The 67,841-nt window shown below is 35.7% G+C and overlaps 2 protein-coding genes across 2 annotated transcripts; both read left to right on the top strand.

The window, feature by feature from the left end:
- The first annotated feature begins 9,184 nt into the window (after positions 1–9,184).
- On the top strand, positions 9,185–12,342 carry LOC146886894 (uncharacterized). The gene is made up of 6 exons (XM_085671923.1): positions 9,185–9,475; positions 9,584–9,794; positions 10,029–10,135; positions 10,265–10,449; positions 11,151–11,294; positions 11,556–12,342. Exons 1-6 carry the CDS (start codon positions 9,185–9,187, stop codon positions 12,340–12,342), a joined length of 1,725 nt encoding a protein of 574 aa, XP_085528049.1.
- Positions 12,343–31,569: 19,227 nt separating this feature from the next.
- Positions 31,570–35,615, top strand: LOC146886893 (GTP 3',8-cyclase-like). The gene is made up of 6 exons (XM_085672241.1): positions 31,570–32,052; positions 32,247–32,414; positions 32,513–32,704; positions 34,004–34,072; positions 35,015–35,099; positions 35,210–35,615. Exons 1-5 carry the CDS (start codon positions 31,585–31,587, stop codon positions 35,096–35,098), a joined length of 981 nt encoding a protein of 326 aa, XP_085528367.1. The 5' UTR covers positions 31,570–31,584; the 3' UTR covers position 35,099; positions 35,210–35,615.
- The last annotated feature ends 32,226 nt before the right edge of the window (positions 35,616–67,841 follow it).

Genomic DNA, 67,841 nt, shown 5'->3' with positions numbered 1-67,841 from the left:
ACCAAAAGAGAATAGGTAGTGTGCAGGAACATGAATCTTTTTGTGCATCTCGTTTCAATCATCCGTTCAACTTTGTTTTTTTTTTCGTTCACTTTTCTTTTAAAAATCAAATAAAAGTAAAATTAAAAATAGAATAATATAAAATAAAATAAAATATAAAAAATTACTATAGACTGAAATGAAATAAAATAAGATAAAATAAAATAACATAAACTTAAACGAAAATGAAACAAAATCATATAAAATAAATAAAATAACTAAAATAAAATAAAGTAATATAAAATAATAATAATAAAAAAAAATAAAGTATAAATAGATATAACTAGATGAGTAATGATCAAATGACTCATTTTTTTACCACTTCTCTTACCAACTTGATGTGGTTTGACATATTTAATTTTCAAATTTTTTATAATTTAATTAAAATTTGAAATCACAATACTGAAGCTGAATGTTTTGATGTGTGCGTGTTTGAAACTCACCCTTCATCACACAACGCTTTCCCCAAACCCCTCTTTTCATTTTTAGTTTTCAAAAATCTCTTTACTCTGAACATTCAATTACCTCCCCAACCACGTTTCACAAAACCCAACCCGCACACACACGAAACAAAACCCGCTATGCTCTCCTCCATCGTGAAAAATCAAAACCCCCTTTCTCCTTTTAATGTTCAAACCCAAACCCCTTTCACTTCAACGGAAAAACCCTTTCTCCTTTTAATGTTCAAACCCCAAACCCCTTTCACTTCATCAGAAAAACCCTTTCCCCAAACCCCTTTCTCCTTTTAATTTTCAAAATCTCCCAAACCCTGAATCTACAATTACGAACCCCCACCCACATTTGCTATGCACACAGACACGAAACAAAACCCGTTATCTCCTTTCCCATCCCCTCCACACCGTTATCTCCTTTCACCACTCAAAACACCAATACTTCTCGCTTGGGCGAGATATCGCGCTCAAAAGCGCCCAAATTTCCTCGCAATCTCGCTTAGGCGAACTGTCCCTCGCCTGAGAGAGACTAAGTCGCTCAACACCAAACCAAGGTCGCCTGGGCGAGCAGCGCGACCCAAACCAGACGTGAGGTTCTACAACTCTCGCCTAGACGAGATAAACTCGCTTGGGCAAGACTTGCAGAGTTCCCTCACTGTCACACACACATTTTACCCAAAACAATGTTAATTCATGCCCAAAATTGTACCACAAACCAGTCAATCGATACCAATATAATTATAATGGCAAATGCCATTCAGAATCATCCATTCCAACCCACTATACCACCAATTGCGAATATAAGACTAAAAGTATCCAAAACTCTCATCCCACAACCTATTCCACATACATAATCAAACATCCAAATTCCACATATCTCCATTTCACAATCACAACACATAGAATGCGAAATTGACACCATTCAGAATTCAATTAAGAAGCAATAATCCATAATCATAAGACAAACATCAATTAATACACAACACACAGAGACAGCTCCCTTAACTTGAAAATTTGATTGAAATTGGGAAGAAGATTGGTTTTCCTTGGTTTGCCAATGAAGTGCCACCGACTCCCTCTCAGTTCAACCCCTTTTTCGCACCCAAACCTCACCTCTCAACCTCAATTTCGTGCTCTCTCTACAATAGGTCACCACAGATGCTAAACCCCTTCCCTTAAGTTTTGGGTTTTATAGGTGCCTTTAAGAGGGTTTTTAAAAATAAAACGAGTTTTAGGTTTTGTGGGTTTTAATTCCTCTTCAACCCCCTTGGGTGCCCCATTCTGCTAGACTTTTCTTTACCCCTTCACATTCATACCACAATGATTAGTTAGCAAAAATAAAGCTTATTCTTTGCCCACCAAGGTTTGAACCCATGACCTTCCACTCATAAGGCCAAAGCACAACCATTATGCCAATTCACATTTGATGATATACACAATCAACATAAGTTTACATTTCAAATTCCACACTTTTACATATTATTAAAAATAAATCATAAAACAACAACACATAATTGGCAAACATAGGACTCGAACCCAAGTCCTCTCATACAATCAAGTACTCTCAACCACTTAAGCTAGTACTTTTCCACACCATAACTATCAGAATTTAATGCCATAAAGGCTCTCACTACCCGTATTTATAATTATTTATTTATTTAATTAATTAATTTTCACAGTTCTTACAGGAAATATTTTTTCCCACCTAACATAAATTCAAACCAATCAAAGTAATAAACTCAATAACAATTGTGATGTACGAACACTATACATATACAATGCAAGCTCACTAGACATCATATGTGCAAAAACAATACATTGTCTTACCACTTAACAACTGATAGGTTACAAAATTTTTTGTTTTCCAACCTACCTAACCTCAATCAAATGAAAGTGATTACCACCTTTGATGTGCGAAAACTATACATATTCAATCTCAACTCATTAGTGCAAACAAAACAACATGTGTGCAAAAGTAATACCCTGCCTTAGCACTTAAATACTAACAGGTTAGCATATATTTTCATTCCCACATTACATACATTCAAACCAATGCGTTGCAAACCAATCTGACTTCCTATAACAAATTAACCTTGCAAACCAATATCCCAATTAATCACTTCCAATAACAAAAATAAATTTATATTACATCAAGTCTATTTACCTTATGTAAGACCCGGGAAAAATTAGACTAAAAGAAAACACATGGAAAAAAAATTATAGTTTGATTAATATTGTTGAATTATTTAATTTAATTAGGTTATAAATTTATTAAATATGGAATAATTATTATTTAAGTGATGGTTGTATTTTATTTAATTAAATGAGTTATTAAAGTTGCTATTTATCTAATTTATGGAATTATGGTTTATGGAGTATAAGTGTTTTAATACTTATAATGCATGTTATGTGTTGTTTGAAGCTTTACCTTATTTCTTCTCTTTATTTTGTTGATTGGTGCATGAGGATTTAATGAATATACTTGATATATCCTTCTTCTTTTTGATGGCCTGCATGTGTGATTGTTTTCTCTTCATTCACACTGTTGCAGCAAGTTTTTTTCATGAGATTAACTCTTCTACCTCTCCTTTTTTATTTACGTGAATGTGGTGACGAGTTATTAGCTTTCCTCTTTCTTTTTTTTGATATCATGTGTATTGATGTGGGTGCAGTACAAGATTTTATATTTCAATGAGGCCAAGGATTGATTGAACACTTGCTTGTACATGAGCTATTTATTTTGGTGCAGCCACCTTTCCTTTTCTTTATCTCGTTTTGAGGCACTACCCATTTTTCTACACTGCACACTTTTCATAAATGGCGATTTCTACTTCGTTAACCGTTGGATCGAGCTGAAAGTTTAGCAGTTTATCCTTAACACATAGTTCTTGACTTTGACCGGTCGGATCTTGAATCAAAGCTCTATAGTGAGAGCAGTTTTTATCACAAGGTCCTTGTAGTTTGGTTGTTGACAACATTGACCTTTGTTGTTTGTTTGATGCATAACTTTCTCTATAGTTATTCAATTAAGCTGGTTTTTGTTGCATTTGATTCTTGATTCAATCATCTTTAATTTGAATATAAATACATAATTTTTGGAGTTTTACACAAGCTGCAGTTTTACTTATAAAATCCCAAATCATTTGCCTAATGTGTTGTTAAGTTGGATTGGATAAAAAATATAAGAATTAGTTATGTTGCAAGAGAGAGAGATGTAAGTGAGGATTTTGAGGCATGAAGGTGTGCAAGGTTGTGATTCACAGTGGGAGAGTGACGTGAATAAAGAGGTTATGTGATTGGTGATTTTTTCTTGGTTTGTATGGCTTGCATGGTTATGTAGTTTAAACATTGGTTTGAGGATACTTATTTGATTGTGATGTTATATTGTGTTTGAATGAATGTCACTCGTTGGGTTCATTGTATGAATGTATTATTTGATAAGTTGATGGGTTTATGTTATGGTTTATTTTCCATGCATGTGATGGTGTATATTTTGTTGGCAATATGTAATTCTCATGGGTTGCATTATGGGAGTGTTTTGCCTTGTTGAGACTCTTGGTGGAATTAAATGTTGTGTGAGGTTTTCCGTACCTAGGAACCCAGTGAAGACTCTTTTGCCTGTGTGAAGAAGTGGAAAAGGTTATCTTGTCTTGTGTGAAGCAGTGGTAGAGGATTGGTTTGAGTGTTGTACCCTCTCGCCTGAGTGAAGCAGTGGGGAGGGGGTAGATGTTTCACCTTATTTCGGCTCGTTGCGAGTATAGTGCCGGTGTGCGATGCATTAACATTTTTACTCATAATTCCTTGAGGAATAAGGAAGACAGTCTGACTGCGTTAAGTGGGACGCATCGAACCATAAAGCTTGATTATGATCACTATATTTGAAGATTTAACATGAATGTGATGCTATGTTTGGTTTAGTATGATTGTTTGGATTTCGGGTTTGTGTGTTCAAACGAAGGATGGATTGTGATCATAATGTTTTCGTGTTACTTGAATGCGACATTGAGTATTATTGGACATGTTTTATTTGCTAAATTTCTTTTATGAATATCATTGTTTATGGTTAGCTTACCCCTATTTGTTTGTTTGTGTGTTTGTTGTATGTGCGATGATCGTTTAACGTGTGTGTTATACAGGAGCAGATGATATTGTAGATAATCTTGGCATGGAGTAGATGGACGAGAGGCTGGGGTAGACTCGGGAGTTTTTATAATATATTTAGTTATTTGAAATCAGATACTAAAAATTATGTAATTTTCTTTTGATCGCAAATGTTATTTGATGTTTTTGATAAAGTGACGGTTTGAACTATGTAATTTAAATTAAGTTAAAAGTTTTTATTAGTACATTTTCAATGTTAATTCTTTTTTCCACTAAATGCAAAAATTTTATAATGTTCCGTGACATCCCAAATTTGGGGTGTTACACCTTACCCCACTTCCCATAATGGGTTGGGTTCAACAATGGCTTTGCTTACCTCTTCACCAATGTAGAGCCACAACACAACGAAAAAGACCAATCCTTTAGATTCTGATTCAGAGTGATTCTTTTCAACAATAGACCTTCCTCTTCCGCTGTTCAACAACACTATAACAAAAAAAATCCAAACTTTATCAAATATTCTCCAAAAAGCGAAACAAAAAGGCCTCATTTCCACAAACAACACGAAATACCAGGACTTTGTTGCAGTGGGTAAACCAAATATTTTTTGTGTACCACCAACAGAGAAATCACCAACCCCGTCGAAAAGAAACTTGGGGGAGGGAGGAAAAACAAACTTGGAGGATGGAGGAAGAAAAAACTTGGAGGGTGGAGGAAGAACAAACTTGAGGGATGGAGAAAGAAGAAATTGCTCTCCACTTCTCTCACGAGCTCCACTATTCTCTCTCCTTACTCTTTACCCACTTCTGTCACGAATCAACCTCCCTTTCTCGCGCGCTGTCTTTGACAAACATGGTCAATGTGGAAATTGTGTAAAAAAAAATTAAAAAAACCTTGCAAGGTCAAGTTGTGAGAGAAGTTGTCACTTTTTGGTTGTTACTATATCATTTTTCAACTTAAAATCATAAAGCCACGTCATGGGAACACGTCATGGGGTAAGAAAAGGGTTAAATGATGAGGATCATTGTATCACTATTTTTTTTCTCTCACTCTCATTGCTGCCACATGATAATAGGAAAAACAAATGGGTTTAAATTTTTTGAATCTTAACCAAATGTCAAATAACACAAAATGGAAGAAATATTTATTGGTTAAGGTTAGGGTTTTTGGGAGAGGAGAGAAAATGGGAGATTTAAAAGCAGAGATAACCTGGGGGAGGGAAGGAAGAGGCTGCAAGAGAAACACAGGTTGGAAGAACCAATCAAGGTAGAGAAGCTTGACCTTGTCTTTATGTTGATTCTTTTATCTTTTGTATTTAATGAATGAGACTTTGAAGGGTGTGCATAAGTGTATGAGTATTGTTCATGTTGTTGTTTTGTTGCTGAATTGTGACCATATCCTTGAGGTTGAGTACCACCATTTTCTTAGTATGCTTCGAGCGATGCACGAATCAGTGGATTGTCCGAAGTTGGTGTAGGTGGGGCTTCCAAATGTCGTTCTGTGGCCGCATATGGGTGTCCAGGTTTTATGGGATGCTCTCCATTTGGGGTGGGTTGGGTAGTGCAACTTCTATTCTCCTTAATAACCTACACCATGTAAGGCCCGCTAAATTCATTTTTCCTTTTCTGCCCTAAATTAAAAGGGTTGCCCTAATGTAATGGGCCTAAGGGCTGGCCTAATAGGGATTCAAACCCTAATCTACCCTAATTCAATTCTTTCATTCACTTTTCAGAAAACACGTTCCACCTTGCCTCCTTTGAGTAGTCGCAACTCTTTGCTAGTGTTAGCTGTCAACCTTCTTTCAGCTAGCTCAAGTCAGGTTTCTGCTCCACGTATGTCATTCCTCAGCTCATGATTCCCCTTTTTTGGGCTTATTTCCATTTTTACCGTTAGGGTTTGGTAGTAACTCGTTCCTTTTTTCTGTTTTACCGTTTATTCCAACTCTTTGGCCATCCTTAGGACAATCGTGCTCACTGTGTGCATGTCGGAGTGTTCCGCTAACTTGTTTTCCAGGTACGGGAGGTTAGGGTTCGCCCTTTCTTTTGTGTTATGCTGATTGTGCTACTGTTTCATCATTTTAATATGCTTGGTGTGTTGATGCGAACTTGTGTATGGTAGTATTCAGCCTCTGGTTTCCTCGCCCAAGCGAGCATGTGTCGCCTAGGCGAGATCAATAGAGGCTCGCCCAAGCTGCTTCACGCGAGTGCTCGCTCAGGTGACTCACGTTGCTGTTGAGCGAGCGAGCATCTCGCCCAAGCGAGAGGGGTCTCGCCTAAGCGAGATCCCGTGTGAGGTTACTGTTCCCCTTTTCGAGCCCTCTCCTAGGCGAAGGAGGCTCGCCTAAGCTAGAGCCTCTTGCCTGAGCCAGAGCCTCGCGCCTGAGCGAGACCCTTCAGCCTGAGCGAGGAGCCGAGCGAGGTAGTGTGATGTGTGATTGTTTCCTTGAATCTTGAATTGTTAATGCTTGCTTGGATTTGACTATTTTGTTAAATGCATTAGACAAATAAATATGCATGAGTGATGTGATTCATGAATTGTGAATAATGGGTTTGACATGAACTTAGCATGTGATCTTAATGAAGAGGTTGGTATTAAAGTGGAATGGTAACGAGATGAGTTGGAATGGTATATTCATGGATGGAGTATGATGAATTGGTATGGATTGATCTGGAACCTGAAAGGGATTGGTTATAAAGGGACTGACTCTTGTGGTGAGAGTAACAAGAGGCCTAAAACTCATTAAGGGCTAACCTTATGCGTGAGGTATTGATTCATCGTAACACTTGTAACACAGCTCGGGGGTGAGCAGAGGTATCAACCACAAGTGCAAGCATCCGCTGAATCCGACCAGATTATATATATCCAGATGAGTCGAGTCAGGGTCTAGTGTATTGCTTGATAAAGTCATAACATGTGTGGTGATTTATAAATACTGCTTGAATTGGGTGATAGTATGTGATTGCATGATAATTGATTTCTACTCTAGCTTACCCTACTATTGGTGTTGTATGTTCTGTGGTGTGGTATTTTCTTTTACAATGATCATCAACTTGTTGATGTGAGTAGAGGTGAGAACTCCCCGAAATAATCAGGGTGATGAAGGTTCCGCTGCATAGTCCGCTTGGACTAGATCTGTATCTTGATGGGGTTGTCGGTTGGATGTTGTAACTAGTTTGCTTTGGCATCGAGGTGTTCCTAGTATCTTGTAGGGGTTGTGTTTAATAGCCCAGGACTGCGCTGCTATACTATTTGTGCGTGAGTTTCTTTAAATTACGCTTATTAATTAAATGGGACGTTACATTTATGGTATCGGAGCGGTCATTCCTTAGGTCTGTGGACTTGGATGTCTACTTAGCTTTCTCTATGTCTTTCTGAGTGTTTAAGTTAAATTTCTTATCTTATCAAGCCTAACGAAGTGATTTTCTGTGTGCCAATGAACAATGGCACCTTCTCGTAAGACTCCACAATCCTCTAATGGTGACATACCCGATATCGTAGGGCAGTAGAGGCGATGGTAGCTACTATGACACAGCAACAGATAGCGTCGCTCGAGCAACAACAGCTAGTGATGCAGCAGATGGGGGCTGCTAGGGTCGCTACTGAGGATGCTCATTGGTAACCAATGGAAGCCCTCCGGCAGCTGGAAGAGAACAGGACAGTTACACCTGTTTTTGGTCCCGAGCCACAACCGATAGTTAGGGAGTGGAGCCTAGAAGATTTTCTGAAGCATCATCCGGTGAAATTTGACGGTAGAGTCAGCCCAGATGCAGTAGACCAGTGGCTGAAGGATATAGAGTGGATCTTCGATGCGAAGATGTGCCCGGTAGAGAACCGATTATCATTTGTTGTATACATGCTAACCGATGAGGCGAAGCATTGATGGATTTGCATGAAGTCCATCATGGTGGAGAGGGAGGAGTCGTCACATGGGAGGCTTTCAGGGGGAAGTTCCTCTCAGAGTATTTTCCCAACAGCAGCGTGAGGTATGCCAAAGAGGTGGAATTCCTCTAGTTAACTCAGGAAGGGAAATCGGTGACTAAGTATGCTGAGAAGTTCAAACACCTCAAACGCTTCTACACTCTACAGCTTGACAAGGAATGGAGATGCCGCAAGTTTAAGAATGGTGTCCGCGGTGATATTCGCTTGATGTGGCTCCCTTATCCATCAAGGACTTTGCCGCTTTGGTAGAGAAGACCAGAGCGATGGAGAAGATGAAACATGAAGTAGAAGGCCAGCGCCCTCAGCAGCCACAGGAACCATAGAGGATTGGTGGACCATCTGGGTCCAAACCCAGACATGAGGAGCGGAGGAGGCAATATGATAGACCCCACCTTCAGTCTTAGGGCTCTAGGAGTTTCCCTCCCTAGTAGGGCTGAGTACAGTGTTATATATGTGGATGCCCTCACCTGAGGAACGCTTGCCCGTGTATGGAGTGTTACTGCCGGTGCAACAACTGTGGCAAGGAAGGCCACTTTGGGAAGGACTGTCCCACCATTGCTAGGGCAGTGACACAGCCTCCAGTTCAGACACCCCACCAGTATCAGTAGAGGGACAGAGGCAACAAGCCTCAGGCGACGGGCAGGGTGTTCGCCATGACAGGGACGGAGGCGGCAAGCTCAGGTAACTTGGTTATTGGTTATTGTGTGATCGCTGGTGCTAGTTGTTGTGTGTTATATGATAATGGAGCGACACACTCCTTTATGTCAAATGCTTGTATGGAACGTTTGGGTCTGCTGGTGTGCGAGCTGCAGTGTGAGCTTGCGATGTCTACTTCGGCGTCGGGTTTTGTCAAGACGTCGTCCTTATGTGCTAGGTGTTCGGTGGAGGTAGAGGGACGCAGGTACAAGGTGAATCTAATCTGCTTACCTCTACAGGAGTTGGAGGTAATCTTAGGGATGGATTGGCTCTCTGCCAATCGAATTCTTATAGATTGTCGAGAGAAAAGATTGTTGTTTCCTAACTCAGAGGAGCCTGAGTTTGTATCTCCTTAGGGAGTGGTGAAGGAGATTCAGAGTGGCGCACAATGCTTCATAATCTTCGCTCATATGGAGGTAGAGAAGGAAGAAATGTTAGTTATACCGGTGGTGCACGAGTTTGTGGATGTGTTCCCGGACGAGGTATCGGGGTGGCCTCCCAATAGAGAGGTGGAGTTCTCTATCGATCTAGTACTAGGAACCGACCTAGTATCGATGGCTCCATACCGTATGGCTCCAGCGGAGTAGGTGGAACTCAAAAAACTGATTGAGGAGCTGATGAAGAAGCAGTTCATCCGACCCAGTACTTTGCCTTGGGGAGCACCAATGTTGTTGGTGAAGAAGAAGGACGGGAGTTCACGTCTGTGTGTGGACTACAGGCAGTTGAACAAGATGATAATCAAGAATAAGTACCCTCTCTCGAGAATTGATGACTTGATGGATCAGCTGCATGGGTCATCAGTGTTCTCGAAGATAGATCTACAGTCAGGATATTATCAGATATTGGTGAAGGCCGATGATGTGCAGAAGACGGCCTTTAGATCCAGATATGGCCACTATGAGTACGTGGTTATGCCTTTTGGTGTGACCAATGCTCCGGCTGCGTTCATGGACTACATGAACTGGATTTTCAGACCGTTCTTAAATAAGTTCATCGTGGTCTTCATAGACGACATTCTCATATATTCTAATACTCAGGAGGAGCATGCTGAACATCTGAGGTTGGTGCTTAGTGTCCTAAGGGAGAAGCAATTGTATGTCAAGTTGTCCAAATGCGAGTTCTGGATGGATGAACTTCAGTTTTTGGGCCATGTAATATTTGTGCACGACATTGTAGTGGATCCGGCAAAGGTCAAGGCAGTGGTTAAGTGGGAAAGTCCCAAGTCAGCAATAGAGATCAGGAGCTTCGTGGGTTTAGCAAGCTACTATAGGAGATTCATTGAGGGATTCTCCAAGATAGTGGCGCCCCTGACGCAACTCACACGGAAGGACCAACCTTTCACCTGGACAGATAAGTGTGAGGAAAGTTTCCAAGAGCTGAAGAGAAGATTGACCAGCGCTCCGATACTAGTGATCCTGGATGTTAGGAAGCCTTTCGAGGTCTATTGTGACGCCTCCCATCTCGGACTTGGTTGTGTGTTGATGCACGAGAAGAAGGCTGTGGCATATGCCTCGAGACAACTCAAGGTGCGTGAGAGAAACTACCCCACTCATGACTTGGAGTTGGCGGCCATAGTATTTGCCTTGAAGATCTGGAGGCACTACCTTTATGGTGCACAGTTTCGGGTGTTCAGCGACCACAAAAGCCTTAAGTATTTGTTTGATCAGAAGGAGCTGAGCATGAGGCAGAGGAGGTGGATGGAATTCCTGAAGGACTATGATTTTGAACTGCTATATCATTCGGGGAAGGTGAATGTAGTGGCTGATGCATTGAGTAGGAAGACTGTACATGCTGCACACCTTATGATTAAGGAGGTGGAACTACTAGAGCAGTTTAGAGATATGAAGTTGCAGGTGAAGTTGGGTCCGAGTCCATTAGGTGTAGTACCTTAACTATATCTAATGATTTCTTGGATTCAATTAGGGAGAGGCAACTATTGGATGTCAGCTTGAACCGAGTACGAGAACAACTTGGGATAGATGAGGCAAAGGATTTTGCTTTGGGTAATGATGGCATACTGCGGTTACAGAGCAGAGTGTGTATACCTGATGATGCTGAGGTAAAAAGGTTAATCCTTGAGGAAGGGCATAAGAGTCGTCTTAGCTTGCATCCTGGCATGACTAAGATGTACCAGGATCTCAAGGAATCCTTCTGGTGGCAGGGAATGAAGAAGGATGTTGCACAATTTGTATCCGCTTGTTTGACATGTCAGAAGACGAAGGTGGAGCATCAAAGACCCGGTGCGAATCTACAACCCTTGGAGATACCAGTGTGGAAATGGGACAGTATCTCCATGGATTTTGTGACCCATTTGCCATGGACTTTTAGGGGGCATGATACAATATGGGTTATAGTGGACCGATTGACTAAGAGTGCTCACTTCTTGGTGATGAACTTGAGGATGTCCATGGCAAAGTTGGCCCAACTGTACATCAAGGAAATTGTAAGACTGCATGGAGTACATTCGAGCATTGTATCAGACAGGGATCCTCGGTTTACATCACGATTTTGGCAAACCTTACAAGATGCTTTTGGAACCAAGTTGACCATGAGGACGATCCAGTCACTTGAGGACTTATTACAGACATGTATACTGGATCACTTGGGAGCTTGGGATGAAGTGTTACCGTTGATTGAGTTTACCTACAACAACAATTTTCATGTGAGCATTGGCATGACGCCATATGAGGCTCTTTATGGCAGAAAATGTAGGACCCCTCTCTGTTGGTATCAAGATGGGGAGGCAGTGCTTGTTGGACCAGAGTTATTAGAACAAACCATCGAGAAGGTGAGAATGGTGAGGAGCAAAATACAGGCTTCTCAGAGTAGACAGAAGGCTTACGTTGACCGTAGAAGGAGACCTTTAGAGTTTGCAGCTGGGGATCATGTGTTCTTGAGAGTGACCCGAACCACTAGCGTGGGAAGGGCCCTCTGCTCAAGAAAGCTTTCGCCCAAGTTTCTTGGTCCTTATCAGATTTCTAGGAGGATTGGACCAGTGACATATGAGATAGCTTTGCCTCCTCAATTGGCAAACCTTCATCTGATGTTCCATGTGTCACAACTGAGAAGGTATGTGTTTGATCTGGCTCATGTGTTGGAATCTGAGGATATATAGATCAGAGAGGATCTTACTGTGGAAGTGCCACCCATTGCCTTGGAGGAGAGTCGAGTTAAGGAACGTAGAGGAAAACCGGTCAATCTTGTCAAAGTTATCTGGGATCGGAGGACTGGTGACTCTACTTGGGAGTTAGAGGAGGATATGAGGAAATCACACCCGCATCTTTTTACCTGGTAAGTTTTCATTTTCGAGGTTGAAAAATTTCTTATTGGGGAGAATGTAAGGCCCACTAAATTCCGTTTTCCTTTTCTGCCCTAAATTAAAAGGGTTGCCCTAATATAATGGGCCTAAGGGTTGGCCCAATGGGGATTCAGACCCTAATCTGCCCTAATTCCATTCTTTCATTCAATTTTCAGAAAACATGTTCCTCCTTGCCTCCTTTGAGCAGCCGCAGCTCTCTGTTAGGGTTAGCCGTCAACCTTCTTCAAGCTAGCTCAAGTCAGGTTTCCGCTCCACCTAAGTCATTCCTCAGCTCATGATTCCCCTTTTCTGGGCCTATTTCCATTTTTACCATTAGGGTTTGGTAGTAACTCGTTCCTTTTTTCTGTTTTACCGTTTATTCTAGCTCTTTGGCCATCCTTAGGACAGTCGTGCTCACTATGTGCGTGTCGGAGTGTTCCGCTAGCTTGTTTTCCAGGTACTGGAGGCTAGGGTTCGCCCTTTCTTTTGTGTTGTGCTGATTGTGCTACTATTTCATCATTTTAATATGCTTTGTGTGTTGATGCGAACCTGTGTATGGTAGTATTGAGCCATTTGTGACCTGTTGAGTGTTTGTGCACGAGAGAATAGTGGTGAGCACGTGTTTTCTCGCCTAAATGAGCAAGTCTCGCCTAGGCGAGATCAATAAAGGCTCACCCAAGCTACTTCACGCGAGTGGTTGCTCAGGCGACCCACGTTGCTCTTGAGCGAGTGAGCATCTCGCCCAACCGAGAGGGGTCTCGCCTAAGCGAGATCCCGCGTGAGGCTACTGTTCCCCTTTTCGAGCCCTCACCTAGGCGAAGGGGGCTCGCTTGACCGAGAGCCTCTCGCTTGAGCGAGACCCTTCAGCCTAAGTGAGGAGCTGGGCGAGGCAGTGTGATGTGTGATTGTTTCCTTGAATCTTGAATGGTTAATCCTTGCTTTAATTTGAGTATTGTGTTAAATGCATGAGACAAATAAATATGCATGAGTGATGTGATTCATGAATTGTGAATAATGTGTTTGACATGAACTTAGCATGTGATCTTAATGAGGAGGTTGGTATTAAAGTGGCATGGTAACGAGATGAGTTGGAATGGTATATTCATGGATGGAGTATGATGAATTGGTATGAATTGATCTGGAACGTAAAAAGGATTGGTTATATAGATTGATGTCGTGTGTGTGTGTGTGTATATATATATATATATATATATATATATATATATGCATGATAGGTCTTTCTTGATTGAACGAACATGATTGGTTGATGGTCAGTGCATAAATCCTTGAGATCTCTAGGTGGGATCTAAGGGTCGTGCTTTAGTGGTCGGGATGTAATTCCATGGCCCCTGTTAGTGGGTGTCCATGGTGGTGCCCCATCTATATCGTCTGGTAAGTATTCAAGGTAAGGTTGCATCCTGACACTCTAAGGAGTCAGTTAGTGTCACTTAGAGCGGACGGACTCTTGTGGTGAGAGTAGCCGGAGGCCTAAAACTCTTTAAGGGCTAACCTTGTGTGTGAGGGATTGATTCATTGTAACACTTGAAACACATAGCTCGGGGGTGAGCAGAGGTATCAACCACAAGTGCAAGCATCCGCTGAATCCGACCAGACTATATGTATCCAGATGAGTCGAGTCAGGGTCTAGTGTATTGCTTGAGAAAGTCATAACATGTGGGGTGATTTATAAATACTGCTTGAATTGGATGATAGTATGTGACTGCATGATAATTGATTTCTACTCTAGCTTACCCTACTATTGGTGTTGTATGTTCTGTGGTGTGGTATTTTCTTTAATCTGAGGAACCCATGGCCTGCATTAGAAGTGGATAGTTTCAGGGTTCTTTCTTTTTTACGGTGCAGCCATGCGTTTCGTTTTGGGGTTAGTCTCCCTTTAACACATAGAAGGTCTTCTCTTCTTTTCCTGGTGCTATAGTTGGGTTTTTTGAAGTTTTCAGTGCAAGCAAATAGGCGCAACCCTTGTATCATTTCTCTAAACTTGGAGCCTGGTTCGTGGTAGTTTCACAATGAGTGCGAGGAAATCGTGGTTGTTCCATGTTGGTGCAGGTGGTTGCGGGACTTTTTATGTTGTGGGTTTTGGGTTGGATATGTGGTATGGGTGCTACCATTTGGGTTCCAATTCGTGTGAGTTATAGCGTGTGTAGTGGATGGATAGTGTAGTACTTTTCACGATTGGTTCTAGGATTGTTTTCTTTTGGAAGTGGTTAGTTCGGAGTTTTCTTACGTTCATGGATCAGGTGAGAGGCTTTGAGTAAAGACAAATGGGTGCTATCAAAGGATAGAAGGGTTCTTCATTTTATGGTTTTGACTTTTCTTTACGTTCCTAAAACTCATTTGTTTGAGGGTGCAGTGCATGCGTTTCTGTGGTGGTTTATTATTGGAGGTTGCGTTTCTTTTTCTTGATGCATGGGGTGGTCCATGAATAGTTTTCCTCGACTTAATATATTACGTGTGTTGGTACAACTTCCTTGGTTCTCATTAGTTTTTTATACAGAATTGATTAATTGACAAACAAAGTTTGATAAAGCTGAGGTGGCTTTATGTATCACATGTTTTCATTTTTTTAATTTTGATAAAATTTACCACGCTGGCTTCGAAGGAAAGAAACTCTAGTTTTGAAGAATTTTTCTTTCATACTTTTCTCCTTTCTCACACTCTCCTTTCTGTATCTTTGTCATGCGTTCCCCTTCCTTTTTTCGTGCACCACTACATGTTAGTGCCATTACTCTTGCTTTGTTTTCAAATTTTTGGGTTTACTATTTTTCTTTTTGCACCCTCCAAATTCACAACACACGTCTCTATTGTTTACTACAAGCGCTAGGCAACCCTACTCTTTGCACCCTATAGAAAATGTGCAGCAGAATGGTTAGTGTTTGGACAAAAACCAAGAGAGGCTGAATTGGACACAAGTATTTATACTGGTTCAGCTCAAAAGATCCTACGTCCAGTTGTTAATCACTTTATACAGAGAGATTAACTCAATCACTAATAATAACAGATTACAATCAGATAATCAAGATAATAGGGAAAAGAAAACACCTATCTTGAAGACACAAGAGATGAAAGTAACTTTCTTTGAATCACACAGAGACCTTGACCTAGCTTTCCTAGCAACAACAACAACACTCAATCTCTTTGAAACCCTTTTAGGAAAAGTTATCGCTCTACTCACACTAGGCTTTTGAAAGCACTATTAAGAACACCTAGAGAACTTCTTTGCAAACACAACACTAAGACTTTGGCTCTCAAAAAGGTAATTTCGAAGTAGAATTGCAGTTCTTTAAATAGTGATTTCAAAAAATTAGGTTAAAAACTGAACAAACATGTTCTAACTACAAAGGATAATCGATTATCACTTATGATATTTGATTATTCCAGTAGGTTTTATGAAAACAAAATTTGAACATAATCGATTATCACTACGGATTTTCCAAAAGTGAGGGAACCCAAAGAGATGAAGTTTATGTTGCTGATTCTAAGTTAATTAAAAATACTTTACAAAAGTAATTAACTTATTTTACAATCTCCCCCTTTTTATGATGATTCCTATAGTTGAGAGTCTTACAAAGAGAATGGTTAAAATAAGTTAATGTTTTCTTTAAACTTTTCTCCCCTTTTTTTGTCATTAGAGAAAAGGCTAAAACTCCCATTATATCAGATAATCATCATACCACAAGAAGAAAAAGATGTGCTTAATCATTCATAATTATATTTAAAAGGGAAAGTACAAATAGTGGTAAATCATAAAATAAGAAATAGAAATCCTCCCCCTAAAATTTTGCACTCATGTCATCATCTTCTTTTGCATGAGTGAATTCCTCATCAAACCTATTTTCTAGATTTGAAATTCTAGTATCTATCCCCCTAATTAGTCCAAAAACTTCTTCGTGACGCGAGTTAGAAAGAAGAAATAATTCTTCTAGCCTTTTATTCATGCTCAATATGTTGTCTTCTAAGAAAAAATGATCCAGCACCACTAGAAGATCCAACATTTTGTGAAGTAGAGGCTATAAGATCAGAAGGAGGAGTTCTTCATTTTCAGCTTCATAATTTGGCTTATCATCTCTATGGACATATACATCACCAAGAGGAATAAGTTTTAACTACTTGAGAGAGTTGTCAGCAATTTCATGTGCACGAATTGTACTTTTACAAAGCTCCCCAATTGTGTCGACTCCTTTGTATTCATAAATCCTTAAGATTAGGAGAGAATATGGTAGAGGATATTGTGGATACCTTTTGGCTTTTAGCATAGTATCAAGGATTAAGCTTGACCATTTGATGGGCACACGATTTAAAATCCCATACATTATAAGAAGATCAATGATGAGTCATTATTTTCCCTTATCCCATTCCCCTTTTTGTACCCATCTTGATGCTTGTTTAGTGCTTAATTGTCTCTTGCTAGAGCATTTTCCTCAATTGGGCTTCAATGGGCCATTATTTCGAATTTTGAGTAATTTGACATTAATTGGTCTATTTTTTGTTACCAATTATTTTTAGGTATTTTGTGGAGCAAATTTTTGAGCTTGGACAATAATCTTAAGATGAAGAGAGAGTTTCCATATCATTGCCATGTGAGCACCATGCCAATCAGCTTGTCCACGTCACTTGTCCACCATTTTGAACCTATAGTGGCATTGTTGTAATTCTGAGTGGTAGATTGGCGATTTGTAATTATAAGTTCCTATGGTAATGTGACCACATTTTTGGAGGGTTTCCTTAGAGTGACAATCCCTCTCTTTTTCTCCCTCATTCTCAATTTTTACTTTTTTGAGAGAACACCCATTTGGGGGTTTTCGTTTTCACGCATTTTCCACACGTTTTGGAGTGTTTTTGAGCATTTTGCACACTATTTCAGTCTGTTTTCTTCATATTGGTGATGTATTTTTCTTTACCTTTGCTTTGTAATTCAAATTCCACCGCTTTCTGACTTAGTGTATTGACTACTTGAAGGACATACAATTAAGCTTTGAGGTTCTATTTTGTATTTGTGTTTTGCCTCTTAATTACAGATTGGGTAATGTGTTCTTGGTTGATTTCGTTCATGCTTAATGAATTAGGTTGGCTGCCATAGATGAATAGACGTTTGTATTTCTTAATTGCGTATTGAAACACGCTTTCAATCCTCGCTTAGTAGGTTTGAACGAGTGGATTGGGTATGACTAGAACCCTAATTACGTGACCCATTATGAGTGAAATTGCATTCAAATTCAAGGAAGTCAATACTGTTTTTAATCTGCTTTATTAACATTTACAAAACTATTTAATTTATTATCATAATTCTGGAATCTGCCACCCCCCCTTTGTGTTGAATTGCATCTGAAAATATCTTTCAATGAAAGGTTTGGTCACCGAGAGACGACCTTGGTTGAACTATTGAGTACTACATTTACATGTTTTATTTGGTTGGGTACGACCTTGATCAATCAGCCTCTAAGCATATGGCATGATTTGTTCCTCTAGGACACATAATCCAGACAATTAAATAGGGGATGAGTCTTTCATCCATTTTGAGACCCATTGTTGATAATTGTCTTCCAACATCCTGTGCAAGGTTGCATAAGAAGGATTAGTAAGTCAAAATTTGATTAAAGCCATTAATACCATTTAGGATAGACTCAACATCATCATTTATGGGAAATTTTGCCACATTTTCCCAAATATAATTATCAATGATAATGCTAACACCTTTGACCTTTGTGTAAACAACTTCATCTCTGATTTTGAGATTGTAGTAGAATACTCTCATAAGATCAAGATAGTATGATCCCTGTATTTCTACAAAATGCTTGATGCCTTGGAAATTGAAAAGAGAGGGAAATTCAAAACCTGCAGTTGTGAACCTGCGAGTACTAATGTAGTTGGGAGAGATGATGGCCTTAGGTTTCCAGATTTGGATAAATTCATCTCTCCTTTCTTCATCGAAAATCCAACCTTCAATGGAAGAAGTTCGTGGAGAAGGCTGAGTTGAACGTGGAGTAGTACGTCGACGAGTGGGAATTTTTCTGCGGGTTGATTTTGCCATTGTGAATAACACAGAAATTTGAGAGTGAGAGAGAGAGCTGTGCGAAACTTTAGGGTTCAAAAGGGGGCAAATTGAGAGATGTCGATTTTTCTGGGTGAATAGTTGAAATTGGCGGCGAGAATTTATAGGAAGATGTTTGCCAGCGAATATATTGAAGAAATCGAGGCAAATCTAGCCGTTACAACGACTAGTTTTTGAAATTTTTTTGCCCAACGTTGCGCGATAATTGATTATCCTTGGTGATAATCGATTATTATTTCAAGGTTTGAATCCTAAAAAGAATTGGATGAGCAAATAATTGATTATTGTAAGTTATAATCAGTCATTACAAAACAAATTTTAGTAATTTGGATAGGGGTCTTGATAATCGATTATTCTCTCTGATAATCGATTATCCTTAAGAATTTGAACTTTATTCAGAGAATGGATAATCGATTATCCTTAATGATAATCGATTATTGAGCGATGCTTTACCAAAATTTGGAAAACTTTAAGTTGTTGCACTTTCAAGATATTTCTAGTATTTCCAAATCTCTCCTAAGTTCATAAAATCCATCTTCAGCTAAAGGTTTTGTAAAAATTTCAACTAATTGATGCTTGGTGTTTACATATTCTATAACACAATTTCCTTTACTTATGTTATCCCTTAAAAAATGATGTCTAATTTCTATGTGCTTTGTTCTATAGTCCATTATGGGATTTTTGGTTAAGTTTATGGCACTTGTATTATCACACTTTAGAGGTATATGATTTTGATAAATATTATAATCCTCTAATTGTTGTTTCATCCATAGGATCTGAGCACAACAATTGCCAACAACAATGTATTCAGCCTTAGTAGTTGAGAAAGCCACATATGTTGAGTCTAGAAGCTTTGGAGTTAGATATTCGATCGTCAGACCCTTCTGTAACTCACGAGGAAGACTGTTTTCTTTCTTCGTTTCTGAACAAAAAAACCTACAGTCATCAAACTTCCTTTTAAGCAAACTAAAGGAAATGTCTCCACCAAATCCAAACGTCCTAACCATTTAGATTAAAATGCTCCAGAATATCAGTCTATACACATAGATAAGACATACAATAATTCCTTTTGCCACCATCTCTTCATATTCCCATTAATATTTTATTTGGAATTTAATGATATTAATTTAAACCAAAAAATTACATTTGTGATACAATTTAAATTATCTAGTAATAAGTTCAATCAACAATTAAAATCTTAATGACATTATATATCAAATTTAATAATAATGACATTAAATTAAAATTTAGCAGTAACTAATAAACTTGTAAACCAATAACATTACAAATATAACCAAAATTAAATATAATATATCAAACTAATTAATTTTACGTTATTATATCAAAATTATATTTACTTAATAAATGTAATAATTACATATACTCAAATTACCAAATCAATCCTTTAAAATCATTTAAATCGAAATAATTGATTTATATACATAACATTAAATAACAATATATATTACAAAAAAATAAAAATACATATTACAGATATAATTAAATCCTACCTTATCACCAATTCATCATGAAATATACTAAAAAAACATAACATAAAATAATAATTAATTCAACCTAATTATATCAATAATATATCTCTTAAATCAATTTAATCGGTATATATAATTAAATTAACTATTGAAGTCTTGAAAATATTTTTTTTCTAATAATTTATTTATACATAAAAATATAAAAATCTTTTTTTTTCAAAATAACCAAATTTTAAAAACAAAAAACACGACCCGTGCATATGCACGGGTCTCCTACTAGTTAGATCTTAAAACTAAACAAAAAAAAGAAAAAACTAAAAAAAAAGTGAAAATTCAATTTGTGAACTACGTTACCTCGAAATATGTTGTGCAATGTGTTACTTGAGTAATGTTATTAATTTATAGAGGTATTAAATTAATATTAAATATTTAATTTTAAAAACATAAATAAATGAGTTGAAATTTCAATAGATTATTTTTTTTCCGATTTCATATTAATTGATTACAATATTCTTTTTTAGGAAATATGTTTAGGTTTAACTCAATCATACTAAATTAAAATCTCAGCAGTTGTTTTTTTATGTTAAAAATGAACTATTTTGAATATATAAGTAACTAAAATATTTTTATATTTAATGAATGATATTAAGAATCTCTTATCGTTAATCTTTCCGATGAGTCTCATCCAATTCTTAGTTTCCTATCACTTAGCATGAACCTCATGATGTGTTTATTTCTCCCACAATTTCTAATTCATTCAATATGTCAATTCTTCCACTATTTATAATCCATCCACTCAATTAATTCCTCTGGTCCCTGGTGTTTCTTCATCTTATAAACCTACTCATCTATTGCAAACACATTCAAAGTCAAGTATTGTCAAACCACGTCGTTTTCCTACCTTCTCATTATTGCAGAACCAAACATTATCTAACAAGCTTTAATTTCTCCTCATTGATGCCAAGCAATGCAACATGGATATGATGCTTTAATGGCTAATCATGCATGGCCCCTCATTATTCTTCCTCTTGCGTGGACTACAATAGGTTGTAAGTGGGTCTTTCGTATTAAAGAAAATATGAATGACACAACTAATAAGTACAAAGCTCATTTAGTGGCAAATGGGTTTCATCAGAAATTTGGGTGTGATTATCTTGAGACCTTTTCTCCAATTGTCAAGTCGGTTAATATTTGGCTTTTCTCACCTTAGTTCTTACTAACAACTTGTCCATTCAACAGATTGATGTAAACAATGTTTTCATAAATGGAATTCTCCATGAAGATGTATACATGGCTTAACCTCCTGGCTTTGAATATGTAGATTGTACTATGGTTTATAAACTTCACAGGTTTATATATGGATTAAAACATGCCTCATGAGCATGGTATGAAAGACTCACTTCTACTTTGATTGGTTTTGGGTTTGTTCACAACAAATGTGATCCATCCGATATTGATGACAAAAGATCCAGTTTTGGTGCTTGTATATTCTTTGGCAATAATCTTGTTTCTTGGTGGTCTAAAAAACAAACTTTGGTTGCATGGTCAAGACAAAAAGTCAAAATATTGTAGTCTTATTGTCACTGGTCAAAAATCTTGTGGTTGTAGTCTCTTCTTAAAGAGCTAAACATGAATTATGCTACACTTATCCTCTATTGTGGTAATCAAAGCACTACTATTTTAAGTCAAACCTTGTTTTACACTCCCAGACCAAACATCTTCTATGTGCGGGAAAAATTCCTTGACCGATCATTAAATATCACTCACATTCCTACAAGTGATCAAGTAACAGATATTTTCACTAAACCCTTTTCTCAAATCTGGTTGTGTCACTTGTGTTACAAACTCAATGTTCTTGATTATTTTCATGAACCTTGAGTTGAGGGGGACTTTGAACGTGTCTAGTGACAATATATATTTCTGTTTTGATATTTTATTATGTTTTGCATTCTATTATTTTGTTACGTAAACTCTGCTATTTCTCTTATGTATTTTCTCTCTCTTCCTTCTTTATATATATATATATATATATATATATATATATATATATATATATATAATATTATGTACTCGTATATATGTAATAATGAAAAATAATAATATTTTCACCTCTTCAATTCTATGTTTTCTTTCTTTGTACAATTTATTTCCCCTTTACATTGAAGATCATATTTCATGAATTGTAAACCAAAATTTCTTTTCCATTTTGCCTCTTTATCTATGCTATTTTGATTCTTATTAAGAGAGAATTAACTTAGAAGTATCCTACATTCATTTTTGATACATAAATATTTTTCTACTTGAATTGAAGTTGCTCTCATGACATCAATGTTGAATTAAGCTCATTATGTTATCGGTTAATTTACGGATTCCTTAAACATATAATATATTCAATAAGAAGAATAAAAATGAATAAACATAAACAAGACTAAGATTGAAATAATATATTATATAATTAATCTTAAATAAAAATAATGCTAAATAATAGACTAAAACTATTTCCATCAAGTTAAAATTAGACTAAAATTAAGTTAAGATTGAGTGCCAACGTGACTCAAATTTTCGAGTTTAATTACACATGAGAATTTTGTGTGAGTTTAGTTTTGTTGGCAAAAATACATCAATTAAGAACATTATCATCCTTACCTTACTAACACAGAAATAAGATAAAAATAAGGATACACACAAATATAACAAGGAAACCCCAAAATCGGAGAAAAACCACAACCGTTCTCTAATGACAACTAAAGAATAACACTATATGAAAATTTATACAACACATAGACTACCTTCCCATCCCTTTGTCCCCAAGTACACTCACACTCTTCAAAGCAAGAATTTAACCAAACCTCACAACACTCTACTACAAGAGTATAAGAAAAGTAAAATACAAGCTTAAAGTGTCTTTGACTGGAACAAGGAACATCATAGACTTAGAACCCATTATATAGTCACTAACGCCCACTCCCCAACTTATACTAGTCAATATAGAACTTTTTAAGACGTATTTGCCCAACATTCTCCATCCTGATTAAAATAAATACATCTTCGTTGCCGATACCAACAATCATACTCCACCATAAAGAGCATACTTACTTGGAATTAAACTATCCAAAGAATTTTCACTTGTAATTATACCATCCAAAGAATTTTCACTTGGAATTAAACCATCCCTGACCAACCAGGAGCTGCCATGTCATGTCCTTCTTCCTCAAGGAGATATGTAACATGTAACATCCCATCCGGATATTAGGATTTTAAATTAAATAAAATAGAAATAATACGTCAGCGTCATTTATTAAATCTCATTTCCCAAAACGCGGGAAAATTTAAAAACTTCATTACATAGTCAAATAAACTAAATCCAAATCATAAACTTGATTAAATCATAAGTATCGCAAAGTGTTTACAAAATTATTCCAAATCATAAAACAATAAAACTCTTAGAAAACTCTTTATCCCAGTCTAGCCCCGCTCCGGTTCTATGCCTCACCAGATCCACCTGCAACATAATCTGCTCCCGTGTACCGCGTATACGATCATTGCCAAACAGAAGCAGATAGGGTGAGCTAACGAAATAAACATATATATATATCTATGGCACAAATATACAATCATACAATCACACCAAAGGAAATCCATCCTTTGATATTCCATCACATGGCCACCACCATGTTAATCGTGTTCTACGTCTTCTAATGAGTACCCCAAGGTGTCTTGGTGCCATACCTATCGGCCACAACCGATAGAACACGTGCGGGAAACCATTGCTACGGATCATACACCGTAACGCCAGGTGGAGTTCCTAAATACGAACATAGTTCGTAACGTCCCAAGACTACCAACTCGTCAGCTAACTACTGTGGAGGGCAATCTATCTAGACCCATCCGTATTGGCCACAACCAGCACACCCACACCAGCAACACTCGCCAACCCAAGCTCAACTCAAGGGTACTTCGTGTTCATCCGCCATTCCGAGCTCAACTCGAGGGATGTCATTCCGAGCTCAACTCGAGGAATGTCACGTGCTTAACCCCTACCCGAGAAGGGATACGTTCTGAGCTCAACTCAAGGAACACCAGCAAGCCGACCTTTAAAATATCCTAGAAGCCTTATAGATCACGCACATCATAACAAGTATAACACCAATCTGCTACAGCAAAATCGCCTGGTGGGGGACACGTACCGCCAAGCGTTGCCACTTCCAGATCGCCTGGCAGGGGACACGTACCGCCAAGCGCCTTAATCTTCACTACCACTGCAACTATCGCCTGGCAGGACTTCTTATGCCGCCAGGCGCCGCGTGCCTTAGTATTTACTAAACTACAGACTCCGCCTGGCGCACCTCTCCTTACCGCCAGGCGCCACCGTGATCTTGAACCCCCTGTTTCTACGTTGTCGCTTGGCGGGTCGATCACCACCGTTAGGCGCTACACCAGTACTTGCACAATACTGGTTTTAGTTTAGGTTCAAGCACACTTCACACAGGTTGCTCTCATTTGCTCTCATTCTAGAGTACCCCTAATGAAAGGCATTGCCATCTATAATGTTCCAGGCCTTATAGCACCTCACATGTGCATTCATCCCGTAGTCATATAGACAATCCCAAGCGTGCTCAAACAAAATATAAGCAGGAGCATTCTAACAATTTTAAGCACATGATCTTATGCACCAATGCAATTTAATATTGACACCCATGCCTTCACCAAACCAATTCTCTACATGTGACTAACCCAAAGGAACATTCAAATTGATAGAGATATACCACATAACCCAATCGTGCTTCATTAGAAGTTACTAGAACTTATCAAGAGGTTATTCATGCATTTTAACGACTCCAAAATCAGCAATATTGAGTAACGTATATCTCTAGCAATTGACCTCGAAATCCAATCTCCACCGTTCAAAGTGAAGAACCACATGTTATGGACCACCTGTCAAAATTTCACCTAAATCGGACGGTTAACGTAAAGTACGAAAAACAGCGTTTTTCGTGAACAAAACACCACGTGCATCGCCTGGTATGGCGCCTGGCGGCTAAAGGGGTGCCGCCAGGCGGTTCCTGCACCTGCGAACCTTACCCCCTTCACAACAACTCTAATTTCCCTCAATTTCTAAGTCCATAGGATATGAACCCAGTTATTGGGACTCCAGTTCATTCCTAACACTTCCCATTCACGTATTCATTCACATTTCCCCTTAGATTGCTACCACTATAGAAACTCCCAATTATGAAACCCTAAAATGTGAGTATGTCTCATTCCCCCAATTTTTATTCTTATCACACCCCAAATTTCACAAGTTTTCAATTCGATTTGGTTAATTAATAATCTTATTACACTTCCTACTAGTCCAAATCTGCCCAAAATCCAGAAAAAAACATCAAAACCAAGCCTCATGGCTCGCGTCGCCTGGCGGTTCAATCAATACCGCCAGGCCCTTCATAAAAACAAAAACCCAGAATTGGGTTGAATTCTGGCGGTCTCGTTCGTGCCGCTAGGCGGTTTCCCTTCGCAACCCAGAAATGCAGTTGAAATGGTATGAGTCGCCTGGCGAAAATTCATCACCCACCAGGCGGTTTCTGGAAAAATTCTAGAAACACGATTCTCAAGCAATGCAAGGGATAAATCATACATAATGAGTTATAAATCATGCAATTATTCATAGAACTACAATTAAACGCAGTATAACTCCCCTAACCTGATTCCTTTGGCTTAAATTTTGGAATTGTTGTGAATTCTCTCTTGATCCTCAATGATCTCCCTTTGGCTTTCTCTCCCAATTCAGCTTCAAAGCTTCACTCCAACCTTACTACTCTCAAAATTCGTGTTTTGTTTTCTGAGTACACTCACAACTTGCCAAAACCCTTCTTCTTACCTCACATTGGCCTTTTAAAGGTGCCTTAAAGCTAGATAACAACCAAAAACGAATTTAAGGTTTAATGGCAATGTTTATTATCATTCATTGATTCTTTATGGTCCGTTTTTCAGCCTCCCTTGGCTGCCCATGCATCTAGGGTTTCCCTTAACCCTTCAAATTCAAGCCAAAACCCAAAATAGCAAAAATAAAAATAAAGTTTAATTTGGGTTCTCCAAGGGTTCAACCCATAACCATACAAATACCAAATCAATGTTCAACCATTTAACCAATTCATGTTTTGTGATGACTAATATAATTAAATGATTATATCATTTCATATTCATGCTCAACATATATTTAAAAATGAAAACAAATAAGTAACACACAATTGGCATACATAGGACTTGAACTCAAGTCCTTTCACACAATTAAAGTACTCTAAACCACTTGAGCTAATACTTTTCCATATCATAGCAATCCGCATTAAATGCCTTAAAGGCTCATACTACCCGCATTTATTAAATAATTATTTAATTAATTATTTAAATTTCTCGGGTCTTACATAGCAAAACCAACATTCTTCACAACACCACCACCATGGGAATAACACCGGACCCTGCCCTAGCAGCCTTTGCTAGAGAACCAGCCTTCACTGCACTGTCATAACACCAAGATGCAACAATCGCCAACCACGTACCACTGTCGCACAAGCCACGAAATGTTGTCACTATATGGACTTCTATCGCACCATGCATGAGCCACTACACCACTCGTTAGACCAGATCGTGCTTCACGACAATAGTAACCACTAGACCTCCAAGTGCACTCCATGTAAGCTCGGATATGTAAGCTACACCACACGAACAATACCTATAACCGGTAGAGCACTTCCTCTACGCACATGCCGTAAACCGCGACTCACACATATCAGATCTCCATCGTGCATCACTCATTAAGCCACACAAGCACCACCAACGAAAAATACCCAGAACGACACAGAGAAAACTAAGTGGACACCCAAGTCCACAGACCTAAGGGTTGACCGCTCTGTTACCATAAATGTAACATCCCAAAAACTGAATAACCTCAATTGATAAAACATCACATACATGAATATTCAAAGGGTACGAGGTTTAGGGTATAAAGTATACAATACGTCAAATATACCCGGATTACAAGAAAAGGGCCCCATGGCCCAACTAGAAATGTACTGAAAAGAACACAATTAAAGATAGTAGGTCTTGTTCAGATAAGAAAACATAAATAATAAAATCCTCCAGTAAAGGGCCCTACAGTGGGCCCAACACCTGTCCAATCCATCAAGCTGCAACATTTCTATTACCATCACCACTGCTAGGGGTTTTCACATCTGCTCACATCAACAAGGTTGATGATCATTGCAAAGGAAGAGACCACACATAACACACAAGCAAGTGAAAGGGTAAGCTAGCGAAGAAGTCATTATATCAGACACTCAACATACCATTCCACATTCAAACACACATAGCAGACACCCACATATGCAGTACCCATTCATATAAAACCCTAAGATTTAGCAATCCGGATACGTAACTGAGGCACCACCACATGGTAATGAAATTATGTCCTAGCAATGAGGCGTCACCGCGAGGCCTTCACGAAATTATACCCTTACAGGAGGCACCACCACGTGACCTTCGTGGAATTACGCCCTGACCCCGAGGCACCACCACGACCCCTCGTGGAATTACGTCCTTTTGTCGAGGCACCACCAGGGACTCCCCTTAAGAGGGTCCATGGAATTACGTCCAATCGATGAGACGCCACTAAGATCTCTCACTACAAGAGTCATGGAATTATGCCCTACCCATACTTTAAACATGTTCCACCCACCAATCAAGAATTTCCCATAACACAAATATCATGTACAATTAACAATTCATACAATTCATGCTTTCCAATTCATACCCAATCATATAACATGCCATTTCCATTTCAAATGTACATATTAATCATGCTATCATCACACAACCCTTCCAGTAAGGCATTTGAGTCAGATAAACAAGCCACATATCGGTGAACCACTCAATAACAACATCAAAACCTGCCCGCTGTCTCGCTCAAGCCAACAGGGCTCGCTCAGGCGAGAGGGACCCTCTCGCTCAAGCGAGTCCCATCTCGCCTAGGCGAGGGCACAAGGAGGGAACAGGGAACCCTACGAGGTCTCGCTCAGGCGAGTCCCTTCTCACCTAGGCGAGAGCACTCCTCGCTCAAAAAGAACGCGCGTCGCCTAGGCGACAAATCACGTAACATAAACCTGGGCGAGCCTCTGATAATCTCGCCTAGGCGAGACTACCTCGCTTGGGCAAAAAAACCAGTACTCGCCACTGTTTTCTCATACAGCAGCCAAGACCACGAACCAAATCATGCTTTAACTCGATCCAAAACGGACACAACACCAACCAATCCATACAGACACGAAAAGATGTCCAAAACAGCGGAAAAACACAAATAACAGAAGGTCCTAGCTTCCCTTACCTGGAAAACAAGCTAGCGGGACTCTCCGATACGAACACAGTGAACACGGCGGTCCTAAGGATGGCTAAAGAGGTGAATAAGGAGTTGGGTTTGAGTTGGCTCGAAGAAGGTTCAGAGTAAACCCTAGCGGAGCGTTCTGTACGAGAGGCGCAAAGGTGATGACTGATTCTTCTGCAAGAGTGAAAAGTGCAGATTAGGGCAACTAGGAATGGTTTTTAACCTTTGGGCCAACCCTCAGGCCCAACAGACGCAAGGCAACCCTTAAAATGCTAGGGCAGGAAAAATTGGGCTTTACAACAACTTCAACAAATAAGAATGATTCTCCAACAATAAGGAATTAATTTTTCCTGATGTGGAATATGGATCTAAGCTGCAACCACAAAGCATACTAAGAAAAAATTCTACCAAACCATAGCCATGATACCACTTGTTGGGAAAAATGCATTATCAATTAAGAATATTACTGTATTTATCCATGAGAATCACTTTACTAATAGAGAAATAAGATAAAAAAAATATTATACACAAATATAACATGGAAACCTAAAATCGGAGAAAAAACACAACCATTGTCTAATGACAACTAGAGAATAACACTATGTGAAAATTTGTACAACACATAGACTACTCTCTTATGCCTTTTGATTCCAAGTACACACACACACTCTCCAAAACAAGAATTTAACAAAACCTCACAACATTTTACTACAAGAGTATAAGAAAAGTCAAATACAAACTTAAAATGTCTTTAACTAAGACAAAGAACATCATGGACTTAAAGCCCATTGTATAACCACTAACACCCACTACCTAATTTATATTAGGCGATGTGAGACTTCTCAAGACCAAGACATATTATTTTCATCGGTCTAACAAGTTCTATATACGAAATTTGTAAAATATAAGATAATAAAATAAAAAAAAAACATATTGTATTTGAAAAATTGAAATAGTAGCACAAAGACTTGTTAAATAAATGTGCATTGATAGTGATTTAGTAATTTTTAAAGTTAAAAATTAAACAAAATTATAATATAAAATTAAAACAAAGATTTGGAACTAAGGTTATATATAATGAAAAATTAAACTATTAAAATTATGACAAAAATATTTAATAACCAAAATTACGGATTTTTTTATAATATACCAAACAAAATAAAATAACAAAAATTCTCATCCGTTAAGTTTACCTTTATCAAAGCCAGTGGATGCGATTAACTTTCCCATCGTGGGGAGATATGATTAAAGCTTCGATCACCATTATAATTCATATATTTTCCTTAATTTGCAATCGTTATTTCAGATTTTTTTTCTCCCCTACAAGTTCACTAAATTCAAATACCTTTTTATAAATAATTTTTCAATTCACAATTCAATTTAAGCACTTGTAAAGAGTGAATGGGATAAGTCACAACAAGTTGAGTCAGAAATAAGTTAACTCAATTCTTATTTTTTGATAAATTAAAAATTTTGTAACTTGATTTAACCCAACAATTAAATGGATTGACTTACTTAAAAAATATTTTTTAATTTATTTTATATATTTATTATATTATAATTAAAATAAATTTAATTTTTTAGATTAAATATATTTATAATTCTAAATTTAAATGTAAAATTAAAATTTCTCTATAGTTGGTGAGTTCGATTCGAATTTGCGATAAGTTTGATTGATTTAGGATTGTGAATACATTCTAACCTCTATTTACAACAACCTTTCAATAAATTTACATAATTACACAATTAATATTTTATGACAATAGTTAAATGAAAATCAATTCATAATTAATTTTCTATGATAATAGTTAATTGAAAAACTAATTCAAATAATTAAGTTTCAAAATCCAATTAAATCAACAATTACATCCTTAGTTGAAAACTACCATATACTTCCACATCTTAAAAAATCTTGAAAAGATAATCTGTGGTGGATATCTAAAACTGGAACCAACTAATCCCTTAGGAAAAAAAAATGTTTGGGGTCATATGGCCCTTAAGAAAAATAATTTTTTAATAGTGTGGATAGAATATAATATATTACAATGGAGTCGGCACTTTGCACTTTCGGGTCTCTTTGCCACAGTGTCTGTCACCTTACCCTTCAGAACAAACACGACAACATCTCAGAACTTCCTCTTACCTTGTATATATAGATACATATGTTATGAGTCTCTGGTGTCCCAGACAAAAATTATTAAAAAAGAGAAAAACTTTTCCAACCCCAACTCAATATTTTGTCCAAATTCATTGTTTCAGCGTCAACCATGAGGCGACACTTATCAAAATTCTTTCACTACCCAATTGGGTTAACCTATCAAATTCCTTTCCGGTGAGACCCCTCTCTCTCTCTCGGTTTATTTAGCTTATTCTTTTGGTGATGTAACTGGTCAATCAAGTTGGTTGTAATGGATTGAAAATTGACGTTTTGGAACACATCTATGAAGTTAACTGAATCGTTCATGCCATGTCAAATTTCGGGTATAAACTTATAATTTCCCTGTTCTATCAGGATCATGGAAAACCCCCTCATTGTACTTCAATTCAGTTTCTTTTTTTATCGAATGCTCACTTCAATGATAAGTTATAGTGATACCCATTTACATGCAGATGAGAACTGTTATTTTATTTCTTGTCCTAAGAGTACTGGTTAGCCCGTGCTAGATTCATGCTTTGTGTGTTAATCTGGGGTGTGGTGGTACTAATATATGTGCAAATTCAGTAATAAACTTGTACTCCTCCTCTGGTTCTACCAACCTAGAAAATGCAAAAATCAATCACTTAGTTGTTCCATTTTAATATAAATTAAGTTTTTACCGTATGCGTACTTGAAGGATTAAATATTGATACCCAGATGATTATTTTTTGTTGTTTAAGAATTTATTAATCTGGGGTTTTGGTGGAGTTTATATGTGTTCAAATTTTGTTTATGAAAATGTGGCTGGCATGTGACACTAATTTTCTTGAAGCAGTTGAAATGTGATGTGAGTTCGTTCTGTGCTGCCAATAGTATTCGTCAAGGTTTGTTCGGTGGACACTTGAATGAATGTGCCACAAGAGCTTTGGCCACTACATCTTATGCTTCGGTGTCTGAAGATCTGCCAAAGGATAATTCCGTCTCTGATATGTTGGTAGATTCATTTGGAAGGCTTCACACATACTTGAGAATATCTGTAATAGAGAGGTGCAATTTAAGGTGTCAGTATTGTATGCCAGCAGAAGGTGTGGAACTCACTCCTAGCCCTCAAATTTTGACAAAAACTGAGATTCTACGATTGGCAAATCTATTTCTAAGCTCCGGGGTAACTAAAATACGTTTGACGGGTGGGGAACCAACTGTTAGAAAGGATATTGAAGACATATGTTTGGAATTATCAAACTTGAAGGGACTGAGAACATTGTCCATGACTACCAATGGTATTGCTTTAACGAGAAAACTTCCAAGGCTGAAAGATTGTGGGCTTACTTCCCTCAACATTAGTGTAGACACTTTGGTACCTGCAAAGTTTGAGTTTATGACCAAACGCAGAGGGCATGAAAAAGTTATGAATTCAATTAATGCTGCCATAGACCTTGGATTTAATCCAGTTAAGGTATTTATTGGTTACATATCATTACTTTTTGCTAGTGTTTCTCATTGATCACCTTCCCATGAGCAGCTACCCTTTTGCTCAAATTCATTAAGTTAATCAAATGAATTTTTCAACAAAGGTGCATAACCTCAGGTAAATTTCATGTCACTGATGGATGAATTTTAAGGTATCTTTGATGTTTCTCTGCATTTCAGGTCAATTGTGTTGTAATGCGAGGATTCAATGATGATGAGATCTGTGATTTTGTTGAGCTGACCCGGGACAAGCCAATTGATATTCGCTTTATAGAGTTCATGCCTTTTGATGGGAATGTTTGGAATGTCAAGAAACTTGTACCCTACTCAGAAATGTTGGATACAGTGGTAAGGTACAATTCAGACTAGAGGCCTAACTTTTATACTACATTTTGTTGTTCTCTTATAGCAGATAGAGACCCTTTATAACCATCATTACCAAACAGATGAAACAATTTCCAAGCTTAAAAAGAGATCAGGATCACCCTACAGATACGGCCAAAAATTTCACAATAGATGGGCATGAAGGTAGAGTTTCGTTTATCACATCAATGACTGAGCATTTCTGTGCTGGTTGCAATAGATTGCGGCTACTTGCTGATGGAAACTTCAAAGTCTGTTTATTTGGTCCTTCGGAGGTAAGTTATATTCAAATCATCAAAGCTCAGTGTACTATGCTTGTCCCCTAAACCTGGTGATGGTAATTGGGCTAAAATCTGTGATGTCACTTCTATTTGAATACTTAATGTTTTTGGTGAATCTGTAACGCTAAACTTGATGATAGTATATGAAGTCTGGATGCTTAGTACGACATGAGTACGTACAACTACAGGAATACGATGATCTTTTTGAAATTTAGGATATGCTATGTTTTGGATTCTTAGCAAAACATTATAGATGCATAATATCGGTGAAGAAAGAGAGAGTGGGGGTAATTTCTCATTAATTCATGATTATGATGATCGCAATTTAATTTAAAAAATTGATATGAATGGAGAAGTATCAGTATTTGACATGGGAACAAACACCTTGATGTTTCCATTTTGAGTATCAGGGCATCGTAGATCATATTAATTGCAGGCCTTCTAAATGTACCGATAAATGAATTGGATAGTTTGGTGATGAGGGTGAAGGACTCGGGATTAAGAAATTGGTATTTAAGGCCTATAAATTTTTTGGCAAGTAAAATCAAGACTTTCTATGCAAACTTTTAGCAGTCTTGTTTTTTAAGGAGTGTGACTGATTTCTTGCAGTTAGCTGTTTCAATGGTTGAGTATGGTTCTGGGAGTTGTTTACTTTTGGATTAGAACTTTGAAACTGTGATGTCTATTGTCAGTTCTGAATTCTTGATATGGTACATACTCGATAATGGGGAAAAGAGAAACTATCTGCCAACTCATAATAGAAAAACATAACTTCAAATATTTGTTTACAAAGATTGAAGTTCCCTGCAGAAAGTGGATTCCTGTAGTGAATCTTGATATTTGTCTGTAAATGGAAGATTTGATACACATTAGGACATGGTCTTTGCGAACATTAAAATATGGCTCTACCTCATACAATATTTTGGATTGAACATGCACTGTCTTGCCCCTTCTTTCCATTGCACATGCTATTTCATTTGATATTCTATTTATTTGATTACTTGTAATTGATTTTTTAGGCGCACTAATATACTTTCATCATTATTTTGAATTCTTAATCATTTCTGAAAATTTTCTTATCAATGAAACTGATAAATATTTTCCCTATTCAAGACATGCCGGTCATTATGGATGTTATCTCTACCATTTATGTTCAAGTTAAAGGTGCTTGATGTATGTATGGATGTTGACATCAGTCGGGACAATAAAACGTGTCATGGCATACATATAGCATCTTTAATGAGAGCTTCATTAAAAGATTTTTGTGATTTTCTTATATGGATCGTGTTTCAGGTTAGTTTAAGAGATCCTTTGAGATGTGGTGCAGAGGATCATGAACTTAGGGAGATAATAGGAGCAGCGGTATGCACTTCTTCTGATTATTATTGCTAAATCTCAATTGTGTTGTAATGATTTATAATGTTTTTATTTCTTTACCAGGATTTATCATCCTTTTAATATAATGATGCTGCTGCAATAGAATTTCACTCACTGCTATTTTAATTTAACATGGTAGTGAACCTTTATTAAAAAAGATATACTTTAGGAATAAGAGGAGCATAGCAAGAAGGGACAACACACCCCACAACCTAACTGAAAAGGAGTTAGTTAGAGATTATGTATATATGGAGAAAAAAGTGGGTGGGGGTGATAGAGTTAGGTGAAGTTTAGCCTCATTTGGCAATCGGTAGACCCTTATAATGTAACTATTCTTATAATGATGCATGGATATGATGCGTGTATCGGATATGGTACGTATCGGATATATCAATACACTTATTTTGAAAACAATAAGGTATGATACGTTATATATGCATATTGAAAAATTTTACAAAAACCTTAAAACATGATAAATATATATTGTTATTGTGTGAATTCAAATTAAAATCAAATATCTTAAAAACTGTCAAAATAAAAAGTTATAAATTATTTTTATCACAAAAAGTATTACAAGTTTATAGATTAGATACTTTATTGATAAATATCGGTAAAGTATCAGATATTGATACATGTCAAACATGAATACATGACACAGATTGAGGTATCAGTGCATCATAACTTATCACCTTCAACCTCTAGACTAACGTGAGCATTTCCATTGAATAATATGTTACTGACTCACTTCTTTCCTATGATTTTCCATCTGTTTGCTCTTGTCCTAGTAAGCTCTTTGATTGCTTTTGAACAACATAGTCAATAGTGGATCATAGACTACTTGAAATTGTGTGTCCAACTTTAGGTAAGCAATATTATGAGTGGTCTTGTACTATCCTATTTCTTAATGTTATCTTTCCTTTGTTCTAGGTGAAGAAGAAGAAAGCTTCACATGTTGGCATGTTTGATATAGCAAAGACTGCAAATAGGCCTATGATACATATTGGTGGATAAGGTCTCTTCTTCTTCCTTTCTTTCATTTTTCCTATAAAGGTTATCCATTCAATTTCTAAAATATTTATTTTACAATTTACTGAGGCACATCATGATTTTTCTCTATTTCAGGTATCACACAGTGATAAAGTTACTTACATAGCAGGCAACCAGAGTAGTCCTAGTGAGAAGTACCCTGAATTGAGTATTATCTGAGATCTTCATTGATACAATCTCACTACATGAAGGGTGATAGATTTTTCAACTATACCTAGCCACATATACTGTTAAATGTTGTTCCTTTGGATAGAACCCATTGTTGTTGTATCGAGTAATAATGCAAATTTGGGCTTAAATTTTCTGATCATGTGTGACTCTTTCTTCATTGGTTTATGACTTTTGGGTCGTGTGTTAATCTTTCTTCACTGGTTGTTTGTTTACCAGTCAACTTTAGTTTCAGCATGGCACTGTATTTATTTGTTTTGTTGTAGACATGACAATGAAATTTTGAAAAGGTTGGTTATGCCCTGTTACATCATTGAATTTGTACTATGTATGTAGTGAGGTTGTTGACCAGGTCTTCATAGTGCTGCTTCTCAGACTTCATACGGCATTCCCAATTTTCTTTCCTTAGTTTATACTCTTACCCGGAAATTGAAGGAACAACTCTAATCTAGATAATACCAAGTTCTACTCTTGGGATCACTTCATGCTCCCTACCATTGCTTTTGTCATTTAGACCCTTTCTAATATCTCAACTTTCTAGGAACGCAAAATGTATGGAAATTTAAGAGACCAAAGGTGTTAATTAGAGTTAAATATATGTCTAGATATATATAATTTGAATTAGATTTTAGGAGTGTTTTATGTTTTAATTATTAGATATTATTTAGTGGATGAAGAAAAAAAAATTAGGCTATTGTTTAGACTTAGAAAGTTAGATTGAGATATTACTAAACGTTTGTTACATTTGCTTTATGTATGAAATAATGTGGAATATTATACATTTTTTACCCATTTAAAATATATTTTCTAAACATTAAAAACCTAAAAACCAACAATAAGAGTTTTGTGATAGGTTTTTTTAGGGGAAGATTCATTAGGGAGGTATAACAACAATGAAATCTAAGCTCAATTCACATGGATTATCACCATCTTCAACGCACAACCTTAAAGTAATTTAAACTCACTTGGATTTTCAAAAATATATTTTTCAAGAATGAATCCTTTCCACATTGATAATACAATTAACCAACATGTTAAGTTGATTACATAGATTGGATCATCATGACATGAGTATAAAAGGTGGAATATGTCTTTTTAGAACTTGTATAAGAACTAAAATCACTTATTTTGGCTCTGGCACTATATTGTTGGGTGGATCTTGAAAGATAGAAAAAATCTCATTCATAGCCACACATACGACTTTTCAATGGCGGACCATTGTTGTGACAAGGGGAGCCATGGCTCCCCAAAAAAATTTTAATTCTATTTTTTATATATGTTATATATATTTTAAAATTATATTTATAGATTATTATTTTATTTATATTAAATTTAATAAAATATTTTATTTTATCATCTATCTTATTTATATATTAAAATTTATATATATTTATTGTATAAAAAGTAAAATAAAAATCAATTTGATGGACATTGGTTAATGAAAGGTAATAAATTTTATCACTAGTGATAAGGTTCTTTTACAGTAAATCATCAAAAAATAATGAGAATAGAAAGAAATATAAAGAGATAGATTAGGAAACAAAAGATTGAAAAATGCACAATATCTCTCATGAATCGAGATTAGTATCTTATTATAATTTATGTGTTTATGATTCTCATATTACGATGATTTTCTTAAATTAAGTTTTTTTTTTTCTGAATTAGTTTGCCTAATTATGATGGTAAGGATTCTTTTCTAAAATTGGCACTAACCCTAATTATATTTGTCCTGAAATTAGTATATCATAGATTATGAAATTTAGAAATTTTGTGTTTTCCATTACATATGGTAAATTTTGTAAGATTTTATGGATATATCTTGGGTTGAACTACGAATTTCGTTGCACATAATGAATTAGTTGAATAACTTTGAATTGGATTAAAAATTAGAATATCCTTATAATGTTAATTTAATGAATTAGAAAGATTATAAATTGAAAAATGCATACAAGAATCACTTTATGAAAATGATTGAAACAAAGAAAATGAATTTTTTTATTTAATTAGAAAAAATAATTTATATATAAAAAATCTAATTTGACACTCTTAAAGTTTTTGTCCAAGTTTCGCCATTCCGACTTTCCACAAAATTTTATATGTATCTATAATATTTAATACGAAATTTTATTTACTCACTTGAAATTGAGTACCCCACAATTACTTAAACTCTTTGTTAAGAAGACTTTCAATACAATGACTATATTCAGGGGTAACATCAAGCAGATCTGAGTTCAATCCATATAAGAGTTGATTAACACCACCTTCAATATAAAATTTTAAGATAATGAGTTTATAGACCTAAGTTGTCCAACTTTTTCATTTCTACTTGTAAGACTTAGACTCAATATGAGATTTAGATTATAAGTTTCCAACGTTATGTTGAGTCTATCCATGTGTGGCTAAGTGCGGGGCATGCCTAAACGGGCCGGGCCAACCGACATTGCCACCCCTAATGCGAAGTACCACTTTTGGAGGGAGATCTTTTAATGGTTAGGAGGTTGTTGGGTAATATGAACAAGGAGGAGGATGAGACACAAAGAAGAAATATTATCTATTTTAGATGTTAAATTATGGAAAAGGTGAGCTCAATCATCATTGATGGAAAGAGTTGTACCAATGTAGCAAGTAAAAGGCTGGTGGAAAAGCTTGGTTTGGAAGACATCTATACACCCTAGTCTTTATGCTTTTGCAATGGCTAAGTGAGGATGGAGAGTTGGTGCTGGATAAGCAGGTGGATATTACTTTTTCTATAGGTAAGTATGTAGATTAAGTGGTATGTGATGTGGTTCCTATGGAAACAAGTCAATTGTTATTAGGAAGGCCTTGACAATATGATAGAAAGGTGACATTATGGTCTATCCAACAAGTATTTTTTCTTGCTTAAAGGGCAAAAGGTGCCCGTAACACCTTTATCAACTATAGAGGTTTGTGAGGACCAAATAAAAATGAGGGTAAAGAGAGAGCGAGAGAGAAAAGAAGAAAGAAAGAGAAAAAGAAAGAGAGAGAAGAAGAAAGAGAGAAAATAAGAGTGAGAGAGAAAACCCAAAAAAGGCAAGAAAAGGGGAGTAAAGTTGAAAAATCAAATAGTGGTAAAAGTCCTTTTTTGAGAGAAAAAGAGGTAAAAAGAGTGTTAATGACAAAAACACCCCCTATATATGCTTATGCCTAACAATATTTATTTGTCTTCTGTAAAAGTTTCTTTATCTTTAGGTGTGGAGCACATTCTCAAGGAAAATGCAGATGTATTTCCCAAAGACATTCCTCAAGGTTTACCTCCTAAAAGATGTATTGAACATAATATGGATCTCATTCCAAGGACATCCTTCATAACATGCCAACCTATAGGAGCAATCCACAAGAGACTAAAGAAATACAAAAGCAAGTAGAGCAACTCATGAAAAAAGGATGGCTTGAATCTCTAGTGGAGTTGCCATCTATTACAACCAAAATCTCGACTAGACGACGAACAAAAAAGAGACGAGCTTAAAAAGAGATTTTGAAGTTGTCACCATAGTTTATTATAGAAAAAGTATGGAAAACAGTAAAATAAGACATGCTATACAAGAACTAGATTTTAGGTCCGGAAGTCCGTTATGCGTAGTGAAAATCAAGATTCACGTAGTTCTTAGAGAAATTGTTTGTTAGAAAGTGTTGATGTTTTTAATTTTTGAAATTTTATATCTTTTTTGATATTTTTAAATTATTTGAAAATTAGTATCACACGACGTAAAGGCTGAATAAACACTAAAAGAAAACAATTTTCATTTTTGTAAAATTTTTCTATTTTGGTAATTTTTTATAATTTTCAAATATTTTTAACTTTTTTAAAAAATAACATGTGTGTAAAAAAGATGGGGTTTAATAAAAAAAACAAAGGTGAAAAATGGGATAAGATGCATGGAAGGGTGCATGCAAGGAGTAAAGGCTGAAAATAAAATTAAAATAGATTGAGGCTGCGAATTGTGAAAAGCAGGGTACAGTAAGTAGACGAGAACCAATGGCAAAAGGGGTGCAGGACTTAAATAATACGGGTGTAACGAGTAAATAGGAATAGGAAAAGAAAACACAAACAAACATACAAATGATGAAGGTGTAAATATTAAAATGGGGATGCGCGTAGGAAACAAAAGAAGGCTAGACCCAAGACCCAAGACCCAATAGACAAGAGGTTAAGAATATTAAAAGTGGGGTACGGAAAGCAAAATAACCCAATTTAAGCCCAACCCCAAAATAACTATCAAAACATAAAAATCCCTTAAGGGTTTCTTCTTCCTCTGCGTGAGCAACACCAATCCTCACCCACTCATGGCTGGCCAGGGCCAATGTTGCCGACGCCGATCACCGCCGAAGGAGCTGACAGCGTTAACGTCACTGTTTCTCTTTCATTCCCTTTCGCGTCCAAGTGCTCCTTTGATCTCATTTTTACTCACAAACACGAGACACTCCTTCCACTCATTGCTACCAGAAGCGTCGTCGTCATCCAAGGCGCTCCAACTCCCTCATTCTTCTTCTTGCGCCGGCCACACCAGGTCTGGGAGCCACGCCGCTGAGCCCTACTGTCGCGCCCTCAACCGGAATCGCTCTTCTCCAATCGAACTTTGACACGCCTCCGGCAATGCGGCCGACGAATTTTTCTTCCCTTTATCTGTTCGATTGGGTGATGGTTGTTCTCTGTTACTTGGATGATGGAATAGTCTTGGGAGTGATGGAAACTGTTTTGGTATTCTGTTTTCTATTGTGCAAGTGGAAGATGTGAGTGATAAGGCGATAAGCGTGAGCGAGTCCTCTATTTGGTGAAGAAAATGAAAGAAGATGAAAGATGGATGAAAAAGGGAGGTGAGGAAGATGGTGAGGGAATGGGTGGCGACAATGTGTAGTTGGAAATGCGAAAGGATGAGTGCTTGTGTGCGCGTGAATGGGGAGAGAATCTAGAGGGAGCTGTTGTTTTTATGTGATGGTATTTGTTGGTTATGGATAATGATGATAGATGAAAAATGTGGGTCTGAGTTGTAGGATTATGAGGAAAGTTAGCGTCTACCGGTTTAGCGGGAGGAAGAAAAATGTGGTTCGGGTATGGGTAGTGTGCGTCGGTCTCAACGTGGTTAATCATGAAGGCATGATGATGGAAGAATGGGAAGTAGTAACAGTAGGCGAACAACCATGCGGCATCAACCATTTCATACAAGATTTATGTGATCAAACACTGAGTGACAGAATTACGGGGGCCTTTGAGAAAGCTCATGAATATTAACCAAGGGATCCCTCAGGATTCAAAACTGAAGGTCCTTGATACCTCAACATTAGGTTACGTAAATGGGAAGGGGTGGTTAGTTCCTCCCATTGTTTTCTGCCACCTTATTTCTTTGCTTTTTTTTTTTTTTACAAAAAAGGTCATTTTTCCTTTTTTATTATAAAAATAGGTCAGTTTATTAATTAATTACATAACAAAATCAGTTTAACGATAATTTGACTTTTTTCTATTTATTTTTAACTTTTATATAATTTCTAAAATTTTATATATTTTTAAAAAAATAAATTTTTAATAATTTGATTAAAAATATTTTAAATAAAATTTTATTAAAATTTTGATATTTTAAAACTTTGTATTTTAAATTTTATTATTACATTTTATTATAAAATTTGATTAAAAATATTGTAAAAAAATTATTAAAATTTTGATATTTTAAAACTTAATATTTTAGATTTTATTATTACATTTTATTATAAAATTTACAATAATAAAATTTGATTAAAATTATTTTAAATAAAATTTTATAAAAATTTTGATATTTTAAAACTTATATTTTAAATTTTATTATTTTATTTTATTGTAAAATTTACAATCATAAAATTTTATTTAAAATATTTTTAATCAAATTATTAAAAAATTATTTATATATATATATATATATATATAACTTCAGAAATTATTATAAAAGTTTAAAAAAAGATAGAAAAAGATCATATCATTAATCAAATCAAATCTGTGATAGTAGACTGATCCATCTTTATAATAAATAAATCAAAATAATCTAATTTTGTAAAAAAACTAGTCAAATCATTAAGAAACTAACTCTACCATATAATTAATTAGTAAATTAACTGATTTTTGTAATAAACGGATCAAAGGCACCCATTTTTGGAAAAAAATCTTTTTCTTTTCAATCACCCAAAATGCCAGTTTTTTCTATTTTGTACACCACTGCCTAACTCAGTAACTGGTGCATGGGAGGGAGTCACCAAATGAGGAAAAGGTGGAGATTGTCACCAAAAGAGAATAGGTAGTGTGCAGGAACATGAATCTTTCTGTGCATCTCGTTTCAATCATCCGTTCCACTTTGTTTTTTTTTTCGTTCACTTTTCTTTTAAAAATCAAATAAAAGTAAAATTAAAAATAGAATAATATAAAATAAAATAAAATATAAAAAATTACTATAGACTGAAATGAAATAAAATAAGATAAAATAAAATAACATAAACTTAAACGAAAATGAAACAAAATCATATAAAATAAATAAAATAACTAAAATAAAATAAAGTAATATAAAATAATAATAATAAAAAAAAATAAAGTATAAATAGATATAACTAGATGAGTAATGATCAAATGACTCATTTTTTTACCACTTCTCTTACCAACTTGATGTGGTCTGACATATTTAATTTTCAAATTTTTTATAATTTAATTAAAATTTGAAATCACAATACTGAAGCTGAATGTTTTGATGCGTGCGTGTTTGAAACTCACCCTTCATCACACAACGCTTTCCCCAAACCCCTCTTTTCATTTTTAGTTTTCAAAAATCTCTTTACTCTGAACCTTCAATTACCTCCCCAACCACGTTTCACAAAACCCAACCCGCACACACACGAAACAAAACCCGCTCTGCTCTCCTCCATCGTGAAAAATCAAAACCCCCTTTCTCCTTTTAATGTTCAAACCCAAACCCCTTTCACTTCAATGGAAAAACCCTTTTTCCTTTTAATGTTCAAACCCCAAACCCCTTTCACTTCATCAGAAAAACCCTTTCCCCAAACCCCTTTCTCTTTTTAATTTTCAAAATCTCCCAAACCCAGAATCTACAATTACGAACCCCCACCCACATTTGCTATGCACACAGACACGAAACAAAACCCGTTATCTCCTTTCCCATCCCCTCCACATCGTTATCTCCTTTCACCACACAAGAATTGCGAAATTGTCGAACCTCAGGGCCAATCTGAGCTGCAAGAAGGACGATTTTGGAACCTACTACGAAATGGGTTACCCTGATTTTGCTGTCGTTGGTGAGAAGGTTGAATGTTTCTGCCTTTTTAACTAGTTTTTGTGCACGCTTAGTTTCTGTTGGTTTTTCATTGTTTTGTGTAGTTGTTTATTGATTTTTATAAATGACATTCCAATTTGACCCCACCATTTAGTGATGATTGCAAAGAAGTTGTTGATTTTGTGGATTTAAGAAGTTTTTGAATTTGATTTTTGTGTTAACTGTGTGAATTGAAAAGATGTTTACAAAATTGATGAATACATTGTGTCCCTACCATTTATTTTGTCGATTTTGTTCAATGTTCAGTACACAATAGTGCATGAGCATATTCGTTTCAAAAATTGAAGTCCCAAACTAGGACAAAAAGATGGATTGAAAATTTTTGGAAAGATGTTCTTCCCTAAATATATGGTGTTTCTTTATTATTTAGTGACCTTGGTAATATTTTGGATAGTTTGTACAATGCTAATTGATCATAGTGTGTCTCTTTAATTAATGATGAGTAATTCAACCTAGTTATCTGTGCTTATTATAGTGGCTTGTTGTTAAAAACATGTATCCATACTTGGTATTTTATATATTTTTTAAATTCATCAACCTTTTTTGTAAAAAGTTAAAATCAGGATTGGTTTACAAAAAGTTACCATGAAGCCAAGATTTTATTATAAAAATGATAAGATTGTTATTCACAATTCTAATAAATTATTGTATGGTGTAATTATTAACATTTATATAACTTTTATAATAGATTTAAAATTTTAGTATTTTTGGTTAATCGCGAACTATTATTTGGGTGTCGTGTTTGTTGTTTATTTATTGGAATACCTTACCTATATAAAGTGTTTACCCGAGTAGGAGATTTTAGATACCTATGGCAGAAGAAGAGGGTGAGTCAAGGAAGGTAAATGTTTGTGATTATGATCCATTTATTTATTATAGTTAATTAAGTTCATATCTTGATGTTTTTTAACATGTTTTTTAACTATTTGATTGGTATTTTAGCTTGTGGTTTGTAACCGTTGTAAAACAGACTACATTGTTCAAGTTAATGGTTTATTGAGATCAAGACATCGCTCTCGAATTGGAGTCACTCCATTTAGGTGGTGTGTTGAGATGGTGAAACCATTGGATATCAATGGAGTGTTGTTAAAACATACTCTTAGTCGGTGTGTCCTTGAACATGAAAGTATATGTATCAGGCAACATTTGGTACAGTTGTTTGTTTTAGATGTTTGTGTTTGTTTGGGTTTGAATGCTATTGGGGTTGATGTAGAATTCAATAGTGTTGTGTGCGGGGTGATCGAGTCATTATTAGAACATCAACCAATAACAATAGATGACATTGTTAATAGGATATACTTTTATTTACAGAGTGACGATGACGATGACAATGACAATGTAGACAATGTTTGTCATTTATATTTGTTGCTATGTTTTGCTCTTTTGTATTTTTCCAGGACTTCTAGGACTGTGACAAACATGCCATTTAGATTGTTGGATAACCTTGACAACTTGAATCAATACAACTGGTCAAGGTCTGTCCATAGGTTTTTGGTTGAAGGTTTCAATCGTGGTTACCACACTTTAAGGCAAGATCAAAACACGTCTGCCATAATTGTAGCTGGGTCAGTGGCTGTTTTGCAGGTATTTATTATTTTAGCCAAGTTGTATTTTGTTAGCCTTGTGTTTGTGAAGTTGATGATTAATTAGTTCCTTAATTTTTTTAGCTTTTGGTTTGTCGACTACTTTCGTTAAGGTCTTATGAAGGTGATGTTATTTTCCCGAGAATTTTGAGTTGGTCGTCCTTGATGATTAGGACTCATGGAATCAAATCCGCATTTGAATATAACAAGGTATTGTATTGCATTCGTTTTACTTTAGTTGATTAAGTTCTATTCCGTGTACCAATAAGGTATAAAGTTTGGACATCATTATGCAGGTTATTCTTGGTTGGGAATTAACTAAAGAGGAAAAAAACATTGATGTTGTTCATGATGCCTTAAATATTGGTGAAGATGACATCCAAAGAAAGGAATAGATGACATGTCCTTTACTGAATTCAAGCAATGGTGCAAAAGGAAGTTGAAAAGAAATTATTGGGTCATTCGTCAATTAGGACCAACTGAGCAGTATGGAAGAAGAGTATGCCCGTGGAGGTGAGGAACTTGATGCATCTTTCTTTCATCAACCTCTAGCCTTTTCATTTCATAAAGGTGATGCCTTTGATGTTGAAGAACCTCAATCATGTAATTTTGATCAATTAGAGCAATGTACTTCTGAATACAATCATCATGGAATGGAAATTATTCCCATTATTGAACTAGAAAAATGTTCATTAGATGTAGACTTAACTCAATTGTATCGGATTCTTGTCTCAAAAAATGACAGGTAAGTTACTGTTGTGGATATAAATTTCATGATTGTATTTTCACGGTTATATAGTGTTAATTCTAAATTTACACTTTTCAGGAAAGTTGTGGTTGACATAAATCAACAAATACTAACCACAATTGAGTGTTGGGGATTTCATCCTCGTGGAAAGCTTTGCAACATGGTAATGTCCTTAAGTCATGTATATTTATAAATTTGTTATTTTGTCTACTCAAATTACATTGTTGCTTTCAAATTTTGTCAGGCCATTTTGTTTGCTTGCAATACCTTCATGTATAGACAAAGAAAATTGAATGGGTTGATCAAGAGAGTTGTGTTTGGTCCTCTGTATAAGGTATTATAATTCTTATTGTTTTTTAAGTTTTTATATTTGATGGATGTTGTTGATGATGATTTATCAAAATTTAATTGTGAAATGTTGAATGTAGACCGCAGTTGTAGAAGATAGTAGAAAGGTAAAGGCAAAGAGACGCCAATGGATCTTAGGGGACGCGTGGGCTGGTTTCAGTACACGATATATTGACAGCAGATTTTGTAAGAATGAAGATTTGTAATTTTATTTATTAAATAGTAATTGTGGATGTTTAGTGATTGTTTTTTTTTGGAAGGTATTTGCTTCTATAATCCATGAGCAGCATTGGTGGTTTTATGCAATCAACTGTCGCACACACCAATTTTTTGTCCTTGACTCTCTTGGGAGGACACGACATGGAAGAAAAATAATAGACAATGCAATTGTAAGTTTACTTCTTAATATAATTGCTGTAGTTGGCAAATTCAATTATTCATGACTAAAATGTATGTTGATTGTAACATCCCGGTCGGATATTACTAATTTAAGTAATAAAAATTAAGAAATATGATGAAAACCTCATTTATTATACTTCGCTTCCCAAAAACGTGGGAAATTTTATAACATTTATTAATCGGATGTTATCCAAAAATCCATAATTTATGAAACTCTAATACAGTATCCAAATTCACAAATCAGTAAAACACTGTTTACAAATTTCATAAAAACAATAATGATAAAACTCCAGTAAAAGCTTTTCCCAGTTAACCCTCTCTTCGATGCTATGCTTCATCAGCACCACCTGCAACATCATCTGCTCCCGTGTAATGCATTACACGATCATCGCCAAACACAAGCATATAGGGTGAGCTCATAATCAATTAACATATAAGTTAATAAAAAAAATTCAAGATACACCCATCTATTTTATTCTAGTTAATTCTTGGCCCAAACCTTAATCCCCAAGGCTTTTCAACCTTCACAACACATAAATAATTAGCCTCGGATTCAGGGTTTATGATGCTCACACGAACCTGCCCGCTCGTGGTCCTGCCTCTACGAACCTCCCCGCTCGTAGTCCTGCTCTACGGACCTACCCGCCCGTAGTCCAACACACGTGATCCACCAGCTACGTACCTTCCCGCACGCAGCAAGTGTGAGCACGGAACATACGAACCTACCTCGCTCGTATCCTCACACGAGAGTAACATGATATGAACCTCCCCGCTCATATCATCACGTGTTCACCACCATCCATGAACCTACCCGCTCATGGCACAGCATCCCCTGATCTAAGTTTCACAACATAACATGATAACGAAAATAACCAAAGCACACCACCCTACACAAGGTACATACTCAAGCTGGTCTTAGGGATTCCAATGCTTCCACGAACCTGCCCGCTCGTGGTCCAACTCTACGAACCTCCCCGCTCGTAGTCCAACACACGTGATCCACCAGCTACGTACCTCCCCGCACGCAGCATCTCTCAAGTGTGAGCACGGAACATACGAACCTACCTCGCTCGTATCCCCACACGAGAGTAATAGAATATGAACCTCCCCGTTCATATCATCACGTGTTCATCACTAGTCATGAACCTACCCGCTCATGACAACATCAAGCATATCCCAGACCAGGACCCACACCACAAACCATGCAAAACATATCACAATGCACCCTACCACTACACCATCACCTAGCGTAGCCTAAGCGCCGCTAGGCGAAATGGCAGTACAGACCGCCTAGCGGTTCCACATCACCGTCGGGCGCCACAACTTATAAGACATTCCTGTTTCATACTATCGCTTGGCGGTTCAGTCTACACCGTTAGGCGCTACACCAGTAATGTGACACTACTGGGTTTTAGGTACTCTAATTCATTTCCTAGAATTCAACCATTTAATTCTCAAACATCTAGAAATCAACATACACATTCATATATTCCAAATTACAACATCACAACACATATGCATCTTTCAAGTATAAGCACACATTCCTCTTTTTTATAATTCATATATACTTACCTCTTAAATCAATTCCAACACACACTTTATTTTCCCCTTCTCATTTTCCCAACCCTTTGCATGCTTACAATTCCATTACATTTAAAGTATGATTATCATGTTCCCATACTTTTCCAAAACCCGTCATGATCATGCAATACTCGATCATAGTGATATCATCAATAGTGGCCTTATTCCCACGCTTAACATCTTACATTCGAGCTAACATATATAGGTTCATATATTCAACATGTCTCAGCAAGGACTACCAAAAACATACTCATCAATCATGCATCAATATATTTATATATATACATTCACCAATCAAGGCCATACCAGCACTTGATCACACTCAATCATCCATTAGTAATAATACTATTAGGGAATTCAACAACCAATCATGAGTGACGTATATCTCCCTCTTCAGGCATCCAAAATGAATCTCCACCGTTCAAAGTGAAGAACAACATGTTGTGAAACACCTTACAAAATTTCACCTAAATCGGACGGTTAACGAAGCGGGAAATGCAGTTTCACGAAAACTGCGCAGACCAGAAAAATCGGTGGCGCCTGGCGGCATGAAACTACCGCCGGGCGATTCCTATTCCACGAAAAGTACGAAAAATAGCGTTTTTTGTGAATCAGAGCACCATGTCTCACTGGTATGGCGCCTGGCGACCAAATGGGTGCCGCCAGGCGGTTCCTGCACCTGCGAACCTTACCTCCTTCACAACAACTCTAATTTCCATTAATTTCTGACTCTATAAGATCCGATTCTATCTTTTAGGATTACAATTCATCTCTAACACTTTCCATACGCGAATCCATTCACATTTTTCCATTTAGATGTGTGTCGTTTTCGAAATTCCCAATTCATCAACCTAAAAAGGGTGTTCTTAACAGTTCTCTCAAATTAACTCTAATTGATAGTGAAATTCCCCAATTTCTTTAGTCAAGTATTCAATTAAAAGTTAAGGATCCCTTTCCTTCCATTTAGAATCCAATCAGAACACTCAAAACACCAAAACTGAACCAAAATTGGTCCACGTCGCCTGGCGGGTGTTCATCACCGCTAGGTAGTTCAAGCAAAACCCAGAATCTGGGTTGGTCGTCACCCGTCGCCTGGCGACACAATGCTCACCGCCAGGCGGTTCCTCTCTGGAACCTAGGAAACAAGTAAAAATTGGATGAGTCGCCTGGCGGCAGTTCATCATCCGCCAGGCGGTTTCTGGAAAATTCCAGAAACACGAATTATACACAGCAGGGTATTGTACATGCATCAATTTAATCATACAGTTCATGAAATTAAACAGTACGCAATTAAAGGTACAATTCCAGCTCCCCTAACCTCTGATCCTCGCTCCAAACACGGATTGCACGTGACTTTTAATTCAAACTCACCCTTGCTCTTGCCTCACTCTTCCACAATGGTTTCCCACTCCAATTCTCCTCTACAATTCGTGCCAATCGCCCAGAAGTCTGTGATTTCGTATGCACTCCCTTGTCTCAGACTCTTAATCCCTTAATTATCCTCTCTCACTCTAATTCATTCCACCCTTAATTTCACTTAACCTTTTAAAACGAAAATTACAATAAAAGTGTGTGTTAATGTCTACTCAATATCCCTCACAATGTATTTTTCCAGCACTCACGGCTGCCTTCTTGGCTACTAGGTTTTCCAAACCTTTTCACATTCATGCCAAAGGAAAAATTGGCAAAAAGAAATTATTTAGTTCTCAACAAGGTTTGAACCCACACCCATGCACATACCAAACCAAGGCCAAACCATTCAACCAATCCAGATTTCATGATAACTCTTACAATTCTAGGAATTTATCATCACCCCATGCATTCAATATATAAACACACAAAAACGCATAATTTAAATAACACCCAAGTGGCACACATAGGACTCAAACCCAAGTCCTCACACACAATAAAATACTCTCAACCACTTGAGCTAGTACTTTTCCATGTCATAGTTCCTCACATTAACTGCTTTAAATGTTTCTATTACCCGCCATAATTAAATAATTATTTAAATAACTATTTAATTTTATCGGGTCTTACATTAATATTTTGTACTGGCTTTTTTTAAGGCCTGTAACATGGAGATTTTATTTGGTTTGCTTTGAAATGATTCTGATGCTGATAAACCTAAATTTGAAGTCCTTACCCAAGACCTTCCCCTTCAACCCAATTTGTAAGCACCAATTTTTGTCTTACATTTTATCCAATATTACTATCTTCATATGATACTGTGATTTAATTTATGTTCACATATTTAGAGATATGATTGTGGCATGATAGTGTTGAGATATATTGAGTTGTGGGATGGTGAAACAATCTTTGATGAAAAAAACTTCCCCGCATACACTTCTATAAGTGCCTTTTATTGAATTTCGTTTTGCTCTCATGGTATTCACTCGTTATAATTTCATTTACTTTATTCCATACCGCAGGAACAACTTCAAGCACTCAGGCAACATTACATATGTGATTGGTTTATGGATCCCGAAAATATTCATCGGAATTACTTGCTCCAAGTTTTAGATGTATATAAACGTAAATAGTTTTTGTTGAAAACAATTGTAAAATATGATTCGAATATGACAATTGTCATTCAAACATTTCACTTTTGATTATATATGTATTAGGGAGGGAAATATTTATCCTCCTGTGCTTTCCATAGCCGTCCACATTAATTTGGTTCCAAAATTTAGTGGTGGTTACTAATTAATGTTTGTAAACTTTCATCTTACTTTGGAAAACGTTAAAGGAAAATTGTATCCCAAATTCAATTACAATTAATTTTGTAAGAATAAAATGGTAATTGGAATAAAGTTCCTTTTCTTTTTTGCAAATTAATTTTACGAAAAAAATATGTGGGTTTCATATTAATTGTTCTGTACATGCAACTTCACTTAAAAAATGTAGCAGGGTTGTTTTCCCAGGAATGCCCTAAGATAAGGTTTAAAATAAGTGGAATGTGGACTGTCCCTATTGTGCATAGGTGGCGTTTTCCCTTTTATCGAGGGCTGAAAAGTTGGTCCATCACTTGTCAAATATGTTACTTTTTATCTCGTGCATTAACTCGTACGTGGGTTACGACTTAATTCGCTTTGAATTACAATGTAGTCTTAAGACTGATCCAGGTTAGTATACATATGAATGTTAATTCAAGAAATAATGGAATGGTAAAAATGATTATATGAAACGTCTTCCCAAATCCACTTAAGTTCATACACATGTTGGTGTGGCTCCCTTTCAATGAAATCAATGATGATAAGTTTTTATTGAAATGTATTGAATAAAAAATATCCTCGAAGTGGATCATGCATTGATTATAAAATCAGTTGGTCAATGTACAATGAAGAAATCATCCATTCAAGTGTTAAATGTTTAATACGAAAGACTCATTCACCATACCTATGGCACAACAAAAATTACAATCATGTTTAATCCAAAAGAGGACCAACCCATGGCCACATGTTCTAAATACTCCGTACAAAATAATGAATTTGTGGACAATTCAGAGATGTCATTTATAGACACATGTTTCATGTAACGATGTTTGTTGATGCCATTTCATTTTCAAGTGCCCATGTCATCAAAATAAAAGACCAAACCATCGTCATTCCTGCAAAAAAATTATTTAATGATTGTTGGGTGAATCTGGATACTAAATTTTCTCTTAATACCACAAATAAGAACGCCATGCATAAGTTATTTTACTATACCTAAAAATTTGTTCCTTGTGACACATTTTGTGTTTGATGTGTAGTATTTTGAATTGAAGTCAATAGGGAAACAAATCCACTACACTGGACGTGTTCAAACTGCCAAAAAAAAAATTAAGTAAAATTACTATATGTTGGCAAAAGCAAATACAAGTCTAAATGTTGAAGCAAGATTTTGATGATGATAAAAGAAGCCTAAAAGCCATCTGGAAGTCAATATGAAGAACATGTGTTGTTATGTATAAAGCTATCTTGTAAAGTGTAATTAGAATAGTTATAATCAATACGCAAAAAGCAAATTCTGGTATTTCTCGAAAAATCAAAGTGATAATCAGTTATCACTTAGGATAATCGATTATCCTGAGCTGAGTTAATTTTTTCATGAAAAGCAGTGGAATAATCGATTATCACCTCTGATAAATGATTATCTGTTCAAAAATTTGTTTTCAAAAAACACACTAGAATAATCGATTATCAATTGTGATAATCGATTATCTTGGTCAGTTGGGCGCGACTATTCAGCTTTTGACCTAATTTTCAGAACCTTTATTTAAGGAACATTAGAGTTACTTCTAACTTACCTTTTTGAGAAGGTAGAGTGCTAATGCTGTGACTGCAAGAGAGTTCTCTTAGTGTTCTTAAAAGAAGCTTTGAAAAACCTAGTGTGGGTAGAGCGATAACTTTTCCTGAGAGGTTTTCTAGGAGATTGAGTGCTGCTGCTGTTGCTAGGAAAGCTAAGGTCAAGGTTCTCTGTGTGATTCAGAGAAAGGTGTTCATTGCTTGTGTGTTCAAGAGAGGTGTTTTCTTTCCTTACTCTTTTTATTATCTGATTGTAAATCTGATATTTGTTAGTGATTTAGTTAATCTTGTTTTTGAGAGATTAACAACTGGACGTAGGGTCTTTTGATCCGAACCAGTATAAATACTTGTGTTCAATCTTCTTCTCTATCTCTTTGTTTCATCTACTATTATGTTTAAAGGAATTAATATTTGATTTAATTGATAAAATTTTGGAAAAATTTTAAAGTATTAATTTTACCACTTAAAACCAATTCACCCCCCTCTTGGTTTTTGTTCAAACGCTTAAACATTTCGCTGCGCGATACCAACAATTGGTATCAGAGCTTGCTTTGATAGTTGTTCAAATTTTTCGAAAATGGTTGGACAAAATCAAACTTTTGTTGAGGGTGCGTCTATCAACAAACCTCCTTTATTTACTGGTGAAAATTATCCTTTCTGGAAAGTTAGGATGCAAATTTTTCTGGAATCTGTTGATAGAGGTATTTGGGATGCTGTGTTAAATGGTCCATTTGTTCCTGTTAATATTGTAAATGATGTGTAGGAACCAAAGCCATTCTCGCAATGGACAATAAACGAAAATAGACGCGCTCAGTATGATGTAAAAGCTAGAAATATAATTTCATCAGCCTTAACCCTAGATGAGTTTTACAAGATCTCAGTCTGCACCAGTGCACAAGATATGTGGGAAATATTGCGTGTAACTCATGAAGGAACAGACAATGTGAAAAGGACACGCAAGAACTCCTTGATTCAAGAATACGAAATGTTTCGGATGCAACACGGAGAAACTATCTACGATGTGCAGAAACGATTCACACACATTGTCAATCATCTCACAGGTCTAGGTAAAACTCTTGATACTGATGAATTAAATATAAAAATTCTTAAATCTTTGAACAGAACTTGGCAGCCGAAGGTGACAACCATCACAGAGTCACAAAATCTTGCGACAATGACGATGGCGGCCCTATTTGGAAAGCTGAGAGAGCATGAGCTTGAACTGGGCAGACTAAATGAAGAAGAAGATATTGGAAGAAAGAAGAACATTGCCTTCAAAACTGAAGTGGTTAAAGGCAAAAAGCAAAAGGAAGAAGATGATTCAGATGACGATGAAACTCTTAGTCTTATGATTAAGAAGTTTACAAAATTCATGAAGGCCAAAGGTAAAAATCAATTCAAGAACAACAAGAAGGATAATCAAGGATCATCCTCAAATTTTAAATGCTACGGATGTGGAGAATCTGGACATGTCAAGGCTGATTGCCCAAATTCAAAGAAAAGTGAAGAGAAGAAGGGCAGAAAATTCTTTAAAAAGAAGGCATACAAAGCATGGGAAGACAATGCCTCAAGCTCATCAAATTCTAGCGATTCTGATAATGGAGAAGCAAATCTATGTTTGATGGCTAATCACGATGATTCTGACAGTGAGGTAAATTCTACTTGCAATGAAAATGAGTATGATGATTTGTATGATGCTTTTCAACAATTACTTCTTAAATCTAGTAAATTGGATAATGCTCATAAAAAGTTAAAATCTGATTTTAAAGATTTGCAAAGTAAATTTGAAAAATCTCTTGAAGAAGAAGAATTTCTAAAAAATAAAATTTCAATACTAGAAAATAAAGAAAAAGAAACGGTTGAATGTGCTTCATGTAAAAGTTACATGTTTGATATATGTATTTTGGAGAAACATCTTGAAGATGCCTTAGAAAACAAAAATTGTGAAAAGTTTGATCTCAAGAAAAATCCAAATAAGTCCAAGCATGCTCATAATCATGATTTAAAAAATAATACTAAAAGAACTCGTAGAGTTTGGGTAGAAAAAGGAACATCTCATTCTATGAATACATATGCATGTACTGCTACATGTTTTTATTGCATGAAAAAGGGCCATACTTCAAACAAATGCAATATTAAACATTTCGGTGTTCCAAATGGGAAGTATGATTGGGTGCCTGTTCATAAGTAGATATTTTTCTTCTAACCCTAAGGACCCAAACAAGTTGTTGGGGACCTAAATGAATTGTTTCCTTATTTTGCAGATGACTTCTAAATCCAGAAGATGAATGTGGTATCTTGACAGTGGTTGTTCAAGATACATGACTGGAGACAAAAAGAAGTTTAAGAACTTTAAAAGAAAGGAACAAGGATTTGTCACTTATGGGGATAACAACAAGGGAAAAATACTTGGAACATGTGATGTAGGTGGAAGAAATACTTTTGAGATCAAGGATGTACTGTATGTGGAAGGACTAAAGCACAACCTTATCAGTATAAGCCAATTATGTGATAAAGGACTCAAAGTAATATTTGAGAGTGGCTACTGCACTATTCATCAAAAGGACTCCAAATAAGTAACCTTAAAAGGTATGAGACACAATAACATTTACTTGATTGATCTTGATACTGCATCATCTAGTGATATAACTTGTTTGGTTGTTAAAGAAGAAAATCCTTGGTTGTGGCATAAGCGAGCTGCTCATATTCACATGCAACAATTAAACAAACTAATTTCTAAAGAATTAGTAATCGGATTGTCAAAAATAAAGTTTGAAAAAGATAAACTATGTGATGCATGTAAAAAAGGAAAACAAGTAAAATCTTCATTTCATTCAAAAAATGTGATTTCTACATCAAAGCCTTTAGAACTTTTGCATATGGATTTGTTTAGTCCTTCAAGGACAAAAAGTGTTGGGGGAAATTATTATGTTCTTGTTATTGTTGATGATTACTCAAGATATACATGGACCTTCTTTCTCACATTAAAAAGTGAGGCCTTTAAAGCTTTTAAGAAATTTGTAAAAGTAATTCAAAATGAAAAAGATTTGAAAATTAAAGTTTTGAGAAGTGATGATGGTGGAGAATTTTAAAATGAATTATTTGAAAACTTTTGTGAAGAAAACACAATTATGCATAATTTTTCTGCACCTAGAACTCCTCAACAAAATGGAGTTGTAGAAAGGAAAAATAGATCTTTAGATGTTTTTGGTCTTAGGTGTGTCTTTCAATCTGTTGAATGGGTTTTCAACAGGTTAAAATGTCTCTTTTATTCTGTTGAATGGTTTTTCAGTAGGTTAAAAGGTTGGCTGTAGTAGTTTTAAACTGCAACAAATTCAATCAGTTGATTTAGTTTTTAATCGACTGATTTCACTTAAGTCAAGTGAAATCAACCGATTGATTTGACTATAAAACCTGTCATTTTCGGAAGAGAGGTTTGTTGATCATTTTAAAGCACGAATTTGTTCTGGAAACTTGTGGAAACTCTCTCCTTCGTGATCATATGTGTTGCAGCTGTTGAAGATTGATCTTGGATCAATTCTTGGAGCTTTTGGCTTGGTTTAAAGCTTTGAGAAAGTGGTTTGTGGTAGGATAGGTTGTGCTACCACTGAGGTTTGATCTTTCTCAAGCTTTTTGTGTGTGCCTGGTGGTTTTCCAGGTCTGCAACAGGGTTCTTGCTGTGCTGGTGTGATTCTTGTGTGATTCAATAGTCTTTTGTGGTGTTTTTGCATATTTTGGAAGTGTAAGGGTGGATACTTTGTAAATCTTTTGAAATAGTTCAAAGTCAAGCTCAGGTTGCTTTGACAAACTGGATATAGCTCAAGTTTGAGTGAACCAGTATAAAATTTTGTGGTGTCCTCTTTTCTATAACCTTTTTCTTTGCATTTTCATTTTAAAGTTTAAAGAACTTGTGCTTTAATAATCTTTTTCATGTTCTTGCATGTTTTCATAGCATTTGCAGCATTGAGCATGTTTACATAATCATTTGGAACCTATCTTGATCATTCTTGTGCATTGTTCTTGGTTTAAAATTCAAATTCGCATTTTTGCATTTTTCCCAGTATTTCAGTCGACTGTTTTCTTGTTTCAATCGATCGATTATACTAGAACAGAATCTGTTTAGTAAAATCAATCAATTAACTCTATTTTTGATCGATTGAAAGTGTACAGTTAAGTATTGTTTGCATCTTAACTTAGTAATCTATTTGATTCAATTAAAGGTGGTTTTTAGCTTGCAAAGATGGCCTAAATTTTTTTAACTAGCCAATTCAACCCCCCCTTCTTGGCTTTTCAACCATTTCAAAACTAACAATTTGTGCTACGATTCAATGTTGAGTTGGTAAACCAAATAATGAAAATTAATAGTGTCATGTGAATAATTATTTAGTGTTAAGGAAACTACTTAATTGAATGAGGATGTCCTTGTGTTCAAAATCTTACAAAGAAAAAGACACATAGTTGTATACAAAAAAACACATTGATACTATGGTATTGAGATGACATTTGAAATGTTCTTTCGTGGTATGATTCAACATTGAGTTGGTCAACCAAATAATGAAAATTAATAGTGTATTGGAAATATGGTTATTTTAAGTTCGGTAGAATATAATAAATTCTTTATTAACAAACAATAAGATAACAAAAATCATTGGATTTATGTTCAGCAGAAATTAGCTTTCTTTTTCAGACTTTTTGGACCAAATATAAAGTCCACAGTGAAATACTTGTTTAGGAAACAATAATGGTTTTCTGCCAACATGGAATGTTAGTGGCCTTAACTGAATTTACCTTTAGTAGTAAGTGTTTTCGTATTTCAGACTTTTTGTACAAAATAAATTGCAGTGTGACATACTTGTTTGGGGCAAAATTAACGTTTTTCTGCAACCATGTTCTAAATTTCATGCACATTAGACAAGCCTATAATGGTAAAAACGTATATGGAATTACCTTTAACACTAATTGCCTTCTTGTTTTAGACTTTTCATACAATATAAAATCCAGAGATTCTTCTTTACAAGTGAGATTCTTCTTTGCAACACCAATAATGCTTTTCTGCCAACATAAAATGTCATTGAGTTTTTCAGTTGACTTAGTTTTAATTTGAGTGCACGTTAACTAACCATAAAATTATAAAAATAGTAATTGGACTTCCCTTCAGCATTAACGACCTTCATCTTTCAGACTTTTTGTACAAAGAAAATCCCATTGACATGTTAATTTCGGATATATGGTAGCCCTTATTTTACCATATTCATAAGGACAAATTAATAATATTTACATATATAAGGCAGTTATACACCTAAAGATGTTATCCTAATCTTAAATGTTTAGCGACTCTCCTATGAATTCTTGGTTGACTACTAATGTTAATAGAATTGCTTCAGGATATGCTAAGACTTGACATGGTTCTCTATCTCTCTTTCTTGACATGTTTCTTTGCCTTTCATCTGACATTGCCATATAGTTGAACCTACGCCAATTATTTTTCATTCACTAAATTACAGAGTTATCAACAGTTGCCTTTATAATAATCAACATTATAAATTTAAATATAAATAATTTTAAACTATAAAAAAGTACTTTATTTACTAAATACCAAATAAAAAGTAAAAGCTTTGACTTTTTTTATTCATCAAAAGAAAACCTTTTAAATATATTTTTATCTTACCTGCATAAAGAATTTATGAAGCATTAAATTAAAATACATTGAAAGATTTAATAATTAAATGAAACTAATATAGAATTTTTATTAAAAAAGCATCCAATATCTTAATTATGCAATAATTTTCTTGTACACAAAGTATTATTAATTGAAGATAGGATTCAGAGCACACGAGTTCAATTTTTAAAGTTTAAGCAATGAAGCAAAGCTCATGTGAATCTAACCCAAGTAACAAGGTTCTCTTGTCCACTTGATTGTGACATATCCATTAGTTTCCTTCCTGTCAACAATTCCAGCAAGACTCAACAACCCCATAACTTGAGATATTCCAAAACTCATAAAATTGCAACTTCGAGTTATAGGATCATACAAACTCGTATGTCATGCAAGTGATTGTTTGGTTTCCTATTTTTTATCAAATACATTTTCTAATATCCTCCTTTTGGGCAAGTCCAATATTCTTGAAAAATGTCAAACAAAATAAGAAACATTTGTCGTAAAAGAACCTACATCACGCCATTCCACATTTTATTAGTTAATTCTAATTCCACAAAAAAATAGAATGTCTTACCTTGGACAAACCTAACTCTGATTTGGAAGAGAAGCAAATGAAAAATTGCCTGGATTTTTTCCCCAAAATTTTCTCAACCTATAAGCATAAAAAACTATTTCATGAGTGAAGATAAAAAAACCATAGGTGCATTTAGAAATATTCACAATTCCCAAATAGAACATAACAACAAATTTAGAATTTTAGATCAACAAATTCCAATCCTTGAGCGAAAATAAATGTTACACCTGATGAATTCAAACATTCAAAATATGCTCACAGTACAATCTAAACCGTGTCAAATAATCTCTAAGGAAGCCTTTCCATTTAGTCAACCTAGTGGAATCATTATCAAGTTGGATCAAGAAGTAGACATAAGAAATACAAACAATAACAACAACCAACTAGATCAAGTTGTAGATAAAAGAATCTTATTTTAATAGTGAGGGAAAATGAGTCAACAAATGGTGTCAATTACAATAATGATACAGATTCCTAGCTTTACAATTTGAGTTAACAATGGGCAGGTTTTTGTAGGGTACTAAAGTGTCTCTACTCCTCATAGGTTTTAAAGAAAATAAGGGCACATAACAGTAATGATCTTCATGCAAACAGAAACCTCAATTTCCATGCTCACACGCAATGGATTCCTGTACAAATGAACCCAATGTATGCGATTTGTGCGGGTTCTCATTGGATTCAAATCACATGGTCATGTTAATTTAAAATACACATAAAATGGAAAGCTCAAATGGGACCACAACCCAATCATAGTAGATACCTCAGTTTCATATCAATAGTAAAACTGTAGTCCATGACCTCTGAAAAATGATGCGACAAAAAAGTTGAAACTTAACAACCATTCACAACCATAAATGAAGAACTTACTACCAACAAAGGAACAACTTTGATTGCTCTGAGTAGGTGACTAGTGACCTATGACCTTGACAAAAAAGGAAGGCAAAACCGTTCAGTCTTCTTTCAAATGCTCCTCTTCAAAACCAAACCAAATTTGTAAATGCTTGGTGTGGGTTACCATTAAGCCAAGAGGAATGACATAAAAGAATGCAAAAGCGATAACTAGTGGCCACAAACCTATCTTCTTTAAAAGGATAACTAATGATGATAGCCGAACAACTTTCTCAAGCACCGACCACAATTCTCCCTTGCTTTATTAAGTGTTGGGTGACCACAAAGGTGAGAAAACATATTTCACCACTTGGCTTCCTTTCTTTGGAGAAAACACTTCCTTTTTTTCACACATACTCTAGACTTCACCACCACTCATAATTGCCACATCACAAGGGTTAAAAAAATTCATAAAACTTAAAAGGAAAATAATATAGTAACAAGAAAAAAGTGACAACTTCTCTCACTATCTGATGTGGTAAGGTTTTTTTAATTTTAATTTTTTTACACAATTTCCACGTTGGCCATGTTTTTGAAAGAAGTGCGAGAGAAAGGGAGGTTTTTGTTGTTCGTGTGAAGAGTGGAGAGTGGTTACACTGTGTTGCATAACTAATCAAGTGGAAAAACAATTACCATGGTTTCGTCTTCTACTTCCTCAGAAGTTCTTAATATTCCCTTGAAGGTCATTACTTTCCTCTGAGCTTAAACCCCACTATCTTCTTCCATTCACCATTCGGTGTGTTTGTTGGCGACGCTTTAGTTGGTGGAGAAGGTGTGGGTTTACGGAGTGGTGGAAAATTTTTGTGGGTAGTTGATGAGTCATTATTTACTTCCATTCCACTAGCCTTTGTGTACCCATTAGACAGTTGTTCAGTGCTTAATTGTTCATCTTTAGAGTGTTTTTCATCTGTTGGGCTTTATTGGGCCATTGTTTTCAATTTGAACTAATTTCACATTATTTGGCCTAATTTTTGTTTTTAATTATTTTTAGGTATTTGGGTGAAGCAATTTTGGAGCTTGGACGTCAATATTCAGTTGAAGAGAGTCGCCACATCATTTCCATGTCATTTCCACGTCAGCAAAGTCAATGGGTCAACATTTGAGGCCCAGAGTGGCATTTTTGTAATTCTGCAGCTCATAATGGCAGTTTCGTAAATATGAGTGACAGGGGGTGAAATGACTACACAAATTAGGTCTGCATGGAGGAGGAGTCGCTACTTCATCTTCTCCATTCTCTCCAACTCCATTTTTTCGTGCTCCAAGCTTCCATGGATGTCCCCTCTTGCGGTTTTTCACGTTTTTAGGTCATTTTTACCGTTTTTATGCACATTTGACAGCACCCATTGAGGGTTTTGCGTTTTGATTTCGTTCTACATTTGGGCAGCTCCTTTTGTGATTTCATTGACTTGGAACAATACCCATTCATGGGTTTTTTACATTTATATATGATAGCACCGTTTTGCATTCCATTTAAGCTTTGAAATCTCTATTTTTGCTCTTAAATTGCGTTTTCAGATTTCATAAGTTAGGGTTCTTGGTTCTGTTTTTGTGATACCAGTTTTGAAGTGTTTAATTGCTCATTTCCATGTCTAGCTAAATTCTTGTAATGACTCCTTGATGAAAAATGCAATGAAGCTTTGAGGTTGTGCTTGTTTTGTGAAATCTGCCATATTTTTGTTCTGAATTCGTGGAATGCATGTGGTGAATCTGTTAATGCTTAATTTACAGAGTAATTACATACGTTTTGGTTAAGATATGTTCATGCTTAATTTATGTAGCTTGGCTGTCACGAATTTAAGGAGTGTGCATTACTTAATTGCATAATGAAGCTAGATTGTAATTTTCGCTTAGTGAATTATTATCTAGTGGATTGAGATAAGGCAGAGTTGGTGTTAATTTGGTGGCCTATGATAAGTGAAATTGTGTTTGAATCAAGGATATCAATACGGTTTTAATCACTGTAGCATTTAATTTAATCTGTTGATTAGCATTCTGAATCTGTCTGCCAAACCCCCCTTGTGTTATTGTTGTGTTCATCTGGAAATTTCGCTTTGAATGAAAATATTGGTCGTTGGGAGACGACTTGGTTCACTTTCATATACTGCATTTAATATGTTCTAATTTGGTGGGGTACGACCTCTATCAGTAGTTCTTGTTCTGAATCTTCGTCGAAAGGAGGCCTTTTTCCAGTAATGTATTTAGTGGCGTGGATATTTCAAGAGTTGCATTTCAATTTGGTGTTCGATCAGTTGTTAGAAGGTAAGTAAAACATTCAAAAGTGATTTTAGTTTGTATCTTTGGTTGTCTTCATGGGTTGTGTTGTACTTAGATTTTTGTGGGTGAAAGGATTTTTTTTTCATTTAGGGTTGATCTTAATTCCATCTTCTAGCTTTCTGTTTAGACGAAGGAAATGAGGTTACATGTTGTGGTTGTTGTTGTTGGTTATAAATGTGATATTGCTTGGTGACTGCATTTTCGTTTTGGGTGGAAGGTGAATATGTTAATGATTTGGTTTTTGGTTAAAGCGAAATGGCTGGGAAACAAAAAAGAAATTCTTCATCAGAAAATTTGGAGAAGGATGTGAGTAAAGGAAAGGCATCATGGAGTAGAAAGAAAGTATATGTGAGTGATGCCAAAGCTTTTGATAAGAAAAGAGGTAAGTTAAATAATGAATGAATTTATGCATTACATTTGGTATATTTGTGATATTGTTTACATTTGTGGTTATTGTAAGTTGAATTGTTTGGTTTTTTTTTTAGGTTCACATTGAGCATCGATGCCAAATGAAATACATTGTTCAAGCAAATGCACTACTGAGTAATACTCATTGTGCAATACTTGAATTTACACCTTTTTCTTCTTGCCTACGGCTAAAGAAGGAGTTGAACATCAACTGTGCGTTGCTAAGAGAGGTCTTGAGTCAATGGGTTCCCAACGAGGAATCCATCCAAATTAGGCAACAGTTGGTTAAATTAAATTTTCAGATGTGAGTATATGTTTGGGGTTGAGTGCAGCAGGCAATGATGTTATTTTTGACAGTGACTTGTTCGGGGAAGTCGATTGCTTTTTCGTTCTAAGGATATAAAGATCATTCACATAATTGAAAGGATGCGTGTGGAGAGTGTTTGCCGACTTTATGGGCTTGTATGTCTTGTTCTTTTGTTTTTCCCTAGGACTTCTAGGACTCTGACAAACCTGCCTTTTAGGTTATTAGATAACCTAGATAACATGAGGAAGTATCGGTAGGCCAATTATGTTCACAATTTCATCATTGCTTCTTTGAATCGATCATCCATAGTGTATAGAGAGAAGGAAAATGAGCACACTATATTTGTGTCCGGTTCAGTCATTTTGGTTCAGGTACATGTTTTTTCAATTGTAATAATTACAGTATGTCTTAGTTTTTTGACATGTATTAATAATGTGAAATTTGTTGAAGGTATGGGCTTGTCAGAGGCTTTCTTTGGGAGATATAATTGGTACAGTTATGTTCCCTAGATATTTGTCTTAGCCGTTGCTGAGAATGCAGGGAGAAAGAATCATGAAGTGTTTTAAACGCAATCAGGTGCATTATGTTGTATATATTTTTGTGCATTTAATTGAAATACCGTGTATAATTGCCAACCTATATGTATTGATTTGCTAAGTATTTGTGTATTGCTAAGTATGCATTGTATAACTACGAAGCCATTGTTATTGATTTTCAAATTAGGTAATCTAGAAAACTATGATGGTGGTAGTTCATAAATTGGAAGTTTGGGTTTATCATTTCATTATTTGGCACTTAGCATAATTTGGCATTGGATTAGTGGAATATATTGAGTGCATTTAGAAAATGAAGTATTTGGTTATATAGTATTACATATTTGCGAACCCATGTAATATTATTTGCACATATGCCTTTAATTGTAATTTGATAAGAGCAGGTTTAATTTGCCTTCAATGTATTTAACTACAAACCCCTGTGTTTGGAAATGCAAATCCGTGATATGTGTTATGAACAACTGTATTTTTTGTTTTTGTTTCCTAATAACTTTTACTTGGGATTTGGAACCAAACTCTGTGTTGATGTAGGTTCAAATGGATTAGGAATTAACCCAGGAGGAAATGAACCTTCCTATCTTGGTTGATGAGGCACGTGCAATGGAAAAAAAAAGAAAACATAATTGCTGGACAAGTTGAATGCTAATGCAAAATTGCTACTGAAATTGAAACAAGAATTGGAGAAGATGAAAATAAATTTTCACAACAAGGTTGGAGTAGACGGTTGATGAGGACCATAGTGCTGCTTGTGATGTAGTTCAGGTCAATGGTGGAAGAGATAATGATCAAGAAATTAATGTTGAGGAGGGCCACATTGAGTTTGACAACACTGGTGGTCCAAAACCCCTAACAATTGGTGAATGAGCGCCAATTGATAGTGAGTAGATGTTGCCTGCTGCAACCAATGCAATTGCTGAAGTTGTTGAAATTTGTGGAGCATCAACATTGCATAATGACGACATTGGTGCAACAGCTGTGTCTATAAGTGCTGAAGGTGATGGAACTCCTGAAGCACAAAATTTAGGCATTGAGGAGACAACTGGTGGTCTAGGGACAAGTGTTTAAGCTGTCACCATTGGTGGACATGCAACTAGTGTTAGAGCCTCAATCAGTGTTGTAGGTGCAACTAGTGTTGGGCTTGCCAGAACTACTGCAACAAGCATCAATGGCGAAGATGGCAGATCTGCTGAAGCAGCCTTGAGCGCTAAACCTCGAATTACCCCTAAAGCTACCCAAACTACTGAAGAAGAAGAAATTTACAAAGAGCATAAGGTTGGTGATGATGCCACTTTAAGTGACGATTTTGCGATAATTGTTGAGGCACTAGCCTTTGTTTCCCAGTAGTTAGGCACTAGCCTTTATTTCCCAACAGTTAGGCGATCTTGAAATGATCATTTCAACATTTTGTATTTTAGTAGGAAGGTTGTAACACATGAATTTTGGTGCATATTTGTCATCAAAAAGCCCATGCATCCCTTTCTGAAGTTACAGATGCCATCTTGAAGGAAGAAAAGGTAATGGACAGTGAAGTAGGTGATGACAACCTGATCGCCTAGCCATTGTTCCTTACGTCAAACTAAATAATCCTCCTACTGAAGTAGTTGGTCCTTACATGGAGAAGTTATTTTTGTACCAAGTTATAACTTCAAAAGTGAAAAGGTAATGGGAATTGTCTTTTTTCATTATTGTCGGTGTTATTTTGATGACTTTAATATCATCTTTTTCACATGAAAGATGTGTATTTGTTCAGATAAATGAGCAGATACTGACCAGTAGTGAAACATGTACTGCTTTATTTATAAACAATTTTAATTTGTTTGCCAAAGTTAATTGTATTCATATTTTATGCATGATAACGTCATTCGTGATTGTTCAAAGCGGAAGGTTAACAAATGCGTTTGGTCTTTAACAAACTACAATGAGTTATTTGTGCATAGACTTCTTTCTATAAATGATGTCTTCACGACAAAATTTGTTAGTATTGTCAATGTTGTCTGTTGTGGCTATAGTCAGTTTATGTGTTTCAATTATTTTACTTAACTTGTTTCAGTTAATGGCATATGTGCTTCATGATAACCATTAGTGGTGTTATGCCCTTAATTGGGAAACAAGAAAATTGTATGTTCTTGACTCCCTAGGACACAATGTCCTAGGAGAAAAGAAATTGATAATCATATTAGAAGTAGTGTGATGTTCTTTAATATGCAGAAATGATTTTTTATTTCTTTTGGCTATAAAGTAATATGACATGTTACTTGGTTTGTTTAAAGGCCCATAATTTGGAGCATTTGTTTTCTATGCTATGTCTCCCCTATCCAAAGAGAAACCAAGTTTCGAATTAATCATTGAAGACTTGCCACAACAACCTAACTTGTAAGCTTTTGTTGGTGTCAATTGAAAGTAGTAAGGCATGTAAGACATGATGACTATTGTCATATTTCATTTCATTAAATTTGGTTTTGATGTACAATTTGACTATGGTATTAGGGTACTTAAATATCTGGAGCATTAGGAAACTGACAAAAAGTACAATGGCAAAAGTATGCTTGTTTATAGTGGCATAAGTACATTTTGCAAAGAGGAAACTAATGATTTGATTTAATCATGTCATAAGTAATTTTGTCATCAATGCTAATGTAGGTCAATTGCTCATCATCACTGATATCCTCTATTGTCTCTAGAAGGATTTCATCTAGGTGCTCCCCATTTGCATCCACATTCTTTTCCAGATTTGTTTGAACATTCATGTGTACATCACTGTCTACAAGTACTTGTTCATTGGGGTTCAAATTGGCTTGAACACAGTCTTGGGTTTGTTCCTTTTGTCCCTCCATAGTATGTCAAGGTTGTACCTCTTCAATTTTTGGACTACTGATGTCATGGTTGACGACCTATGCATTTCATGATAACTTATCACATTAAATATGTTTTTGGACAGCACACAAAATAATGAATAAATTATAAAATATCAGATCTTAACAATATTCCTTTGTGTGATTTTTGTGTACAACTTATCTGGCTTGGGCTTGAATATGACCACTTCTTTCAGTTATATGACAACCCCAACACCAATTAGTGGACCACATTAAGGATGTGAAACTGCTTTTTTGTGGACGTTGGCCTGGGCAGTATGTTTTTGGTCCTGATATAAAATTTTACGAGCATTATAATCTGTATTTAGCATGTTATTTGGGGACAAATTGAGGACATTACCAACATAATATAAGATCAACAATCTTAACAATCATAAGCAGATTACCCAACCCATTTGGCTTACACTCCTTCACAACACAGGCCACAAAGGGCAATCTGTCAAAAAGAGTAACCTTTTTCATGTGACCCTCTTCCACCAAATTTGCATTTGGTATTAGTTACGCCATTCAGTTCTTTGCACTGATGAAAAAAAAGAGGTTCATTATATATATATCTACAACAAGTTCATCCACTAATATTTTATCATGGTGTTTTATGTACATGGTGGCCCATTTCTAAGCATTTGTTCCCAAATCATGAGCAAATGTTGTTGCAGCGATGTCCTCCATAAATTGTTGTGTTGACTACCCTCACTCTGCCTCACGGTTCATCATCACAGCATGAAAATTTCCTACTGGACCAAGGATAAAAGACATAGTTTCATTGCACCGTCGCATGAATGTGTGCAAGTTGAATACATCTACTTCCAGAGCCTGCCATGGTTCCATTTTCTCTACTGTAGATACCCACAAGAATAAAATTATGAGGAAGGAGACCCATTCAATGGGTCTTATTTGAAGTGTTGACAAAACTACCCTTTAAAAGTGATAATTTAATTGACGTGACTTTTCCGTCTTTATAGTCCATCTTGTTACATTGCTTTTCTACGTTTTCTACAAGCCACTCTCTCACAGTTGTCCTGTCAACCATCAACATTAAATTGCATTCATTGCATGGAAGGTCACTGTCTTACTTTTCAGGTTGCACAAAATAAGTAAAAATAATTAAACCCTGATAACGCTGTCGTTGACGCGATCAAATTAATACTATTAAACTATAGCAACTTCAGTATTGCTAAGATAGTAGTCAAGAAAATAGAAAGGGTAAAGTAACCCTAAGTCGTCTCCCAACGAACATGGAATTAATTTTTAACAAATTAGTTCTTATAAAACTATACAAATGAGTTAGTCAAATAAAATAAAAAATATAGGGGATTAAGATAAACAAAGATAGAAATAAAATTTAAAAGATAAAAAGAAATAAAAAAATAGTAAAGAAAATAGATTGATTCCATTGCTTTTTCAAAATAGATTCATCATCGGTTATCTAAAGATTATTGCTCAATTAATTATTGTTATAGATTTACAAATTAATCAATGTAAAGTCTCAATTAATTTGTTGGCGTTCTCACTTTTAACCAAAATACAGTCTCAATTAAAAGTGAGAAATTTTAGATTATCCACAGTAAATTCAACCAAAGTACAATCTTAATCAAATTTACTATGCCTAATCATGTCTATTCTTTTATCTCCTCACCAAATAAAAAGCTTAATTAATCAAAGTAAAGTCTCAATTAATTGTAGTTAGAGTAAATACCTTTAACCAAAGTAAAGTCTCAATTATTGGTAAAAACTCATTTAATCATATGAAAGTTTCTAAATAAAATCAAAGTAAAGTCTCAATTCAATTTAAAAACCCTTGGACTCATATGACCAACATGCATATAGATTTAAAATCATTACTTCTTACGTGATTTAAAGATAAAAGACATAGATGAATGAAAACCTCAACAATAATAAAAAGAACAAAGAAATTAATTGATCTAACATCAGAATCCAATTAAGAAATTACAATGGAATCAACCCAAGAAGTTTAGAACTCCAGGAATGCAAAATAAAGAGAGAAGAATAGAGAAGAAAAGAGAGAGAAAGAAATTAGGCCTCCCTAAGGGTTCCTCAATTCCGACGTGCTGAGCTTCTTGGAATGCTTGGCTTGGATTTTTGTGATTTTTATAATTTCCTATTCTTGGATTTATTTTTAAGGTGTCATGAAGCTTTAAGCAATTTATTTCCACACCTCCATCAGCTCAACTTAGCTACAACTGCACTAACACACCTCAAAATATCCAAAGAACATTTATGCAACTAAAAAGCTATTTTTAACATATTTTTGTATCTGATGCTCAATAAACCCAATTATAGGAAATCCCAATTAAATCAATCTTTGAGCACACAAATTCAATTAAAATACCCAGAATTAAACATTAAATGAGGGCAAAAGCACACACTCATTAAACCCCTTTAAAACAAGTTAAAGCAAATGAAATCTGCCATTAATATTCCACGCATAACAACTGTTGAGTTTTTGGATGCATTGAAGAGGTTCAAGAAGTAGTAAATAACATCATTTTCTTTGACCAACAACCACCTTCCACCCATTGTAATGGTGCGTTTTTCTATGTTTAATGTCTTTCAGCTACGTTACACTTTATGAAAGTAATTGGTATAAAGTCATATTTATTTTTTTCAAATCCACTCCTTACTCTCAAATGAATTAGAAACATTGTTCTAAATTAAAAAAAATGATTTAACTCATTGAATGACCATAGTGATGTTGAATGTGTGGATAA

This window comes from Vigna unguiculata, chromosome 4 (genome assembly GCF_037176805.1).
Source record: "Vigna unguiculata cultivar grain cowpea cultivar isolate G323 ecotype 2 chromosome 4, ASM3717680v1, whole genome shotgun sequence".
NCBI lineage: Eukaryota > Viridiplantae > Streptophyta > Magnoliopsida > Fabales > Fabaceae > Vigna > Vigna unguiculata.
Note: the sequence above shows the minus strand (reverse complement) of the source record. Positions and strands in the feature narration are given on the sequence as shown.

Excerpts from the sequence above, each read along its gene's own strand:
- LOC146886894 (XM_085671923.1), top strand. The coding sequence starts at position 9,185 with ATGACAGGGACGGAGGCGGCAAGCTCAGGTAACTTGGTTATTGGTTAT. Across the intron at positions 9,476-9,583 it reads TACCTCTACAGGAGTTGGAG|GGAGTGGTGAAGGAGATTCA; the intron begins GTAATCTTAGGG and ends GTATCTCCTTAG. Across the intron at positions 10,450-11,150 it reads GTTAAGTGGGAAAGTCCCAA|GGAGAGGCAACTATTGGATG; the intron begins GTCAGCAATAGA and ends GGATTCAATTAG.
- LOC146886893 (XM_085672241.1), top strand. The coding sequence starts at position 31,585 with ATGTTGGTAGATTCATTTGGAAGGCTTCACACATACTTGAGAATATCT. Across the intron at positions 32,053-32,246 it reads TTGGATTTAATCCAGTTAAG|GTCAATTGTGTTGTAATGCG; the intron begins GTATTTATTGGT and ends TCTGCATTTCAG. Across the intron at positions 32,705-34,003 it reads GTTTATTTGGTCCTTCGGAG|GTTAGTTTAAGAGATCCTTT; the intron begins GTAAGTTATATT and ends ATCGTGTTTCAG.